Source organism: Coregonus clupeaformis, chromosome 14 (genome assembly GCF_020615455.1).
Source record: "Coregonus clupeaformis isolate EN_2021a chromosome 14, ASM2061545v1, whole genome shotgun sequence".
Taxonomy (NCBI): domain Eukaryota; kingdom Metazoa; phylum Chordata; class Actinopteri; order Salmoniformes; family Salmonidae; genus Coregonus; species Coregonus clupeaformis.
This window is the reverse complement of record NC_059205.1, coordinates 26,177,833-26,241,072: the sequence shown is the minus strand read 5'-3', so window position 1 is coordinate 26,241,072 and position 63,240 is coordinate 26,177,833. Positions and strand designations below refer to the sequence as shown.

The following is a 63,240-nucleotide window of genomic DNA, read 5'->3' as shown; positions in this document are numbered from 1 at the left end:
CTGGCCCGCCCGTTCCCCAGACCTGAATCCAATTGAGCACATCTGGGACATCATGTCTCGCTCCATCCACCAACACCACGTTGCACCACAGACTGTCCAGGTGTTGGCGGATGCTTTAGTCCAGGTCTGGGAGGAGATCCCTCAGGAGACCATCCGCCACCTCATCAGGAACATGCCCAGGCGTTGTAGGGAGGTCATACAGGCACGTGGAGGCCACACACACTACTGAGCCTCATTTTAACTTGTTTTAAGGACATTACATCAAAGTTGGATCAGCCTGTAGTGTGGTTTTCCACTTTAATTTTGAGGGTGACTCCAAATCCAGACATCCATGGGTTGATACATATATAATTTTTGTGTGATTTTGTTGTCAGCACATTCAACTATGTAAAGAAAAAAGTATTTAATAAGATTATTTCATTCATTCAGATCTAGGATGTGTTGTTTAAGTGTTCCCTTTATTTTTTTGAGCAGTGTATTACTGCTATAAGGGGCAGTATGTTGCTGTATTATGATTACTTGAGAGTCAACCTCTCTTGGGATTTGAACTCACAACCTCTCAGTTGCCAGCAACCTGAATTTCCTGCTAGGCCACCAGGTCTGTGGGTATTATAGATATTGTTCAAAGATTAGAACCAACAGATATGTAGTCCTCCTGTAGCTCAGTTGGTAGTGCATGGTGCTTGCAACGCCAGGGTTGTGGGTTCGATTCCCACGGGGGGACAGTATGAAAAATGTATGCACTCACTAACTGTAAGTCGCTCTGGATAAGAGCGTCTGCTAAATGATACAAATGTAAATAAAATATATTATGTCATTTGCCCCTATGTAGAACCCTTTTGGGTGCCACGTAGAACCCTTCGATTTTTTAGAACCCTCTCACAATGAACCCTCTTTTTTTCTGTCCCTGTTTGGGAACCCAATTGGGTTCTACGTAGAATCCTCTCATGAAGAACCCTCTGGTTGCAGGATTCTGTCATCCGTCTCTATGGGGGAACCCTTTTGGGTGCCACGTAGAACCCTTTCATTTGTCCCTGTAGTGGAACCCTTTTGAGTTCCATTTAGAATCCTTTCATGATGAGCCCTCTGGTTCCAGGTAGAACCAATGACAGGTTCTACAGTTTAACTTATATGATACTTCAGATGCGCTCATGGCACACACTGTTAGGTACTCACATGGTACTAGTCGGTACCTTTAAGGGTACATTTTTCTACCCAATATATTCTATATAAGGTACAACCATTACTGCACTTTGAAATGTAGTTGGGGGCAATGTGCTGGTGGGGGCTCAATAGCATATTTGGGGGCATGGTCTAAAATATGTTGTATTTGGTTATAAATCAAACAAAGTCCTATATCATGCTGTTTGATACACAGCAAATAATAAACCCCACAGCTGGCAATTTCAAAATTAATGCAAGTGATGGAACAATGCTTGAAAGTGTTGATTGTTTGAAATCTGTGTTTAAGGATTGATTCTGACTGATATTTTGGAAAGCATATTGATTAGGCTGAAACACCTGCATTTTGGAGCTGCCTTACTCAAGAAAGAGACCATTTTTGTATGCGGCTTTATTAACTCAATAAAATTGTTTTTACATTGTTTGTAAACTGATATGTGAGACATATTAATGCCAAAATAACATGCAAAACAGAAAACAGGTGGGGCTCTGCCCTGAATGACGGAAGAAGAACTGTCTAAGGCACTTCTCCCAGCTGCAACATCAGTGATGGATTCAGTACTCACTGGAGCATCCCTCATTTCAATCTTACAATAGGACAACTATCAACTGGCAACTCGACTGGAATGGGGGTCCCTGGAAGTGTCAATGTTTCAAATGGGTCCTCTGACCTGAAGGGTTTTGAGGAAGAGCTTGATAGGGAAGAGGTGGTTCTGGGTGGACGATAATCTAGCTCTTCATCGCCTTCACACTGAGCCATCTCTACACTTTCCAACATAGTTCCCACTATGTTATGAAGTTGGATGAGCTTACCTGAGTTCTTCATCTCTTCAGACCTGGACATTTCATTCTGAACAATGACCCAAATCTGACTGAGACTTTTTTTGGTATCAGCCATGGTGGCACTGATTCTGTCGACTCTTTTCTTATGCTGAGAGAGAAAATACCCCAGCTTTCTCTTTAAACTCTGGACAATAGTCTGTGCTACAGATCACAGCTTCATCTCCGACACAACACCAAGTTGTGAGTCTGTGGATGAGGTCTCTGAATCTTTTGAACCCTGAAAAAGGTCAGAGTCTGTAGGGTCTTATACTACCAGAGGACTGGTCTGGAACAGGCTTTTCACACCATCTACTATGATTTCAACAACATCAAAGGCTGTTGTTTTTGTACTCATGGAGAAAGTGGTGGGGGTGCCCTGTAAAATAAAAAAAAATCAGACTGGTTGATGCTTATCCCACTGCAAAGTGACTTGGTGTTGTGAGAACTCACTGTGGTTGAAAAATATCTAATTGGCTTCTTGAGGACTCTTCCCACTCATTGAGTGGTTTTCCTCTGAAATTCAATGGATTCCTCGGATTACCTTTTCCCAGCATAGGAAGACGACTCTTCTGACTTCTGATGTAAGATCAGAATCCAGCTGACAACTCCTGATGAGCTGGCTGCACTGCCTGGCCGTCCAGGATGTTTGCCTGATCTATTAGGTGTGTGTACTCGGACAGCGCTGCAGCCTGGTCCACTGCGGAATTGCCTTTAAAGCTTGTGGTTGTGAACAGGCGGCTTCTCATGTTGTTTATACGGTTGGATAGGAACTGCTGGTGATTGATGGTGAGAATTTTGTCATTTTCACTGAAGGAGATTGACCCCAGTCTTCCCTCTTTTGCAGCCATGGCAGCCTCCAGTGTTTTTGTGCCTGGACGTTCTTTTAGTCCCTCTAAAGAGCGAATGCTGCGGTGGATCAGTTTGTCAAAGTGGTCAAGCCTCCGACGGGCCTCCGCAGTGCACACACGTAGCCTACAGTTCTTCATCATTCTCGCCACCGCCAGAGAGAAGACAGGAAAGAAACCACCATTTACCTACCTCTAGGTTGCTATACATATTTATTTGGTTTTACATTCTATTGTTTTTCATGGAATGTTTGTGGTAATTAAATATAATTTATTTAGAATTTATCAGAATTAATTTTCCAGAAATAGTTTTACCAGCTCTGTGCAATGTTCCCTCTAATTGTTTTCGTCACTGAGCAAATGTCAGGTCTGCTGAGCGTAAACTTGAAAGTCGTGAAAATTCTGTACAACTTCCAGTACGCATTTACTGTGAATACTGAGGCTGTACCCGCTTTAAGTTAGTTTTAACAGTGGTCAAGGAAGCTACTGTGGCTATGTGATCATAATGTAGACCTAACAGAGTGGCTTCCATAAAAAACAATGGAGAAAATGCATCCCATAACATTTTAACATGGACATAGCTGTTCTATCGTTCTGCCTACAGTAGCAGCCAATGTGTGGTGTTCAATGTAGGCCTACTACATTCCATTACACTTTTGAAAGAAACTTGCAGGGCTTGACGTTTATCCACTTGTCCTTCAGGCAAGGAGGTGACTGAAAATGTTGTTGTTGTTTGATGCAAGAAACCACTTTACAAAACAAAATGCATCATTATTCCCATACCATTATTACAGAGAATAAGACAAATTATGCTACCCTCTGCCTATTGGCTACTTAGCTTATTCAAGCCTGTCTCAAAATACAACACTGCCCCTTTAAGACAAAATAAAGCTCTTTACCTGACTGGCTTCTCAAAGAAATGCACACGTTTTGTGCTCTTGTAGGAAGCAATCACTCCCCCATTGCTGACTAAAAATGATCTATAACTGGGCTAATAACTCACTAACTAGCAAAGGATATAAACAAATGTACAAATGTGCACACGTCGCTACATGTAGCTCTTGCTTTGATCTCAAAGCAAGCGCATCTACTCACGACCGCTCATGCTGTAAAAACAGTCCAGTTCAAAGTGAATGGCACAGATCCATATATGGCAATGGTCTATTTGCATATAGGCCTACTGCAGCTCTGATTGGTTATGGCACACCGGTCTGTGTAGAGTACGAGCCTGAGTCATGCCTGTCAATGCAATAGAATCCTACTCTGATGTGTTCTGCCTACAACAAAATCTCTTGCATAGTTAGTTTTGCATACTAATACTAGCATAGTTTGTTTTGTTTCGGTATGTTGCATTGAAAGTGGCTAATATTGTGTTGATTCGATCACAATTCCCACAGTAAAGGGAAACGTTGATAGTGTTAACTAATGGGGAAAACTCTAGAAAGTTGAGTGTTCCATCTTATGCTTCTCTGTGAGCGCTGATATTTCTTCTGTGCTGCGCGCCCATGCACGCGCGCAGCTTAGCGGTAACATTGGCTCCATGTATTTTCAAATTGGAAAAAGTGAGGGATCCCCCCTGGCCTGATATTGCGTATGTTGGCTACACTATCAAGCTACTTCCCTCTCCTTACTGCCAGACAGCAGTGCTTGCCAAGTGGGAGCGAAGCTGTGCTCCATGATGTTGTTGTGTTCCCGGCTTGCAGCGCCCAAACTCTCCCCATTGAGCAGTAACGTTAGACTGTATCACGACATTCAGATTACTACCAATGCAATATTATGAGTTGTATCTCGTGTAGGCTGCCATCCTACTCGAAATAAAATCAAGTAGGATGGAACAAATTGGCCACATAAACTACCGCCGGCAACATGTGATAGAGCTGCCCAGTGCGAAGCAACTACAAAGCACCTTGATGCAACACCACTGTAATGGTAATTCGCACCGGCTTGTTGACGCGTTAGCTAATTGGCATGTCACAGTGACATCCAAATGGTGCCCAATACTACAAGTTATTTATCCATCACCCATTGAAATAAACAACACTTTCTTTTACAAGTTTTAACTAGCGCAATGCTACTGTTTTTGCCAGCTAGCCGGCATAAAGTAGTTGGCTGGGAAGGGCTCATCAGGACGACAGACTGTCATGAGCCCTCTCACTCCACCGGGTTACCACCTTAATTGGTTTCCACTATCTTCCACTCTGCTCACCTCCCTCTCTCTACTCAGCCTAACTAGCTCCACCTGTCCCTGCTCTGCTCGGCTCTAATTACTCTGCCAGCTGCGCTGCATTACCCACTAACCTCTCCCAGTATTTAAGGCCCTGTCTTTCAGCTCTCCGGTGTCAGATCGTCTGCAAAGCTCACACCCGGAACCTGTTTGCTCGCGCTTCTGGCTCACCCTGGTTTTGTGACCCCGGACCTGCCTGTTTATTGGATACTCTTCTGCCTTAGGAGATCCAGACCTGCTTCTGCCATTACGACTCCTGACTACTCTTCAATCCCGGTAACTCTGACCAGCCTTCTGCCTTGCTACTACGTATTTTGGATTCCCTTGAACTGTACTGCTGCCTGGTTTCATTCCGCCCTGTTGTGTCTGTGTCTCCCCCCCAGGACTTCTGGACCACCCACCACCGGCTTCATAGGACGCATCGCTGCCACTGGGGGGCACAGACCCAGCGCATTGGACGGGATCCCTGTTACCCTGGAGCCTTCATTCACTCCCTACTTCCCTTTTCCCTTAAGTTTAATAAACTTTCTGGTGTGACGCAATTGTGGTCCTCTGGTCGTCTGTCTGAATCGTGACAGTACGATCTGACCATTATGGACTCAGCGCACACTTTCCCCGACATGGAAACCGATGAGCATGAGCAGCAGTTCCAGCAGCAGCAACAACAACTCGCCATGCTCATTCAACTCCTCACCAACCTTACCCCAGCCAGTCTGCCCACCAGCCCAGCCCCGAGTTACCTGCCCCGGTCATTGCAGCCGCTGCTCCGGAACCCAAGATTGGAAACCCCGAGCGGTTCAACGGCGATTCAACCCAGGTCCGGCCATTCCTGACTAGCTGCCGACTTCAGTTCTCCTTGCAGCCAAGGACCTTCGCCACGGAGGGGCTAAAGTTGGGTATGCCATCACTCACCTGACGGGCCGAGCTCGACTCTGGGGAACAGCAGAGTTCGAACGTCAAACCCCCGCATGTGCAACCTTCGACCTGTTTGCTGAGGAGATGCTGAAGGTGTTTGACCTGGATTCACCCACCGCAGAGGCGTCTCGTGAACTGTTCAGTATTCGACAAGGCAGACGTACAGTCGCAGACCATTCCATCGACTTCCGAACCCTGGCTAGACGAAGTTCTTGGAACACACCACCGTTGGTGGACGCGTTCTTCCATAGTTTGGCTGACTATATCAAGGACGAGTTGGTCTCCCATGAACTGCCTTCCACTCTTGATGAAGCCATCGCACTGACTGTCAGGATCGACAGAAGGATACAGACCCGTCGTCGTGAGAGGGGGCGCCAAGGTCCACCTACTACCGGCATTCGGAGAGATCCGACTGGGCTCCTGTCATCTACTGCCACTCACCCAGGTCAGCTTGATCAGTCTGAGCCTATGGAGATTGGGCGAGCCTCCCTCACTCCTGCAGAGCGCCAGCGCCGCTTCACCTCAAACCTCTGCCTCTATTGTGGAGGTGATGGACATCGTGTGGTAACCTGCCCTTTAAAGGGCCGAAGCTCACCGGGCGTAGGGGAGTCCGGTCGAGTTCAATGACCATCCAGTCCTCCGACCGCAAACCCCTGCTGCAAGTTCACCTCCGCCTCTCTGACTCAACTCACACCCTGGCTGCTCTGGTGGATTCTGGCGCCGAAGCCAACATAATGGACGTCAAGCTGGCACGCCAACTGGGACTGGAGAACCTCCGTTTGACACCTCCTATTCCTGCCCGGGCACTGGACGGACACTTACTCGGATCGGTCACTCATGTCACGGCCCCGGTCTCGATGGGTCTGTCCGGAAACCATCAAGAAACTATCCAGTTTCACCTGCTCCCCTCTCCAGGCCAACCCCTCATCCTGGGTTACCCATGGCTCCGCCCGGCACAACCCTCAGCTCGACTGGGTGACCGGGGTGATCAGGGAGTGGGGGAGAGGACTGCCACCGAACCTGCCTGCTTGCTGCCGCACTACCCCCTCGGCCAGTACCTACTAACTCCGCTCCGGACCTCTCCAATGTCCCAGAATGCTACCATGGTCTCAGAGAGGTGTTTAACAAAGCAAGAGCCACATCTCTGCCCCCCCTCACCGACCGTACGACTGTGCCATCGACCTCCTCCCTGGAACAGCTCCTCCAAGGGGTCGTCTTTATTCGTTGTCTGCTCCTGAAAGAAAGTCCATGGAGGACTACATCAATGGCTCTCTGTCCGCAGGATTAATCCGTTCATCTTCATCTCCTGCTGGTGCTGGCTTCTTCTTTGTGGGGAAGAAGGACGGATCTCTTCGCCCCTGCATCGACTACAGGGGACTCAACGACATCACAGTGAAAAACCGTTACCCTCTGCCTCTGCTCACCTCTGCTTTTGAGTTGCTCCAGGGAGCCACTGTTTTTACCAAGTTGGATCTCAGAAACGCTTACCACCTAGTGCGGATCCGGGAGGGAGATGAATGGAAAACCGCATTCAATACACCAACAGGCCACTACGAGTATCTGGTTATGCCTTTTGGCCTCACCAATGCTCCTGCTGTGTTCCAGGCTCTAGTGAATGATGTACTGCGGGACATGTTAAACAAGTTTGTCTTCGTTTACCTGGATGACATCTTAATTTACTCCAGAAACCTGTCTGAACACACCCGCCATGTCCAGCAAGTCCTTCATCGTCTTCTGGAGAATTCCCTCTACGCCAAGGCAGAGAAATGTGAGTTTCACGTCAAGACAGTGGCCTTCCTGGGGTACATAGTGGCAGAAGGAAGTATCCAAATGGATCCTGCCAAAGTATCAGCAGTCACTTCGTGGCCAGTTCCGGAGAACAGAAAGAAGCTGCAACAGTTTCTGGGGTTTGCTAACTTCTATAGGAAGTTTATCCGGAACTACAGTACCGTTGCTGCCCCTCTCACTGCTCTAACCAGCACCAAGCAACCCTTCACCTGGACCCCAGCAGCCGACAAAGCCTTCAGTACCCTCAAGGTGAGGTTCACCTCCGCTCCCATCCTCCAGATGCCTGATGTGGACCGGCAATTCATTGTGGAGGTGGACGCCTCGGATGTGGGAGTTGGTGCTGTGATTTCTCAGTGGGCTGCGGAGGATAGGAAGCTCCATCCCTGTGCCTTTTTCTCACGTCGGTTGTCCCCCTCTGAGTGCAATTACGACATAGGGAACCGTGAGCTGCTGGCTGTGAAGCTTGCCTTGGAGGAGTGGCGTCACTGGCTGGAGGGGTCCACCATTCCATTTCTCGTTTGGACCGATCATAAGAACTTGGAGTACATCCGCACGGCCAAACGGTTGAACTCCAGGCAGTCCCGCTGGGCCCTGTTCTTCACCAGGTTTAATTTCACTCTGTCATACCGGCCTGGATCACGCAACACCAAGCCAGACGCCCTCTCCCGTCAATTCCAGAAGGATGACACCCCCTCCAAGGACCCTGTGTCGATCCTGCCAAGTCCCTGCATCGTTGCAGCTCTGACCTGGGCTGTTGAGGAACAGGTGCTGGAGGCTCTCCGTAACCAGCCAGGTCCCAGCACTTGCCCAGCTGACCGCCTTTTTGTCCCCGAAGACCTGAGGTCCCAGGTCATTCAGTGGGGACATGACTCCCGCCTAGCTTGTCACCCTGGCTCCACCCGCACTTACAACCTGCTCGCCCAGAGGTTCTGGTGGCCCTCTCTGAGGAAGGATGTACGGGAATTCGTCCAAGCCTGCCCCATCTGCAACCAACACAAGTCGTCCTGCCAGCCCCCAGCCGGATTGCTGCAGCCCCTGCCTGTGCCCAGACGTCCCTGGTCTCACATCGCCCTTGACTTTGTCACGGGGCTGCCCCCCTTCAAGTGGCATGACCGTCATTCTCACCATCGTTGACCGTTTCAGCAAGATGGCACACTTCATTCCCCTCCCCAAGCTCCCAACCGCCAAGGAGACCGCCCAGGTGGTCCTGGAACACGTCTTCCGGATCCACGGACTGCCAAGGGATGTTGTTTCTGACCGTGGTCCACAATTCTCCTCCGCTTTTTGGAAGGAGTTCTGTCACCTGCTGGGAGCCACAGTCAGTCTGACTTCCGGATTCCATCCCCAATCCAATGGGCAGTCAGAGCGGGCTAATCAGGAGCTCGAGAAGGCACTGCGATGCATGACTTCACGCAACCCCCACTCCTGGTCGCAGCAATTGACATGGGTGGAGTACGCGCACAATTCTCTGACCTGCTCTGCCATCGGTATGTCCCCTTTCCAATGTGTTTATGGATACCAGCCTCCTCTATTTGCCAGCCAGGAGGAGGAGGTTACTTGCCCATCTGCACTTGCTTTTGCCCGTCGATGTCGCCGCACCTGGTCACAAGCCCGAGCCACACTCCTCAGGTCCGTTGCCAGCTACACTACCGGGGCCAACCGTCGGAGAATTCCTGCTCCCACCTACCATGTTGGTCAAAGGGTGTGGTTGTCATCGAAGAACCTGCCACTCAGGGTGGAGTCGCAGAAGCTGGCACCTCGGTTCATTGGCCCATTCCCTATCATAAGAGTGATTAGCCCAACTGCTGTCCGGCTCCAACTGCCTAATTCCCTGAGGGTGCACCCCACTTTCCATGTGTCTAAGATTAAGCCCATCCATGAGAGTCCGCTGGTCCCTGCTGCGCCTGGTCCTCCTCCTCCACGGCTCGTCGATGGTGGTCTGGTTTACACCGTCCGCCGCCTGCTTCGGTCCAGACGGAGGGGTAGGGGTCTCCAGTACCTCATTGACTGGGAGGGCTATGGACCTGAGGAAAGGACCTGGGTGCCAGCTAGTCGGATTGTGGATAGGACTCTCATCACCGCTTTCCACCAACGGCATCCTGATCAACCTGCAATCCGTAGGGGGCCGCCCCAGAGGGGTCCCTAACCGTCCGGCCCGCTCGGCTTCCTGTCCTGTGCCTGATCCTGTCTCGGGACCTGTCCCATCTCCCGACCACGGCCCTCCGGCTTCCTCCGAGGATGAGGACGTTCACTCGGACCGTTCGGAGGAGTTCTAGCCCTCCTCCGGCTCCCCTCCTCCCGCCCGGCGTGGTGTTGCTCTTGGGACTTCTGGGGCCGTCCCTTGGGGGGTTCTGTCATGAGCCCTCTCACTCCACCGGGTTACCACCTTAATTGGTTTCCACTATCTTCCACTCTGCTCACCTCCCTCTCTCTACTCAGCCTAACTAGCTCCACCTGTCCCTGCTCTGCTCGGCTCTAATTACTCTGCCAGCTGCGCTGCATTACCCACTAACCTCTCCCAGTATTTAAGGCCCTGTCTTTCAGCTCTCCGGTGTCAGATCGTCTGCAAAGCTCACACCCGGAACCTGTTTGCTCGCGCTTCTGGCTCACCCTGGTTTTGTGACCCCCGGACCTGCCTGTTTATTGGATACTCTTCTGCCTTAGGAGATCCAGACCTGCTTCTGCCATTACGACTCCTGACTACTCTTCAATCCCGGTAACTCTGACCAGCCTTCTGCCTTGCTACTACGTATTTTGGATTCCCTTGAACTGTACTGCTGCCTGGTTTCATTCCGCCCTGTTGTGTCTGTGTCTCCCCCCAGGACTTCTGGACCACCCACCACCGGCTTCATAGGGCCTATCGCTGCCACTGGGGGGGCACAGACCCAGCGCATTGGACGGGATCCCTGTTACCCCTGGAGCCTTCATTCACTCCCTACTTCCCTTTTCCCTTAAGTTTAATAAACTTTCTGGTGTGACGCAATTGTGGTCCTCTGGTCGTCTGTCTGAATCGTGACACAGACTGAAGCTAATCTTTTTTGTATTGTATTTTTTATTAACAATAATACATTTTTACATTTACATTTACGTCATTTAGCAGACGCTCTTATCCAGAGCGACTTACAAATTGGTGCGTTCACCCTATAGCCAGTGGGATAACCACTTTACAATTTATTTATTTATTTTTTTATTTTTTATTTTTTTAGGGGGGTAGAAGGATTACTTTATCCTATCCCAGGTATTCCTTAAAGAGGTGGGGTTTCAAATGTCTCCGGAAGGTGGTGAGTGACTCCGCTGTCCTGGCGTCGTGAGGGAGCTTGTTCCACCATTGGGGTGCCAGAGCAGCGAACAGTTTTGACTGGGCTGAGCGGGAACTATGCTTCCGCAGAGGAAGGGGAGCCAGCAGGCCAGAGGTGGATGAACGCAATGCCCTCGTTTGGGTGTAGGGACTGATCAGACCCTGAAGGTACGGAGGTGCCGTTCCCCTCACAGCTCCATAGGCAAGCACCATGGACTTGTAACAGATGCGAGCTTCAACTGGAAGCCAGTGGAGTGTGCAGAGGAGCGGGGTGACGTGAGAGAACTTGGGAAGGTTGAACACCAGACGGGCTGCGGCATTCTGGATGAGTTGTAGGGGTTTAATGGCACAGGCAGGGAGCCCAGCCAACAGCGAGTTGCAGTAATCCAGACGGGAGATAACAAGTGCCTGGATTAGGACCTGTGCCGCTTCCTGTGTAAGGCAGGGTCGTACTCTCCGAATGTTGTAGAGCATGAACCTGCAGGATCGGGTCACCGCCTTGATGTTAGCGGAGAACGACAGGGTGTTGTCCAGGGTCACGCCAAGGCTCTTCGCACTCTGGGAGGACGACACAACGGAGTTGTCAACCGTGATGGCGAGATCATGGAACGGGCAGTCCTTCCCCGGGAGGAAGAGCAGCTCCGTCTTGCCAAGGTTCAGCTTGAGGTTAAATCAATACAAAGGTACATGGGAAATACAAGTATACATAAAGAGTATACAAAGGACAGTTGGGCTAGGGGGTACAATAACACATTACACAAAGACCTTAAAACCTGTTAAACTCTGACCCCCTCTGGTGGCATTTTCTAATGATGCATAATATTTTATACTACCCTCAAAGTACATTTTGTCCTACAAACACATGCTGAGTACTGTTAGAAAGGTAAGAAACAATGTGACTACTACAGAGCCAGAGATACAGCAGACCCAAAAAAGCTTAAATTTAGAGAATAAGAGATTTGAAAGTCTAGGTTTGAGAGAAAATATGTCACCAATCACTGTTCCAAAAGGAATATTTTTAAATGACCAAAAAATTGTTGGATCTAATGTTGGCGCTCTAAAGAAGAGCAAATTCCCATCGAAACACAGTGCAGGGCTTGTGCAACGTGCCATACCTTCATTTTTCGTCTTACAGGAATTATATACATATGAGGAGAAAGCTGAAGTCTCTTCCTATCAATTTATGCAAATATATCCCCTGTCTGATTCCCAATTCGTCCAATAGATAGCAATAGGAGAGCACATGTTTCTTAGCCACTTGAAACCAGTTGCGTCTGCTTTGGGTAGTGAGTAACTGTGCCAAAATGGCTGAACGGAATTTCAAGCCTTACATCTTAAAATGACCTTAGCAATCAGGGCTTTCAAGGTATGGAGTTAAATAAAATAAAAAAATAAACAGACAGGTGAAGAAACTTCAAACTTCTTTTCCCATTCACTTTTCCAATTCCAAACGATGAGCTAGCTAAAAGGTGCATGTGGAGGATGCATAGAAGGTCATGTGGATGGAGAAGGAAATGCATTGCTTTACAATGACCACCAGGGTGTACCCTTTCCATGCATACTAAATGTCTGCACTTTCGGTGACTTGACCTACATTGCATACTCTATGAATATGTCCATAGCGCATGTTTACAGAATGGCCTTTATGGGGGGGCGGTGGGGTGCGATTCTTATGACATTGCCAGCAGTAAGATTTGAGTACGATTTCCAAAAAGACAAGTCCTGTAGCTTTCAAATGCTATGTCACTGTAGCTGTAGCCTGTAGCTTTCAAATGATATGTTTGGTAACCCCAAACTCACCGGGCCCTGTACAGGGCCCAAAACAACCGCTCAGGGATATACACACATTTATAATTTTAACAGATTTTTTGTTGGTAGAGTATTTAATTGCCTTAAAATATTGTTAAATTTATTTTTGTCAAGTAAGACAACATTTTTGTTTTTGTTGTAAATGTACCTTTGTGAATATGAAATTTGGCCAAATGTCACGTCTCCTCCCGTTGCTCCCCTCCGGCGCTCTGATTCGCCGGTCTACTGAGCCACCGGTCTGAGCGCACTACTTCGGCAACACTGGAATGGAAACCCAACGCACCCTAATAACCTCCAGCACACCTGCATCTCATCTCATCACCTCCCCTATTTAGCCCTGGACTGTTCTGTAATATGTTGTGTGTGATTGTTTTTGCTTCTTGTCATGTACTCTCTCTTTGTTAATTCTCTTTGTCATTGTTTGAGTAAACCTTGACCGTGTTAATTCCTGCATCTGCGTCCTGCCTCTTCGTATCCTCAGTACTCGTCACAGAATCACACACCAAACGAAAATGGATGCAGCAGGAGTTTCCCAGTGCCTCGACCAGCACCAGCAGCAGCTTGCCCAGTTGAATGTCGCCATGCAGGAAGTACTCCAAACTCTGCATAATCTGCCCAGCGCTCCAGTTCTACCTCAGGGAGCGGCGAGTGCCTCCAATCCACCTGTCCCCGGGCTATCACCCACTTCTGTGGGAACCCTCGCTCTACCGGAGCGCTTTGACAGTAAAACTACTAAATGTAGAGGCTTCCTGCTACAAGTGTCACTTTATCTGGCGTGTCAGCCTTGGGCATATCCATCTGACCAAGCCAGGATAGCGCTGGTGATTTCGCTTCTTAAGGGGAAGGCGCTGGATTGGGCCACGGCAGTCTGGGAAGGAGAGGAGGCAGTGGCACTACCCTACCCCACCTTCCTCGCTCGGTTCAGGGCGGTGTTTGATCATCCCACGGAGGGAAAGGGCGGGGGTGAGCGTCTCCTCCATCTACAACAGGGAGAGGGGCACGCGTCCGAGTACGCTCTGAGCTTTCGCACGGTGGCGGTGTCTTCCAGCTGGAATGAGCGTGCTCTGCGCACAGCCTTCAGGAGAGGACATTAAGATGGAACTCGCATGTCGGGACGATGAGATGGACCTTGATACCCTTATCACCATGTCCATCCGTCTTGATGAAATGTTGCGAGAGAGACTGCGTTCCCAACACCTCCCGGAGCTGCGACGCTCACCCCATCTAAGCTATGGAAGCCGCCCTGATTCCGAATCCTCTCCAATGGAGGTGGGCAGCACCCCCTACACCACCGTGGCACACAGATCTCCTGGCGGCTCCCTATGTAGGCGGTATACCTCCTGTCGCCACTCTGTGAGTGTGACATCATCTCCTATCACAAAACCATTAATTTTTAGTTCCCATAACGGTTACTGGTTATTCCTTATCTTCCATTTCTACTGCAATGATAGATTCCGGATCAGCGGGGAACCTTATAGATAGAGAGCTGGTTTCTGAATGGGGGTTGCCCACCGTGCCACTGCCATCTCCGCTACACGTCACCTCATTGGACAATCAACCCCTTGGTTACGCACGTCACTCTCCTCATCACATCACTATTCCCACACTACCGGAGCACCACGAGGAGCTGTCATTCCACATCGTCATGTCACCCCTTCACCGGATCGTCTTGGGATTGCCCTGGCTCAGACTACACAACCCCACCATCAATTGGATCACCAAGAGGATCACAGCCTGGTCCACCTCATGCCGGAAGACCTGCCTGCCGTTGGTTTGCTGTTCCACGTCAGTGGAGAGTCCGGAGTCCGCCCTCCAGCCCAACATTCCACGTGAGTACGCAGATCTCTCCGATGTCTTCTCTTCATCTAAGGCTACGTGTCTCCCTCCTCACAGGCCCTGGGACTGCGCCATTGACCTGCTGGAGGGACAACACCCCCCGAAGAGTCGCATTTATCCCCTTTCCATGGCGGAGACTGAGGCCATGGAGAAGTATGTGGTGGAGACCCTGACACAGGGGTTCATCAGACGGTCTACCTCTCCTGCCTCCGCCAGCTTCTTCTTCGTGGCCAAAAAAGACGGAGGACTGAGACCATGCATTGACTACAGGGGGCTGAACGCAGTCACTACCAAGTACCGGTACTCCCTCCATCTGGTTCCGTCGGCCATCGAGCAGCTATGAGGGGCCCGGTACTTTACCAAGTTGGACCTGAGGAGTGCCTACAACCTGATCTGAATCCGGGAAGGAGATGAGTGGAAGACGGCATTCAGCACTACCTCAGGCCACTATGAATACTGCGTCATGCCCTACGGCCTCGCCAACGCACCATCTGTGTTCCAGTCTTTCGTCAATGACGTGTTCCGGGACATGCTGAGTAGACAGGTGGTGGTGTACATCGACGATATCCTGATCTACTCAGCTACGTTCGAGGAGCACGTCAGGGACGTCCGAGCTGTCCTACTCCACCTCCGGGAACACAGCCTGTTGGTGAAAGGGGAGAAATGCGAATTCCACCAACAGGCCATCTCCTTCCTAGGATACAGGATCAGTCCTCAGGGGATGTACATGGAAGGAGTGAAGACTGATGCCGTCAAGTCATGGCCAGTTCCCACCACCATCAAGGGCCTACAGAGCTTCCTGGGCTTCGCCAATTTCTACCGGCGTTTCATCAGGTCCTTCAGCTCCATAGCCGCCCCGCTCACCTCTCTCCTTAAGGGTGGGCCTCAGAAGCTGACCTGGAACCCTGAGGCTGACGATGCCTTCAATAGGCTGAAGGAGAGGTTCACCACAGCACCCATCCTAAAACATCCAGATCCCTCTCGTCCTTTCATCCTGGAGGTGGACGCATCGGAGGAGGGCGTGGGTGCGGTCCTCTCCCAGCGGCACGTTAAGCCAGAGAAAATGTATCCCTGTGCCTTTTTCTCTAAAAAGCTTACCCCGCAGAGAGGAACTATGGAGTTGGAGACAGGGAGCTGTTGGCAGTGGTCCTCGCTCTGGAGGAATGGAGACACTGGCTGGAGGGCGCAGTCCATCCATTCCGGATTCTTACTGACCACCGGAATTTGGAGCACATACGGGCAGCGAAACGGATGAAATCTCGTCAAGCCAGGTGGGCCCAATTTCTTACTCGATTTCAATTCATTCTGTCCTACCGCCCAGGATCCCAGAATGTGAAAGCGGAAGCACTCTCCAGGATGCACCATACCGGAGAAAGGAAGGATCTGGGGGGCCCTATCCTGCCCTCGTCTCTCATCGTTGCCCCTGTCGTTTGGGATGTGGACGAAGACATCCGCCTGGCGGCTCAGGAGGACCCGGCGCCTGCCAACGCCCCTCCGGGGCGCGTGTATGTACCCACCAGTGTCCATGGCCAGCCTGACTTCCGGGTATAGGCCTCAGTCGAATGGGCAGGTGGAGCGCATGAACCAGGAGCTGGGAAGGTTTCTTCGTTGCCACTGTCAGGACCGGCAGGGTGAGTGGGCGAGGTTTCTTCCCTGGGCAGAATATGCCCAGAACTCCCTCGTTCACTCCTCCACAGGGCTCACTCCCTTCCAGTGTGCCCTGGGGTACCAGCTGGCCCTGGCCCCTTGGACACCCAGCCAGACCTATGCGCCCGCTGTCGACGAGTGGTTCCACAGGGCCGGACAGGTCAGGGACGCCGCCCATGTCCATCTCCAGAGAGCTATTCATCGGCAGAAGGACCAAGCCGACCGCCACTGCAGTGTGGCCCCTGTATTCCAGCCTGGGGATCGTGTCTGGCTGTCCACAAAGAACCTCCCTCACCGCCTGCACTGCAAGAAACTGAGCCCCCGGTTTGTAGGGCCGTTTAAGGTCCTCCGGCAGATAAATGAGGTATCGTACCGGCTGCTCCTTCCTCCTCACTACTGTGTCTCACCCACTTTTCATGTGTCTCTCCTCAGGCCGGTGGTTCCTGGTCCTCTGGCGGATGCCGTCCCCCGGGGTACGCCTCCTCCGCCCCTGGACATTGACGGGAGTCCGGCTTATGCGGTGAGGGACCTGCTGGACTCCAGGTTCCGTGGGGGACGGCTCCATTACCTGGGGGACTGGGAGGGGTATGGTCCTGAGGAGAGGAGCTGGGTTCCGGCTGGGGACGTTCTGGACCCCAACCTAATTTGGGACTTCTACCGTCGCCGCCCTGACCGGCCCGCTCCTCGTCCTCGGGGTCGTCCTCCTGGCCGGCGACGTCCAGCGGCTGGAGAAGCGCGTTCGGGGGTGGGGGGGTACTGTCACGTCTCCTCCCGTTGCTCCCCTCCGGCGCTCTGATTCGCCGGTCTACTGAGCCACCGGTCTGACGCACCACCTCGGCAACACTGGAATGGAAACCCAACGCACCCTAATCACCTCCAGCACACCTGCATCTCATCATCTCATCACCTCCCCTATTTAGCCCTGCTGGACTGTTCTGTAATGTTGTGTGTGATTGTTTTTGCTTCTTGTCATGTACTCTCTCTTTGTTAATTCTCTTTGTCATTGTTTGAGTAAACCTTGACCGTGTTAATTCCTGCGTCTGCGTCCTTATTTATATCGTATTATTTATATCGTAGGTCAAGAATCCAAGCAGGACATCTCTCCATAATAGGTTAAAATGTTCATAAATATGATCAATTATAAATCTACCGATTTCTTGCCACAGATTCTTTACATGAATACAATGCCAAAACAGATGTAACACTGTCTCTGGGGGGTCGTTACAAAAGATACAATTTGAGTTTGTCTTTTTAAAATTTCATATAGTGGTTGGCAGAATAATATTTATGAATCATTTTAAAAGAAACTTCCTTAATTTTGTTAATAAGTAGGTATGTGTGAGGCAACATCCAAACTTTTTTCCAACAGATATGATCAATAGAACGATTCCAATAAGGCATGACATCCTGTTGAAACAAGGCATGTATGGCTCTATTGTTGTATGGACCAAAAGAAAAACACATCTTTCCTATTGGTGATGAGTCAACAAGGGTAATCAAAGGTAAGTTCTGAGGGTCAGGTCTTGACACGTTCCTGAATAATAAAGCATCACCTAAGGGAATAGGATCAAAAACGATTGCAAAATCTTTAGGCGTTACATGGATCTTGTAGTGTGATAAGAATTCCTCATAAATACGTTAAAAAAAAAACTGCATTTACAAGTTGGCTCACCAATAGGATATTATTTTGGAACCAATATTCTAAAAACAAAGATGTCTTTTTATAGAATATGTTCCGATTATTCCAGATATAATATCTGTGTGGAGAGAAATTATGCTTGTAAATGAAGGACCATGACAACAATACCTGCCGATGAAAAGCAAAACATTTCACTGGAACTTTGTCAATATTATAATTGCAAACCAACATGAAGTTAAGGCCACCAAAAGTAAAGAAGACATGATGAGGAATAAAGTTCCACATAGAAGTGCGTATTCTTAGGAAATGTTTTATCCAATTTATCTTAAAAGTCTTAGTTAAGGTAGAAAAGTCCAGAAAATTAAGCCCACCACACTCACTTCTGCTAATTTACATTTACATTTACATTTTAGTCATTTAGCAGACGCTCTTATCCAGAGCGACTTACAGTTAGTGCACATTTTTTTATATATACAGTGGAGAGAACAAGTATTTGATACACTGCCGATTTTGCAGGTTTTCCTACTTACAAAGCATGTAGAGGTCTGTAATTTTTATCATAGGTACACTTCAACTGTGAGAGACGGAATCCCCAAAGAATGATGTTTCCACCTCCATTCTTCACGGTTGGGATGGTGTTCTTGGGGTTGTACTCATCCTTCTTCTTCCTCCAAACACGGCGAGTGGAGTTTAGACCAAAAAGCTCTATTTTTGTCATTCTCCCATTCCTCCTCTGGATCATCCAGATGGTCATTGGCAAACTTCAGACGGGCCTGGACATGCGCTGGCTTGAGCAGGGGGACCTTGCGTGCGCTGCAGGATTTTAATCCATGACGGCGTAGTGTGTTACTAATGGTTTTCTTTGAGACTGTGGTCCCAGCTCTCTTCAGGTCATTGACCAGGTCCTGCCGTGTAGTTCTGGGCTGATCCCTCACCTTCCTCATGATCATTGATGCCCCACGAGGTGAAATCTTGCATGGAGCCCCAGACCGATTGACCGTCATCTTGAACTTCTTCCATTTTCTAATAATTGCGCCAACAGTTGTTGCCTTCTCACCAAGCTGCTTGCCTATTGTCCTGTAGCCCATGCCTATTGTCCTGTAGCCCAATTTTATCCCTGATGTCCTTACACAGCTCTCTGGTCTTGGCCATTGTGGAGAGGTTGGAGTCTGTTTGATTGAGTGTGTGGACAGGTGTCTTTTATACAGGTAACGAGTTCAAACAGGTGCAGTTAATACAGGTAATGAGTGGAGAACAGGAGGGCTTCTTAAAGAAAAACTAACAGGTCTGTGAGAGCCGGAATTCTTACTGGTTGGTAGGTGATCAAAAACTTATGTCATGCAATAAAATGCAAATTAATTATTTAAAAATCATACAATGTGAAGTGTACCTATGATAAAAATTACAGACCTCTACATGCTTTGTAAGCAGGAAAACCTGCAAAATCGGCAGTGTCTCAAATACTTGTTCTCCCCACTGTATATATATATATTTTTTTTCATACTGGCCCCCCGTGGGAATCGAACCCACAACCCTGGCGTTGCAAACGCCATACTCTACCAACTGAGCTACATCTCTGCTGGCCATTCCCTCACCTACCCTGGACGACACTGGGCCAATTGTGCGCCGCCCCAATTGTAACTAATGTAATGGGTACGGCTTTTCCACAGAAAGTTAAAAAGCATCTGGTCTATCTCTTTGCTTATTTTACTTTTAAGATATAAAGATAGCGCAGCGTATGTTAGTCTAGAGATACCCTCATCCTTGGTTATTAGAACTCTTCATTTTAAAGATAAGTCCCGATGTAGCCATTGATTTAGCTTGTTCTGGGTGTTTTGAATAAAAGGGTTAAAATGTAGGAAGCCTCTAGACTTTTGATCCTTAGTAATGGTTATGCCTAAATATGTAAGTTCTTCTTTCACTGGAATACCACAATATGAGGGTGTCTCACAATCTTTGATAGGGATGAGTTTGCATTTATTAATGTTAAGACATAGACCAGATGCTTTGGCTAAGGATTCTAGTATCACATTGATCGATATGGGAATCTGACCAGCGTCTTCCAGAAAAAGTGTAGTTCGTCAGCCAGCTGGCTTATAATAATTTATTTTCCAGCTATGGAAATACCTTGTACAGGACTATTATTAATAGAATTTTTAAGAAGCTGGTTGACTAATAAAAACAGATACGTTGAGATAGGTGTCAGAGGAAGGCCCTAAAAACAGAATAATATTTATGAATCATTTTAAAAGAAACTTCCTTAATTTTGTTAATAAGTAGGTATGTGTGAGGCAACATCCAAACTTTTTTCAAACAGATATGATCAATAGAACGATTCCAATAAGGCATGACATCCTGTTGAAACAAGGCATGTATAGCTCTATTGTTGTATGGACCAAAATAAAAACACATCTTTCCTATTGGTGATGAGTCAACAAGGGTAATCAAAGGTAAGTTCTGAGGGTCAGGTCTTGACACGTTCCTGAATAATAAAGCATCACCTAAGGGAATAGGATCAAAAACGATTGCAAAATCTTTAGGCGTTACATGGATCTTGTAGTGTGATAAGAATTCCTCATAAATATATATATTTTTTAAACTGCATTTACAAGTTGGCTCACCAATAGGATATTATTTTGGAACCAATATTCTAAAAACAACATGTATTTTTATAGAATATGTCCCGATTATTCCAGATATAATATCTGTGTGGAGAGAAATTATGCTTGTAAATTAAGGACCATGACAACAATACCTGCCGATGAAAAGCAAAACATTTCACTGGAACTTTGTCAATATTATAATTGCAAACCAACATGAAGTTAAGGCCACCAAAAGTAAAGAAGACATGATGAGGAATAAAGTTCCACATAGAAGTGCGTATTCTTAGGAAATGTTTTATCCAATTTATCTTAAAAGTCTTAGTTAAGGTAGAAAAGTCCAGAAAATTAAGCCCACCATACTCACTTCTGCTAATTTACATTTACATTTACATTTTAGTCATTTAGCAGACGCTCTTATCCAGAGCGACTTACAGTTAGTGCACATTTTTTTTATATATACAGTGGAGAGAACAAGTATTTGATATACTGCCGATTTTGCAGGTTTTCCTACTTACAAAGCATGTAGAGGTCTGTAATTTTTATCATAGGTACACTTCAACTGTGAGAGACGGAATCCTCAATAATGATGTTTCCACCTCCATTCTTCACGGTTTGGATGGTGTTCTTGGGGTTGTACTCATCCTTCTTCTTCCTCCAAACACGGCGAGTGGAGTTTAGACCAAAAAGCTCTATTTTTGTCTCAACAGACCACATGACCTTCTCCCATTCCTCCTCTGGATCATCCAGATGGTCATTGGCAAACTTCAGACGGGCCTGGACATGCGCTGGCTTGAGCAGGGGGACCTTGCGTGCGCTGCAGGATTTTAATCCATGACGGCGTAGTGTGTTACTAATGGTTATCTTTGAGACTGTGGTCCCAGCTCTCTTCAGGTCATTGACCAAGTCCTGCCGTGTAGTTCTGGGCTGATCCCTCACCTTCCTCATGATCATTGATGCCCCACGAGGTGAAATCTTGCATGGAGCCCCAGACCGATTGACCGTCATCTTGAACTTCTTCCATTTTCTAATAATTGCGCCAACAGTTGTTGCCTTCTCACCAAGCTGCTTGCCTATTGTCCTGTAGCCCATGCCTATTGTCCTGTAGCCCAATTTTATCCCTGATGTCCTTACACAGCTCTCTGGTCTTGGCCATTGTGGAGAGGTTGGAGTCTGTTTGATTGAGTGTGTGGACAGGTGTCTTTTATACAGGTAACGAGTTCAAACAGGTGCAGTTAATACAGGTAATGAGTGGAGAACAGGAGGGCTTCTTAAAGAAAAACTAACAGGTCTGTGAGAGCCGGAATTCTTACTGGTTGGTAGGTGATCAAATACTTATGTCATGCAATAAAATGCAAATTAATTATTTAAAAATCATACAATGTGAAGTGTACCTATGATAAAAATTACAGACCTCTACATGCTTTGTAAGTAGGAAAACCTGCAAAATCGGCAGTGTCTCAAATACTTGTTCTCCCCACTGTATATATATATTTATTTATTTTTTTATACTGCCCCCCCGTGGGAATCGAACCCACAACCCTGGCATTGCAAACGCCATACTCTACCAACTGAGCTACATCTCTGCCGGCCATTCCCTCCCCTACCCTGGACGACGCTGGGCCAATTGTGCACCGCCCCAATTGTAACTAATGTAATGGGTACGGCTTTTCCACAGAAAGTTAAAAAGCATCTGGTCTATCTCTTTGCTTATTTTACTTTTAAGATATAAAGATAGCGCAGCGTATGTTAGTCTAGAGATACCCTCATCCTTGGTTATTAGAACTCTTCATTTTAAAGATAAGTCCCGATGTAGCCATTGATTTAGCTTGTTCTGGGTGTTTTGAATAAAAGGGTTAAAATGTAGGAAGCCTCTAGACTTTTGATCCTTAGTAATGGTTATGCCTAAATATGTAAGTTCTTCTTTCACTGGAATACCACAATATGAGGGTGTCTCACAATCTTTGATAGGGATGAGTTTGCATTTATTAATGTTAAGACATAGACCAGATGCTTTGGCTAAGGATTCTAGTATCACATTGATCGATATGGGAATCTGACCAGCGTCTTCCAGAAAAAGTGTAGTTCGTCAGCCAGCTGGCTTATAATAATTTATTTTCCAGCTATGGAAATACCTTGTACAGGACTATTATTAATAGAATTTGTAAGAAGCTGGGTGACTAATAAAAACAGATACGTTGAGATAGGTGTCAGAGGAAGGCCCTAAAAATGGTCAAAGACTCCAGCCACCCTAGTCATAGACTGTTCTCTCTGCTACCACACGGCAAGCGGTACCAGAGCGCCAAGTCTAGGTCCAAAAGGCTTCTTAACAGCTTCTACCCACAAGCCATAAGACTCCTGAACAGCTAATCATGGCTACCCAGACTATTTGCATTGTCCCTCTCTCCCTCCCACCCCCACCCCACCCCCTCTTTTATGCTACTGCTACTCTGTTTATTATCTATGCATAGTCACTTTAACTCTACCCACATGTACATATTACCTCAATTACCTCCACTAACCGGTGCCCCCGCACATTGACTCTGTACCGGTACCCCCTGTATATAGCCTCCCTGCTGTTGTTTTATTTTACTGCTGCTCTTTAGTTATTTGTTATTTTTATTTTTTACTTATCTATTTTTTACTTAAAATTTTTGGTTAAGGGCTTGTAAGTAAGCATTTCACTGTAAGGTCTACACCTGTTGTTTTCGGCGCATGTGGCAAATAAAATTTGATTTGATTTGAGGACAACCTTGCCTCAAATCAAGGTGGCCATGATGGTATGAGGGCCAGATTGGGAATTTATCTAGGACACCGGGGTTAACAGCCCTACTCTTACAATAAGTGCCATGGGATCTTTAGTAACCACAGAGTCAGGACACCCATTTAATGTCCTATCCGAAAGATGGCACCCTACACGGAATCCTGACATCCAGCCAACTTGACACTACTGGGAAACATTGGAGTCAACATGGGCCAGCATCCCTGTAGAATGCTTTCAACACCTTGTTGAGTCCATGCCCGATGAATTGAGGCTGTTCTGAGGGCAAAAGGGGGTGCAACTGAATATTAGGAAGGTGTTCCTAATGTTTTGTACACTTAGTGTATTTTCTTAGTATATCTTTTTGGTGTATATACGCATAGATTGCGGGCTGTAGGCTGGAGAGAAGTTGCAGGGTACTAAGGCAGACAATAACATGAGACATCAGAATGTGTTATAACGTGGTAATAAAATATATAATAACAAACACAGTCTTCTGGGGTCATGGGACAGGGTGAACACAGTCTTCTGGGGTCATGGGCTGCCTTTTCTTGTTTCTGGGATAAGACAGAGTAATAATAATAATAATAATATGCCATTTAGCAGACGCTTTTATCCAAAGCGACTTACAGTCATGCGTGCATACATTTTTTTTTTGTGTATGGTTGGTCCCGGGGATCGAACCCACTACCTTGGCGTTACAAGTGCCGTGCTCTACCAGCTGAGCTACAGAGTAATAAAGGTATCATTATACTTTCAATGACAATCCTGTATTTAGATATTCAAAGTAGGTAGGTCACCTCCAAAATGATTGACACCCTTGATAAAGATGAGCAAAAAAGACTGTATAAAATAAATAATACAAATACTGAGCTATAATGTATGCAAAACATTATTTTATACTAATACAATATTCAGTAATAATAATATATATTTTTTAATGCACCCTTTTTCAATACTTTGTGCACCCTTCTCTTGCAAGGATAACAGCACAGCCTTTTTCTATAATGCTTTATGAGATTGAAGACCACATTGAGAGGGATCTTAGACCATTCCTCCAAACAGAATCTTTCCAGATCCTTGATATCTGTCACGGTTTCGGCCGAGACTGCTCCTCCTCCTGGTTCGGGCAGGCTTCGGCGTTCGCCGTCCCCGGAGTACTAGCTGCCACCGTTGAATGTTTCGTGGTGTGATTACTTTGGTCTGTCTTGTACACCTGTGTCTGTTTGTGTTCTGATTACGTGTCCTATAAGTTCCCTGTTTTGTATTGGTTAGATTGTGTGTTGTTGTCTGCCTGTCTTTCGGAGCTGCGTGTTTGCGCTCTGTTTGTTTAGTGTTTAGTGTTTACGCATGTTTGCGTAATTCCCTCGCCTCTGTTTTTGTTCGAGGTCGTGTTTAGTTCTTTTGCACTTTGGACTATTAAAGTCTGTTGGACGAAGCCTCTGTGTCCTGCGCCTGACTCCTCCACCACATCCACATCCGTTCATCTGACAGAACAACACACCACCTATGGAGTCAGCAGGAGCAGTGGCGGCACCCAAGTCGCTGGAAGAACGGGTCAGCTATCAGGACACTATGATCCGGCAACTTGGGGCCGCCATGGACGAGGTGTCCAACACTCTGCGCCGGTTGGTGACTGGAGAGGTGCCCACGCCTTCTTACACCATCCCATCACCAACGGCCAGTCCTCCTCTCTCAGCACCGGAACCCAGTGGCATTCGGCTCTCGCTCCCGAGGGCATATGATGGTTCTGCAGCCGGGTGTCAGGGGTTCCTCCTGCAGGTGGAACTCTACCTGGCTACTATACACCCAGCGCCCTCGGGATACGAGAGCGTCTCCGCCCTCATCTCCTGTCTGTCCGGCAAGGCGTTGGAGTGGGCCAACGCCGAATGGAGGGGAATAGACGCCGCTACCATCACCTACGCGGAGTTCTCCCGCCGCTTCAGGGCTGTCTTCGATCACCCACCTGAAGGGAAGGCGGCGGGGGAGCGTCTGTTCCACCTCCGACAGGGGAAGAGGAGCGCACAGGAGTTCGCACTGGAGTTCCGGACGCTAGCGGCGGATGCGGGGTGGAATGAGAGGGCCCTCATCGACCATTACCGGTGTAGCCTACGAGAGGACGTTCGTCGTGAGCTGGCCTGCAGGGACACCAACCTATCATTCGACCAGTTGGTGGACATCTCCATCCGTCTCGACACCCTGCTGGCTACCCGCGGACGTCCCGAGTGGGGGTCATCCATTCCACCCTCCAGCACCTCCGAGCCGATTCCCATGGAGCTCGGGGTTGCTGGCGCTAGAGAGAGGAGGAGAGAGAACCCGAGGGAGGCCACCCCCTGCACCAACTGTGGCCGTGGAGGACACACCGCGGCCAGGTGCTGGGGAGGGTCTCCTGGGAGAGGGGACAACAGGTTACGCACTGGGGAGTCATTTCAGGTGAGTAGGCGCCCCACTTACCCAGAGCTCTCTGTTGGTCACATGAGTATTCCTGTGAGATTTCCACAGGTGGCACCTCATTCCCAGCATAAGGCGCTAGTAGATTCAGGCGCAGCTGGGAATTTTATTGATCGTGCATTTTGTCATAGGTTAGGAATTCCCCTTCGGCCGGTAGAAGCCCCCTTTCCTGTCCACGCCCTAGACAGCCGGCCGTTGGGGTCGGGGCTGATCAGGGGGACTGTGCGATAAATCTCCAAACAGGAGCGGCTCTTCCACGGAGCCGTGTGTATCCCTTGTCTCAAGAGGAGACAGCGGCTATGGAGACTTACATAGCCGAGTCCTTGGCACAGGGATACATACGGTCCTCCACTTCCCCGGTATCCTCGAGTTTCTTCTTTGTGAAGAAGAAGGACGGGGGTTTGCGCCCGTGTATTGATTACCTTAGTCTCAATCAGATCACGGTTAAGTATAGTTACCCACTTCCACTGATTGCGACTATGACGGAGTCATTACGCGGAGCGCGGTTCTTCACAAAGTTGGATCTCAGGAGCGCGTACAATCTCGTGCGCATTAGGGAGGGGGATGAATGGAAAACAGTATTTAGCACCACCTCGGGTCATTACGAGTATCTCGTCATGCCATACGGGCTAATGAATGCTCCTTCAGTCTTCCAATCCTTTGTTGACGAGATTTTCCGGGACATGCATGGGCAGGGTGTGGTAGTGTACATCGATGACATCCTAGTGTACTCTTCTACACGAGCCGAGCATGTAGCCCTGGTGCGCCGAGTGTTGAGAAGACTGTTGGAGCATGACTTGTATGTCAAGGCAGAGAAATGCCTGTTCTTCCAGGAGTCCGTCTCCTTTTTGGGTTATCGGTTGTCCGCGTCTGGTGTGGAGATAGAGGTAGACCGTGTGTCGGCCGTGCGTAATTGGCAAACTCCAACCACTGTAAAAGAGGTGCAGCAGTTCTTGGGTTTTGCTAATTACTACCGGAGGTTTATCCGGGGCTTTGGACAGGTTGCAGCTCCCATTACGTCCCTACTAAAGGGGGGTCCGGTTCGTTTGCAGTGGTCAGCTGAGGCGGACAGGGCATTTGTCAAACTGAAGAACCTGTTCACCTCGGCCCCGGTGCTGGCGCATCCGGATCCTCTTTACCATTCCAAGTTGAGGTAGACGCGTCCGAGACCGGTATTGGGGCAGTCCTGTCACAGCGGTCCGGCACGCCACCTAAGCTCCGCCCCTGTGCGTTCTACTCCAAGAAGCTCAGCTCGGCGGAGCGCAATTATGACGTTGGGGACAGGGAGCTGTTAGCTGTAGTCCAGGCCCTAAAGGTGTGGAGGCATTGGCTTGAGGGGGCTCAACACCCTTTCCTCATTCTGACGGATCACCGTAACCTGGAGTACATCCGGGCAGCTAGGAGATTGAACCCTCGTCAGGCTAGGTGGAACATGTTCCTGACCCGGTTTGTTTTTAAGATCACATACATCCCAGGGTCCCAGAACGGTAAGGCAGACGCCCTGTCCCGGCGGTATGACACAGAGGAGAGGTCCATTGAGCCTACTTCCATACTGCCGGAGTCTTGTCTGGTGGCTCCGGTGGTGTGGGAGGTCGATGCGGAAATCGAGCGGGCACTGCGTACCGACCCTACTCCCCCCGAGTGTCCTGTGGGGCGGACGTACGTTCCGCTCGAGGTTCGTGATCGTCTTATTTATTGGGCTCATACATCACCCTCCTCTGGACATCCAGGTATTGGCCGGACAGTGCACTGCCTTAGCGTGAAATACTGGTGGCCAACGTTAGCTAGGGATGTGAGGGTTTATGTCTCCTCCTGCTCGGTGTGCGCCCAGTGTAAGGCGCCTAGACATTTGCCCAGGGGTAAGTTACATCCCCTGCCCGTTCCACAACGACCATGGTCCCACCTCTCGGTGGATTTTGTGACCGACCTACCCCCCTCCCAGGGGAATACCACCATTTTGGTCGTTGTGGATCGGTTTTCCAAGGCCTGTCGTCTCCTCCCAATGCCGGGTCTCCCTACTGCCCTACAGACCGCTGAGGCCCTATTTACCCACGTGTTCTGGCACTATGGGGTCCCCGAGGATATTGTGTCTGACCGAGGTCCCCAGTTCACCTCCAGAGTTTGGGGGCCGTTCATGGAACGCTTGGGGGTCTCGGTAAGCCTTACCTCGGGGTACCACCCAGAGAGCAATGGGCAGGTTGAACGTGTCAACCAGGATGTGGGTAGGTTTCTGAGGTCCTATTGCCGGGACCGGCCGGAGGAGTGGTCTAGGTTTATCCCCTGGGCAGAGATGGCCCAGAACTCTCTCCGCCACTCCTCCACCAATTTAACACCTTTCCAGTGTGTTTTAGGTTATCAGCCGGTCCTGGCACCATGGCACGAGAGCCAGATCGAGGCCCCTGCGGTGGACGAGTGGATTCGGCGCTCGGAGGAGACGTGGGATGCTGCCCATGTCCATCTGCAGCGTGCCATCCGTCAACAAAAGGCGAGCGCCGATCGCCACCGCAGTGAGGGACCGGTGTACGCACCGGGAGATCGAGTCTGGCTCTCGACTCGAAACCTGCCCCTCCGCCTGCCCTGCCGGAAGCTGGGTCGGCGGTTTGTGGGGCCCTTCAAAGTCCTGAGAAGATTGAACGAGGTGTGTTACAGGTTACAACTGCCTATTGAGTACAAAAATATTAACCCCTCGTTCCATGTGTCTCTTCTCAGGCCGGTGGTAGCTGGCCCACTCCAAGAAGATGAGATAGGAGAGACCCCTCCGCCCCCTTTGGACATCGAGGGGGCCCCGGCGTACAGGGTCCGGACCATCTTGGACTCGAGGCGCCGGATGAGTGGTCTCCAGTATCTCGTGGAGTGGGAGGGGTACGGTCCGGAGGAACGGTGCTGGGTGCCTAGGAGGGACATCCTCGATCCATCCCTCCTGACTGAGTTCCACCGTGGGCATCCCACGCGCCGGGTCCGCGTCCTCCTGGCCGTCCCCGAGGCCGGGGTCGGCGCACGGCTGGAGCCGCGCGTCAAGGGGGGGGGGGGTACTGTCACGGTTTCGGCCGAGACTGCTCCTCCTCCTGGTTCGGGCAGGCTTCGGCGTTCGCCATCCCCGGAGTACTAGCTGCCACCGTTGAATGTTTCGTGGTGTGATTACTTTGGTCTGTCTTGTACACCTGTGTCTGTTTGTGTTCTGATTACGTGTCCTATAAGTTCCCTGTTTTGTATTGGTTAGATTGTGTGTTGTCGTCTGCCTGTCTTTCGGAGCTGCGTGTTTGCGCTCTGTTTGTTTAGTGTTTAGTGTTTACGCATGTTTGCGTAATTCCCTCGCCTCTGTTTTTGTTCGAGGTCGTGTTTAGTTCTTTTGCACTTTGGACCATTAAAGTCTGTTGGACGAAGCCTCTGTGTCCTGCGCCTGACTCCTCCACCACATCCACATCGGTTCATCTGACAATATCCTTCAGTCTGCACTTATGGACTGGCCTCTTTAATTCAAACCACAGGCTTTCAATGGGATTGAAGTCCGGAGACTGAGATGGCCATTAAAAAAGCTTGATTTTGTGGTCAATTAACCATTTCTTTGTGGATTTTTATGTGCTTGTGTAACAGTGTTGCTTCCGTCCCTCTCCTTGCCCCTACCTGGGCTTGAACCAGGGACCCTCTGCACACATCGACAACAGTCACCCTCGAAGCACCGTTACCCATCTCTCCACAAAAGCCGCGGCCCTTGCAGAGCAAGGGAAACAACTACTTCAAGGTATCAGAGCGAGTGACGTCACCGATTGAAACGCTACTAGCGCGCACCGCTAACTAGCTAGCTAGCCATTTCACACCGGTTACACTCACCCCCCTTTGACCTCCTCCTTTTCCGCAGCAACCAGTGATCCGGGTCAACAGCATCAATGTAACAGTGTTGCTTCCGTCCCTCTCCTCGCCCCTACCTGGGCTTGAACTAGGGACCCTCTGCACACATTGACAACAGTCACCCTCGAAGCACCGTTACCCATCGCTCCACAAAAGCCGCAGCTCTTGCAGAGCAAGGGAAACAACTACTTCAAGGTATCAGAGCGAGTGACGTCAGCGATTGAAACGCTACTAGCGCGTACCGCTGACTAGCTAGCCATTTCACACCGGTTACACTTGGGGTCATTGTCTTGCTGAAAGATCAACTTGCAACCAACTTTCAGCCTCCTGGCAGAGGCAACCAGGTTTTTGGCTAAAATGTCCTGGTTTTCATGATGCCGTTGACCTTAACAAGTTCCCCAGGAGCAGTGAAAGCAAAATAGACCCATAACATCAAAGATCCACCACCATATTTTATTGTAGTTATGCATCCTTCTTTCGATGCCAATCCCACCACTGGTGTGCGAGGCTAAAGAGCTATATTTTAGTCTCTTCTGACCATAGCACCATGTTCCAATCCAAGTGTCAATGCCGTTGAGCAAACTCCAGACGTTTACATTTGTTGGTTGCTTTCAATAAAGGCTTTTTTATGGCAACTCTTCCAAATAGCCTATTGGCATGGAGGTGGATTGTAATTGTAGATTTGGAGACTTGGTGACCCCAAGATGCGACCAAGTTCTGTAATTCCCCAACTGTGGCCCTTGGACTTTTCTTTGCTTCCTGAACTATCTTCATTTGGGTCCTCTACCAGGTAAGTTTTCCACTGTTCCAGTGGCTTTAAACTTCTAAAAATGTTGCCCGAATAGCGATAAGTGGTATATTTTGATTTTTCAGTCGTTCTTTTCTACCCATAGCCTTATTTATGAAAGTCAACAACCATTTATCTCTTTTCATTTGTGAGTAATTTTCCTTTCCCATGGTGATGTATGACAAAGGGATTTTACATGCGTGTTTGTAAGGGTTGGTGTGAGGTGTGACCCAGGTGCGGTGCAGGATAGACAGTAGGCAGTAGGCAGAGATGGTAAAACAAGGATCTTTACTGGTGGTCCCAAAACCAGGATACAAAATAACAGACTTGTCACAATAAAATAAAGGAGGAGCAAATTGGTCTAAAAAAACAGGCTGACAGCAAATATACGAAATACTTTCTACGACTGAAAACAACAATGAAACAGGGAGAACACTTCTCAAGTACCTGTACATACGTCTCGCGATCAGACACTGATTAGTACTGTTTGGCATCGAGAAACTAGCAGAGAAAACAGAGCAAGGGAACACAGGGAAGTGAGGGCATAAATACACAGGTGAACAGGTAGACACAGGTGACACCAATAGGATAATAATTAGTCCAGATTGTGAGTGAGGAGGTGCCTAAGGTTGTCGGAGGATGACACCTAGTGGGTCGCTCCGGAACTGCGACCCCCTCCTGTGTTACCTAATTTTTATACCCGAGTGAAACAAGAAGCCATGGATGGCCACAATACAGTTCCTTAAACAGAGATTCATTTATTAAAGTACAATGTTAATGATTTTATTTTGTTCGATTTTATTTAAAATAATCTCTAGAGGTGCCAATAATTTTGACACTTATCTTTTTGATATTTCGTTTTTTTACTTGCTAAACAAAATCTATTTTTCTGAGCAGTTGTATTAGCTAGTATAAAATAATATAGTTCCCACATTTTTTTAGCATACAATATAGCTCTGTATTTGTATTATTGAATTTATACAGTCTTTTTTGCTCATCTTTATCAAGGGTGCCAATCATTTTGGAGGTGACTGTACTGTATATGAGAGTGAGACCTTAAGTAGTGCGTATCTGGCATCCATAAATATCTGGTGGCCCTCTTTGGTCCCATTTTCAACCAACACCTACAACAAGAGCAGAGTTCAGAGAAAAGAGGTTGGGGTGATTCTTGGTAATATTACTGTATGTATACAGGAGGGGGGTTGAGGTAAGCTTTCTCCACAGAGCTGGTCTTTCTCCACAGAGTGAGTTTGGCATTTCCCCTCAACTTCTGACTGGCCAATTCTGACAGAGAAAAGGCCCCCACCACCAAGTCAAATTGCACCTGAAAGTATACACAGCATCATCATCATCACTAAAACCAACACACTGTTAGCTTTTCACATAATTAGACACAAAGAGGGGAACTTAGACAGGTTCATCTTTTCGCTGCGGCCTGCTCAACAAAGGACAGTATAATGACTTACGTAATTCCCCGTCTCTCGGTCTGTCTGTACATTGACATCAATGACTGGACGTGCATGCCTCTAAATTGGCGATCTGCTATAGTGTTCATTGCCCCAGAGTTGTCCACACACACCATCTCCTTCAATGTATCAGTCCAAAAGGAGTGTGATGCCCTTGGGGAAAAAGAGGAAGAATATTAATGTGAAGTCTCACTAGACAGACAGACAACTGAAATTATGTTTTTGTTCTGATCCTTACCAGAGAGCTATTCCTAACCCTGAACCAAAGTCCAGGAGAGAATGAGGCGAGAAGGAAGGATCTATTTTTATTATCTGGGAAGAGTGGTGGGAAAAAAGGAGATGAAATGCTCTCAATGTTGCCAAGAGGGGATTAGACCGTATGTAGCATGGCAGTACTATAGTACTTTCAAACCAGGACGAAAAGCCGCAAACTATTTTTCGCCTTTTCTTCATATCTGAAAGATATTGCCGGTAACAAAGCCTGTACTTTTATTTTCCGCCAACCGGTAACAAAGCCTGTACTTTTATTTTCCGCCAACCAAGGTAGTCATGAATTAGGTAATATGTCCCGCCAACGCCTCAGTTTAACGCCTCTGGCACACCGGTTGTGTCAAACAGTATGGTTCCGGCAGAAGTCATTTCACTGGGAGGAAATCCACACCTTTCCGACTCATCTGAAGGACTAGGTTGCGGTGCGTGGGACTGCGTACAGTGTGTCGTATGCGTGCAGTGTGTCACATGCATTGGATTTTTCCAACTTGTGCGTTGCCATCCGGTACCAGTAGTAAACCACCTAAGAAGTTGTTAATGTGTAGCGTGATTATTTTTGTTGTGATGCAGCGCATGTATTGTGAAGACTACTTAAAATGTACTGTATGGCAATAATGTATTGCGTAAATGGCCCCTTTCATCTTACCGCTTTGGCATACATTAAATCATGAACATTTTATTGTGGTTGTCTGACCTCAAACTTGACATCCTTGTTATTATGAAAAAGTAGCTATAAACACATAACTAAACGGTATGACATCACAGTGCAGCCTGGTCCAAATAGCAACGTTAGCTACCTGCACTCCTTTTTACATAAAAAAACCCATCCGTTTAAAAATGTATTTAGGATATGTAAATCCAAGAAGCCAGGCAACTAAATACAACTTTCTAGACAATGTTTTGGTTAATTGCTAGCTTGTTAGCTAGCTATCTAGCTGGCTAGCCAGCGCATATAATTACCAGAACATATCTGACAGCATTTTGAGTTTAACTGTAGCCAACTTTTTATTCACCACAACAGGAGAATTAACACATTGAGGTAATTATTTACAAGTATGGCAAGCTGCTAACTTACTGTTGTGAATGTAAAGAAATGAAAGCAGTGCATTCTGTCGGAGGAATTTAGAACTTACTACTGTCACATCAGGTTTAAAGCCTCATGTCCACCAGATGCGTCAAACTCTTTGCGTTCCGGCAGATGTCATTAATTGTCAATGGAGCAGTCTGCAACGCTATGTTGGGGGTGCCGCAATAGGCTGTGGTGCGGTCTGTGTACCACATGCATTCAATATTTTCAACTGGTGCGTTGCTTTACCGTGCGATGGTACAAACGGAAGTTCATAAACAGTTCATAAATACTGGGAGCTTTGAAATGGGTTTCCATGGCTGAGCAGCCCCACACAAGCCTAAGATCACCATGCGCAATGCCAAGCGTCGGCTGGAATGGTGTAAAGCTCGCCCCCATTGGACTCTGGAGCAGTGGAAACGCTTTCTCTGGAGTGATGAATCATGCTTCACCATCTGGCCGTCCGATTTACGAATCTGGGTTTGGCGGATGCCAGTTTGACGCTACCTGCCCCAATGCATAGTGCCAACTGTAAAGTGTGGTGGAGGAGGAATAATGGTCTGGGGCTGTTTTTCATGGTTCGGGCTAGGCCCCTTAGTTCCAGTGAAGGGAAATCTTAACACTACAGCATACAATGACATTCTAGACGATTCTGTACTTCCAACTTTGTGGCAACAGTTTGGGGAAGGCCCTTTCCTGTTTCAGCATGATAATGCCTGTGCACAAAGCAAGGTCCATACAGAAATGGTTTGTCGAGATCGGTATGGAAGAACTTGACTGGCCTGCACAGAGCCCTGACCTCAACCCCATCGAACACCTTTGGGATGAATTGGAACGCCGACTGCGAGCCAGGCCTAATCGTCCAACATCAGTGCCCGACCTCACTAAGGCTCTTTTGGCTGAGTGGAAGCAAGTCCCCACAGCAATGTTCCAACATCTAGTGGAAAGCCTTCCCAGAAGAGTGAAGGCTGTTATAGCAGCAAAAGGGGTACCAACTCCATATTACTGCCCATGATTCTGGAATGAGATGTTCGACGAGCAGGTGTCCACATACTTTTGGTCATGTAGTGTATCTAACTACAAAGCTAACCACTTTGTAGCAATCTGCGCTTTGGTCGAACACGGCAGGGAACCCAGAGACAGTGAAAAGGACATTCTCCTCCATGCTGTAAACCTTTCTACAGCCTTGCGAAGCACATGTGCGTCAAGTATGGAAAATGCGGTCTAGACATCTGTCAAAAACAACATTAGACAAAACGCATGCGCATCTGGTGGACATACAGCTTAAGCTTCATGTCCACTTATTGCGTCGAACTCTTTGCGTTCCGGCAGAAGTAATTAATTGTCAATGGAGCAGTCCGCAACGCTATGTTTGGGATGCTGCACTAGGCTGCGGTGCGTTCTGTTTACCGCATGTTTCAATATTTTCAACTCCTGAGTTGCATTACCATGTAGTGGTACAAACGGAAGGTCATAACATTTCCCCATGGTGGGGTGGCACCATAATCCGGCACAGTTGACGAGTCATAATACCCATAAAACCTAGCTGTCAAACACAGAAATGGTTCCAATCGTTTTTTCATCATTCATTTTTCACATAGTGAATTTTACAAACACTTCAAACTAAGTATGTGTTTGGTGTAGGCTTACCTTGGCGTGACGTTTTGATAACCGTGTAATTCTCTCTGAGTGAGTTCTAACCTTGTAATTCTCTCTAAAACTCTCTCTGAGTGAGGTTTATCAATATATTTGCCTAAATGTACTCTTAAACATTCAAAAGGCTAATTAGCAACAGAGAAAACCTCAGCAAGACTACAAAATCCTGCAGGCAGCTCCTGCACATCATCTTTAGCCAACACTGTCAGCTACCGTTCACCAGCGCGATCAGAGACCTGTGCCCAATCCATGATGAATCCATGTGCTGTATTGAAATGAATTGAATGAAGTGTTAAATTTCTTCCATCCCCTTTCTCTGTCTTAGCTTGCCACTGACTACACTTTAGCTATCTTGTTAGCAGAGCAGTAGATCAAAAAATCATTTTGTATTACTTAGCCTAGATAATTGTTTGTACAGTATGTCGACTTTGGTGTCTATTTCAGGCCTTATGGCATTTTTCAAGGATGAGCATAAGAGTATTAAAAGGGGAGAAGACCACTATAAGTCTGGCCATGTGGAGAAGTGCAGCTATAGTGAGGGGCAATTTACCGGTTTGGTCAGGGCCAGCATGAGGGATAAAGTTGATTCCTGTGTTGGTGAGTGTAGCTATTAAGTTAAGCATCTTAGCAATACAATGTGTTCTATACAGCTGTCAACATTCTACAAGGAAAGAGCCACTTAATCAATTAAATAATCTTTAACCAGATTACCCCGGATACTAGACTTAGATGAGTGATAACTCAGTTCTAGAATGTTGTCATTGATGAGAATGAATCCAAAAATCTATTGACATTCAGAATTGACTTAGTTTAGACATCCAGCCTGTATGGTAGTTTCATGACCAGAGACAAATCTTCAAAGGCACAGTATTTATTTATTTGGAGTGGTACATGCATTCACACAGTCTTGATTTATAGGATCCTTCCCACTATATGATTGATATGTCAAGTGATAAAATCCTAAGTTATCAATTAAAAGTTTATGGAAAAACTGCAGTTTTCCTCATGTGACAATTACAGTTTATTAAATATTCTGCAGCTGCAATATCGTCAATCAAATCAAACTTTACTTATATAGCACATTTCTTACAACAAATGCATTTCAAGGTGTTCAAAGTAATGCATTGAAAGGCATGTGGCACATCCTTCCTCTTGGCAGGTCTCTATAGTTGACCAGGGGATTCTCTCTACCACATGCGAATGCCTCCGTGGAGCTCATAAGTGTAGCCATGCAGCCTATTTTGGCGGTTCACAATATCGGCCATATGGATGTGGAATGCGAGTGGAGGAAGCCAGCCGTACCCAACCAGGCGCAGTCAGTGGAGGACCTGTACCCGGCCGAAGACTACAACCGTCTGTCCCGAGAGCCCACAGAGAAGGATCTTCAGTGGCTAAGGAACCGTCTCCGGGGCAGATTCAGTGGGATGGCATGTCTCCTTGAACCTGAGCCAGAACAACCGCTACCCTCCCTGTTTGTACCGGACATTGTTAAAAAAACAAGGGCACCTGGTGCATGCAGGCATCCTGGCTGGCATGGCACTGTCTGTGTAGCAGGAGGAGGCTATATGGCAGGCAACAGTTGGACAGCGCACCAACCCCAACTGGCACACCATGACGAGAGGGAGGTTGACAGCCAGCAATTATGGAGCAGTGGTTAGGGCCAAGCGCGTTACTCTGTTGCTGCTAAAAAGGGTCCTCAGATCACAGTCGTTGGATGGGGTGTTCTCTGTACAGTGTGTCACAGATAACTAAGATGAGGGCATCAAGGCATTCAAAATGGCTACAGGGATGGATGTGCAGGAGTCAGGGCTTTGGGTCACAGAGACATATCAGTACAGACCTTTCTGATATAAGGCTTCCGTATTGTCTCATCGTCAAAAGATGACACCAATACGAATGCGTCTGTCACTCTCTGGTGGAGAGGATCGTTTGTGAGTGACAGAACAAGTCTCATATTACTGGCCATGACAACACTGGAATATTGTAGTGAATTTGCAGACTTTTCAGTGGTCATGTAACACAACAAATGAATTCAGCAGACAGAAATTATTCCAGCAGAAATTTTCAATTTTGCATCAACATTTTATAGTAATTGGCAGTAATATGAGGAAAGACATTAATAATCCATCAGCATGATAGATTCCCCTCTTTCCTTGCTATTGCAGTACAGGATAGATAGTTACCTGGCTCTCCCACAAGGTTACACTCTCCAGGTGGGAGGGGTCCGAAGTCCACCCCTGCCTGTAGTGGGTACAGGACTGGGGGGTAGGATGGAGGGTATACTGAGCCTCTGTGGGCGTGGGGAAGTTCTGTGCATCTGTCATTCTGGGCGAGAGCGTAGTGTGAAGAGGAGTGGGTTAGAAGAGACTGATGTTTAGAGGAAAATATAGAGGGCTTAGATTATCTCAAAAGGCCTGTGAGAAAATAGATGTGACAAGTAGTGAGATACTAGCCTGGGGGTTGCCACTGTCCACATGAGGAACCTGGAATTGAGTAAACCTTCATAAAGAAATGTAACAGTTACATGTTGGAACAAGGATGCAACAATAACATCCTTGCATTTATGACCAATTCAGCATACTGTGCATGTTAATAATACCAAGTAATGTTTTGTATTAGTGTCCTCACCGACACATGTTGTTTTGTCTATAGATGTGTGTGAATGCAGATATTTCTCAGTAACCACAGTTCTCAATAACAAAGTAGGTCAAACCACTGGGACAAACTGAATTCAGAACTTAAAATATCTTTCCTGCTAAAAATATTATAATTTTATTTTTTATTTACAAATGACAACTGGAAAACTAACCCCAAAAAGGTGAAATCACTTATTTTACTGTAGCATTCATACACAATTAAATCAAATGTTTGCGTTGTCCAATTCATCATCATCAGATGGATCTTATTTCATTATTTTGTCCAAACTGGCACATCATCCGCAACAACTGGAGATTTTTGACAACCCCAAAATTCTGTCATCTTAGTTCCGTCAATGAAGTAGTAGACGAATTAGGAGATGACTAACTGAGCACTTACCTTCTTTATACCTGGGTTTCACTTGTGCTGAACTTCAATTCCCACACTGTACTTCCTGTGTAGTGGAGTGATGATCAAGCGGCTAGCCTACACACAGACTGGCACTTTGCTGTTTGACTCAGACTGAGAAACTGGAACTTCTAACTTCACCTTTAGAAGCCTGTGCCCTTTTGGGTTATTTCCAGAACTGAACTGTCCCTGACAGTGATGGTGAACTAAAGCCTTGTTCTCACTGCAGGCCTAATGCTCAAATCAATTTTGTTTTTCAAATCCATTTTGGACTACTCACTGTCCAAACAGCAAGTTACAAGTGACCAAATAGGATTTGTGTGTGTTCAGATAGCATTCATTTGCTGACAAGGCTACGCTAGTTGTCATAATAACGACAGGTGTGTGTGCAGTGGGGTAGGCTGACTGGTGGTGGTGACTTGTGCTTCCTATCACTCAGAAGTTATGTAGCAAACTAAGGTGACAACAATGCCTGCCATGGATGTTCCCCAGTTGCTTTGAATGTTCAAAATCATAGGGTAAGAACACTTTTAAAGCCTCAAAGGATAAGATGATCCAACTTTCAAAACAAGTCTTTTTTGGCTAGCCACAGCAGTCAACTAGCTAGCTAGCTGTTTAGCTTTCTAGCACATTCACTAATTTGTTTGTAAACCATTCAGACTTCAGGATGAAGAACATATTTGAATCGGATATGCAAATATATAGGATTTGAGTCACTGCCAATGTGAACATGGCTTAAGTGATAGATCAAACTAACATCCAGTGCCTTCAGAGAGTATTCATACCCCTTGACTTATTCTACATTTTGTTGTGTTACAGCCTGAATTCAAAATTGATTAAATTATTTTTTCTCTCTCACCCATCTACACACAATACATCATAATGATAAAGTGAAAACATGTAAGACATTTTTGCAAATGTATTCAATGAAATACAGAAATATCTCATTTACATATGTATTCCCACCCCTGAGTCTACTTTGTAGAAGCACCTTTGGCAGTGATTACAGCTGTGAGTCTTTTTGAGTAAGTATTTCTGGTGACCGAGCCTTCCACACCTGGATTGTGCAACATTTGTCTATTATTATTATTTTTTAATTCTTCAAGCTCTGTCAAATTGGTTGTTGATCATTGATACACAACCCTTTTTGACATAGATTTTCAAGTAGATTTAAGTCAAAGCTCCAGTGTAGATTTGGCCTTGTGTTTTAGGTTATTGTCCTACTGAAAGGTGAAGTCATCTCCCAGTGTCTGGTGGAAAGGAGACAACCAGGTTTTCCTCAAGGGTTTTGCCTGTGTTTAGCTCCATTTAGTTTCTTTTTTATCCTGAAAAACTCCCCAGTCCTTAACGATTACAAGCATACCCATATAACATGATGCAGCCACCAAAAAGTAAATTCCTTTGCAAATCTTTTTGCAGTATTACTTTAGTGCCTTGTTGAAAACAGGATGCATGTTTTGGAGTATTTTTATTCTGTACAGGCTTCCTTTTCACTCTGTCTATTTGGTTAGTATTGTGGAGTAACTACAATGTTGTTGATCCATCCTCCGTTTTCTCCCATCACAGCCATTAAACTCTGTAACTGTTTTAAAGTCACCATTGGCCTCATGGTGAAATCCCTGAGCGGTTTTCTTCCTCTCCGGCAACTGAGTTAGGAAGGACGCCTGTATCTTTGTAGTGACTGGGTGTTTTGATACACCACCTAAGTGTAATTAATAACTTCACCATGCTCAAAGGGATATTCAATTTATGCTTTTTTTACCAATAGGTGCCCTTCTTTGCGAGGCATTGGAAAACCTCCCTGGTCTTTGTGGTTGAATCTGCGTTTGAAATTCACTACTCGACTGAGGGACCTTACAGATAATTGTATTTGCGGGGTATAGAGATGAGGTAGTCATTCAAAAATACTTGTTAAGTACATTTGTACTCCTGAAGTTATTTAGGCTTGCCATAACAAAGGCTTTGAATACTTATTGACACAAAACATTTCAGCTTTTCATTTGTAAAAATGTCTAAAAACCATCTTGACATTATGGGGTATTGTGTGTAGGCCAGTAACAAAACATCTCAATGATCTGTAATCATTTTAAATTCAGGCTGTAACACAAAATGTGGAAAAAGTAAAGGGGTGTGAATACTTTCTGAAAGCACTGTACATTTTCATATTTGCTGCTTGAGGCGAAGTGGAAAAATGGAAAACCAGTTTCTCCACTTTTCTTTTTCACAAATGTAGTCAGAAGAGCATGTAGCCTACTTGAATTGTTGATTTTGGTGTACTAAATAGGTCTAAAAAGATCAACAGGATATGCAATAACATAATCGGGTGCTTGTAAAGGCTCAGACACACCAAGAGCCTGCCGAGAGTACTTAGCACCTCTGAACAGATTGCTGGCTGTAATTTGCAAACCGATTTTACATGTAGAATCGTGCGAAAATGTCGGCAGTCAGACGGCAACAGCATGCTGAACGATCGGTAGGCAAACAGGAGATCCACATTTGGTACAATGTGTGCAACAAACAATTTTGCTCAAAACAGTGTTTTACCCTTTTTGTGTGTATTTTACTTTATTTATACTTGATTGCTTTTCAACAGGAAAAGTTTTAGTTTTTTTTTATCACCAGAGAACATCTTTAAAGGATTGAGTAACCAGTACCATATTTTGTAAATCTAATGAATGCAGGAAGGAATACAAAATGTCACATGGTTGAAAAAAAATAAAAATGCTTGTTTTCCATGTAGGCTAGTCGTTTACCGTAGATAACTTAACTGTAGAAATCAGTATATCAAAATGTGAATCTGTCACAGCAGTCAGCATTGCCTCTTTGGCAAAATCCATTAATAACAAACATGCCATAAAACACGTATTAACAGTGCTCAAACACCTAAACAAGGACATTGACAAAACAGGGCTTAAAAGTATATTTATTGTAAAAAATACATATAAAAACAACTTTGAGACATAGAAAAGATTGGAGCTTAGAAACAGTATAATGAACAGACAAAGACCAAGCTAGTTTGAATTGCAATACATATTTACACTTTAATAAATAAACGTAATTGTTCTATTATACCAAAGAGGAGGCAGATTGTCCATATCTTGGGATGCAGATATCGCTGTGGTGACCTTAAACATTCTCATTGAATATATCAGCATAACCATCACAAAGCTCAGGGTCTAGGAGGAGCAGAACCCTGTGATTAAATGCCAAGAATGCAATACATAGAAAATATCATCCTTGGAGAATAGCTATGCTGCCAAGTAATAGCGTTTGTAAAAATTGAGGTATTGCACCTCACAGTTAAAAAGGGAGAGTAGTAAAGTAACATAGGGCTTCAGATTGTCCAGATTTCCACTGACAACCCCTCCACTCCCCGCTCAAAGTTCACAACATAAATTATTCATCATATTCACCACACATTTTTTTTTTTTACATTTAGGTCTAATGATCCATTTCTATTTTTCACACACATCCCCTACCACTGTTTCATGTACACAGACATACATACTTTTGGCGCAATAGTTTCTTTTTTGAAGTCGAAAGAGTAACATGCACAGGGCTGCCAGGGCACGACAGGTCGTAGCACCTCGGAATGCAGGATGTGGTGCAAGATCATTCAATAGGAATGCTGAACAGGGCTGATCCTCATGCTGGTCTACAGCAGTCTGGCCGTGCTTTGATAAACTCACTGTAGCGTCACCACTGATCCCCAGACTAGACTACACCAGATAAGCCTGGACAGACAAACCTCTCACCAGGCAAAGGCAGCCAACACAGGCAACGGTAGCGGTTTAACACATTTAGTAATAATAATGGCAATAATACAATGTCTAAAAATCCTCTTATGGGGAAGGGTGGTGGGTTAATACAGCTGTTCATTGCCTCCAGCGATGGGAATCATGTGATAGGGCGAGGCAGCTGCCTCATGGCGTAATCATGCCCTAAAATACATCATCCCTCACATTGACATGAATGCAGGCAGATGGCCAGACAAGTGCACAGGGTCTGGTCAAACATTCCGGACTACACCCCAGACAGAGCGAGAGAGGGGGACGATGACCCCCACACACCACCACGTGCCTTCAGCACGACAGGCAGGGTTGGTCTCACTGAGGGGAGGGCCATGTCATCGTAGCAGTATGTTCCTAAAGTAGTGTGATAAAACAAAGTTGCACTATGGGGTCGTTCCACCTCAAAAGGCAGAAGGAGGAGGGTTGACACCAACCATCATAGATTGTTCTGAAATCGCTTCTGTTAGAAACATAAGATTAGCATTCCTGCAACATTATCTTTTTGAAAGCTAATTGATTGCATCCAAATTGGGCACTATAATTTATAGGATTCATATAATATTTATTAAATATAGTACCCAACATCCGAATTGGGCCAACATTTTTTCTAACAATGTGTTACACATGAGGAATCCAAAGGAATGGTCAAAAGCCACCCACTGACCCCACACACCCCACGCCAGTCCCACCCCAACAACGAGTATATACAGTGCCTTCGGAAAGTATTCAGACCCCTTGACATTTTATAATATAATATGCCATTTAGCAGACATTTTCCACATTGTTAGGTTACAGCCTTATTCTAAAATTGATTTTTTTTTTTAAGAATCCTCAATCTACACACAATACTCCATAATGACAAAGCAAAAATAGGGTTGTAGAAATTTTTGATAATTTATAAAAAATTAAAAAAACGGAAATATATAATTTACATAAGTATTCAGACCTTTTACTCACTACTTTGTTGAAGCACCTTTGGCAGCAATTACAGCCTCGAGTCTTCTTGGGTATGACACTACAAGCTTGGCACACCGGTATTTGGAGAGTTGCTCCCATTCTTCTCTGCAGATCTTCTCAAGCTCTGTCAGTTTGGATGGGGAGCGTTGCTGCACAGTTATTTTCAGATCTCTCCAGAGATGTTCGATCGGGTTCAAGTCCGGGCTCTGGCTGGGCCACTCAAGGACATTCAGACACTTGTCCCGAAGCCACTCCTGCATTGTCTTGGCTGTGTGCTTAGGGTTGTTGTCCTGTTGGAAGGTGCACCTTCTCCCCAGTCTGAAGTCCTGAGTGCTCTGGAGCAGGTTTTCATCAAAGATCTCTGTACTTTGCTCCGTTCATCTTTGCCTCAATCCTGACTAGTCTCCCAGTCCCTGAAAAACATCCCCACAGCATGATGCTGCTACCACCATGCTTCACCGTAGTTATGGTGCCAGGTTTCCTCCAGACGTGATGCTTGGCATTCAGGCCAACGAGCTGAATCTTGATTTCATCAGACCAGAGAATCTTGTTTCTCATGGTCTGAGAGTCTTTAGGTGCCTTTTGGCAAACTCCAAGCAGGCTGTCATTTGCCTTTTACTGAGGAGTGGCTTCTGTCTGGCCACTCTACCATAAAGGCCTGATTGGTGGAGTGCTGCAGAGATGGTTGTCCTTCTGGAAGGTTCTCCCATCTCCACAGAGGAACTCTAGAGCTCTGTCAGAGTGACCATCGGGTTCTTGGTCACCTCCCTGACCAAGGCCCTTCTCCCCCGATTGCTCAGTTTGGCCAGGCTGCCAGCTCTAGGAAGAGTCTTGGTGGTTCCAAACTTCTTCCATTTAAGAATGATGGCGGCCACTGTGTTCTTAGGGACCTTCAATGCTGCAGACATTTTTTGGTACCCTTCCCCAGATCTGTGCCTCGACACAATCCTGTCTTGGAGCTCTTCAGACAATTCCTTCGACCTCATGCCTTTGTTTTTGCTCTGACATGCAACTGTGGGACCTTATATAGACAGGTGTGTGCCTTTCCAAATCATGTCCAATCAATTGATTTTTACCACAGGTGGACTCCAATCAAGTTGTAGAAACATCAAGGATGATCAATGGAAACAGGATGCACCTGAGCTCAATTTCGAGTCTCATAGCAAAGGGTCTGAACACTTACCTTATTTACGTATGTTTTTTTTTTTTTGAATAAATTCGCAAACATTTCTAAACCTGTTTTTGCTTTGTCATTATGGGGTATTGTGTGTAGATTGCTAAGGATTTGTTTTTTAAAAATCCATTTTAGAACAAGGCTGTAACGTAACAAAATGTGGAAAAAGTGAAGGGGTCTGAATACTTTCCGAATGCACTGTAGTATCAGTTCTCTTTGTCTGACAAGTAGAGTATGGAGCTGTGGCTCGGAGTATTGTTTATTCATCCTATGTAATGTGTTCCCAGTGAATTTGGTAAATGGGTTTTTTCCCCCTGTTCAGAGAAAATATTAATTGAAGTTGTTAGGATTATGTCCCATCCTACATCCTGATATTACGAGGTTCTGACCACTAGATGGTGCTGTTACTGCTATTAGGTGAAAAAAGTTTGAAGTTTATCCCCTCAATGTTAGCGGGATAGTTCACCCAAATTACAAAATGACATTGGCTTCCTTACCCTGTAAGCAGTCTATTGACAAGGTATGACTGCAATCCATGCTTTGTTTTTGTTTACCTGGCCACTGTTTCAAATGCTAACTTTTTTGCATTTGTGGGACAAATCCAATGAAAGTCAAATGGTACAAATATTAGCACTTTCACGCTTCATGTTCAAATTATCCTAAAGTATAAAAAAATGGATTGTGTAACTCAATGATGTTACTTACAGATAATTTGGATATGAAGCGCAAAAATGCTAATATAGGCACCATTGGATTGGATTGCATTGGATTTGTGCCACAAATGCTAAAAGGTTAGTGTTTGAAACAGTGGCCAGGTAAACAAAACCAAAGCATGGGTTGCTGTCATACCTTGTCAATAGCCTGCCTGCAGGGTAAGGAAACCGTTGTTGCTGGGTTGGGATTGGTTTGGGGGATCCGTGGGTGGCTTTTGACAATGTCCTACTCATTGTTAGAAAAAGGCTTGGTACTATATTTATTGAATATATGAATCCTATACATTTAAATGGCCAATTTGCGTGCAATCAATTCGCTTAATTTCTCAGAGATCAAATTATATTTCAACAAAATGTGTCAGGAATGCTTCTTATCTGTTTCTAACTACAGAAACAATTTCAGAACAATCTGAGATGGTGGGTGTCATGGCTTGCTGAAATGACATGTAATGACCCTATAATTAAAACTCTCTCACCCAGACGGTATCAGGGCACTAAGAACACACACACACCTCTCATTTACACAGCCAGTGAGAAGTCTGCAGTTCGCCTCTGCTGTCCAGAGTCGGGCGCTGTCATCAGGACATTAATCCGCACCACTATCACACACACACATACACACAACTGTTGTTACTAAATTAGCAACTGTGGTTCAATCAAGCAGACCTTATCTGAGAAGGTTCAGCCTTGAGGTTAAAAGTGCTCAGTATGGGCATGACACCAGTACTATGGCCTGGTAAATACCAACAACCTGCTTCAGCTGCGGTAAAGGCGTTAACACAGCGGGTTCAGCACCATCCAACCACACAAACTGACATAATCAGCTTTTAACTCAACAATCAACTCACACCCACCATCCCTCTCCTGAAATGTATCATGGTGACAATAGAAAAAACACCTACAATCACTACTACAGCAACCCCATTCACAAAATACAGCCCTGCTTTCCAACATCAGGCTATTAAAAACAATGCATTGCAATATTTACGCATGAACAGTTAACATTTTCAGAGCTGGGTTGTTTTTTATGGACAGAAACATTTATTCACTGGAACGTGAATCTCTGCACAATATTGTTGTGCTGCATCATGAAAGATAAAATGAGCTATCCCATATGGAAGGTCCACATTAGAGGTGGAGGAATGCATGGGCAACAGAAATACACATTTTTCCTCTCCTCCTCAAGTTAAAGGTCTTTCAGGGGACTGTCAACCTGGTATGATAATATATTGATTTACCTTTGATGTTTTTCTGAGTGCAGCAGTTTATAGTTTGGGCTATGTTCACAGAGGAGAGGTGGCCGTCTATTCCAGCAGTAGTTATAGTGGTCTGAGTTGAGCTCAAATGGACAACCAGGTCGAAGAGGGAAAAGTGGCCTGCGGTCCCATCCTTTTGGGGCTGTGTCTGGTTCAGTAAAATTAGGAGGCTTGCCTCTGGTATTTTTCATTGCCGTAATATATTTGCTGCAATTATAGAAACAATGCAGTCTGAGGGGGAAAAAAGTACATACAATATTTATACTTTCCTCACATGTGGAATGTAATCCTTCATATTTTACATAATATTTTGTCCACACTAACTTCTACCCAGTTGGCTAGTGTGACATCATGGGGTTGGAATAAATGGGGTCATGAACACATACGTACCCAAGTCAGGTGTATCACTGAGCAGGACATGTGACCCATGAGTCAATCAAAAGGGTGTTCGGGACAGCAGGGCTTCACCTTGGACCAGGAGTCAATACAGCTGGACAGAGAAATAGAGAGACACAAAGACATGTAATGACACATACAGAAATGTAATGGCTATTTTCCCTTTTGATTATCACTTATTCACTTATTTTGGACCATGTATTACAGCAGTTTTAGTTACATAACTCAATCCCATCTGTGGTCCCAGGGTGGGACTTAACCACGACCATGGTGCAGGCAGCTGACTGACTCACTGTGAGACACCCAGATTAGAAACACTTGTTGTGGTTACTGTATTTCTTGCAAAATATGTTCACACCTTAAAATACTTCTTAGTCAAACAGAGGTGAATGACTTGCGATAAGGTTAGGTCATTCTGGTAAAGAAATTGAGGTTATAGCCGCTGGCTGTTTGATGCTCCCACAAGTGTTCTTCAAAATCAAAAATCAAATAAACTGTGAAATGGGCCCTTTCCAATAATGCAGAGAGAAATAGAAAAATAAGAAATATAATAACACGAGGAATAAATAACAATAACTTGGCTATACACCGAGTATACCAAACATTAGGAACTCCTTCCTAATATTTAGTTGCACGCACCCCCCAGAAATGTTCCATACGCACAAAAAGCTTATGGTCTCAAATTTTGTGCATTAATTTGTTTACATCCCTGTTAGTGAGCATTTCTCCTTTGCCAATATAATCCATCAACCTGACAGATGTGGCATATCAAGAACAGCATGATCATTAAACAGCATGATCATTACACAGGTGCACCTTGTGCTGGAGACAATAAAAGGCCACTAAAATGTGCAGATTTGTCACACAACACAATGCCACAGATGTCTCAAGTTGAGGGAGTGTGCAATTGGCATGCTGACTGCAGGAATGTCCACCACAGCTGTTGCCAGAAAATTGAATGTTCCTTTCTCTACCATAAGCCGCCTCCAACGTCATTTTAGAGAATTTGGCAGTACGTCCAACCGGCCTCACAACCGCAGACCACGTGTAACCACCCCAGCCCAGGACGTCCACATCCTGCTTCTTCACCTGCGGGATCGTCTGAGACCAGCCACCAGGACAGCTGATGAAACTGAGAAGAATTTCTGTCTGTAATAAAGCCCTTTGTAGGGGAAAAACTCATTCTGATTGACAAGTCCTGGCTCCCCAGTGGGTGGGCCTGGCTCCCAAGTGGGTGGGCCTATGCCCTCCCTGGCCCATCCATGGCTGCGCCCATGTCCAGCCATGTGAAACCCATAGATTAGGTCCTAATGAATTAATTTCAATTGACTGATTTCCTTATGAATTGTAACTCAGTAAAATCATTGAAATTGTTGCATGTTGTTGTGTTTATATTTTTGTTCAGTATACATATGGGAAGGGGTAAAGTGACAGGAAACAGGATAGATAATAAGCAGTACCAGCAGCGCATGTGATTATTTAAAATAGTTAGTGCAAAGGGGTTCAATGCAAATAACCAAATAGCTACCCAGACTAACTATTTAGCAGACTTATGGCTTGGGGGTAGAAGCTGTTCAGAGTCCTGTTGGTTCCAGAATTGGTTCATCGGTACCACTTTCCGTGCCGTGGCAGAGAAAAGAGTCTATGACTTGGTTGGCTGGAGTCTTTGATCATTTTAATTTTAAGGCTAAACCCCACCTATTTCTACAATTTCTCTTTTTAAAATCTGATTTTAAACCTAACCTTAGCCAAAAGGTTTTCATTAATTTTTACAATACAGCCAATTTTGACTGTGGCAACCTGCGTGTTGTTGCTGCTTTCCTTTCGCCATCATTGTTTTGGTCTCACATGCTGAGTGCTCATTGGCTATTAGCAGTGGTCCTTGTCCAATCGCATTGTAGCACCGCTCAGACTACAAGATGGACAACCAACACATTTTCGGGACATCCAATAGGGGTCTGGAGAACTGAACAGTCATCATCGGTGCGTCCTTGACCCGCTCAAACTATGCTAGTCCAGACGTACTGATCCTAGCCAAGATCATAAGATTTCACCCTGATCATGAAAATTTGTCTGGGACGGCAAAAACGTAGCAAAATCGTGTAGTGTATGCACGGCATTAGAGATGTGGACACTGAGGAACTTGAAGCTCTCGACCCGCTCCACTATAGCCCCGTCGATGTGGATGGGGGCGTCCTCGGCCCTCCGTTTCCTGTTGTCCACCATCAGCTTCTTTGTCTTGCTGACGTTGAGGAAAAGGTTGTTGTCCTGCCACCACACTGCCAGATCATGACCTCCTCCCTGTAGGCTGTCTCATCATCGTTGTTGATCAGGCCTACCACAATCTTGTCGTCAGCAAACCTAATGAGGGTGTTGGAGTCGTGCGCGGCCACGCAGTCATGGGTAAACAGGGAGTACAGGAGGGGACTAAGCATGCACCCCTGAGGGGCCCCCGTGTTGAGGGTCAGCGTGGCGGATGTGTTGCCTAACCTCATCACCTGGAGGCAGCGCGTCAGGAAGTCCAGGATCCAGTTGCAGAGGGAAGTGTTCAGTCCCAGGGTCCTGAGCTTAGTGATGAGCTTGGAGGGCACTATGGTGTTGAACGCTGAGCTGTAGTCAATGAACAACATTCTAAATTATTAAATGGAGCTTTTAGTGATATCAAAGATGACTTGCGGGAGGAGACAAACATTACTGGGTTTTTTTGGCAGTAAGCAGTGACAAAATAACCATAACATTTCACATAGACCGGAAGGCATATTACTAAATGAGAGTTCCAAAGAATGCAACTCATGATTGCATCACAACTTTTTTGCACAGATCTGTGCTTTATTCACCCTTTGTCTCCTGGGCCACATGTACAGTGCTTTCAGAAAGTATTCACAACCCTTGACTTTTTCCACATTTTGTTGTGTTACAGCCTCATTTTAAAATGGATTAAATTGAGATTGTGTCACTAGCCTATACACAATAACCCATCATGTCAAAGTGGAATTATGTTTTTCTACATTTTTACAAATTATTTAAAAATGAAAAGCTGAAATGTCTTCAGTCAATAAGTATTCAACCCCTTTGTTATGGCAAGCCTAAATAAGTTCAGGAGTAAATATTTGCTTAACAAGTCACATAATAAGTTGCATGGACTCACTCTGTGCAATAATAGTGTTTAACATGATTTTTGAATACCTCATCTCTGTACCCCATACATACAATTATCTGTAAGGTCCCTCAGTCAAGCAGTGAATTTCAACACATATTCAACCACAAAGACCAGGGAGGCTTTCCAATGCCTCGCAAAGAAGGACACCTAAAGCAGATGTTAAATATCCCTTTGAGCATGGTGAAGTTATTAATTACACTTTGGATTGTGTATCAATACACCCAGTCACTACAAAGATACAGGTGTCCTTCCTAACTCAGTTGCCGGAGAGGAAGGAAACCGCTCAGGGATTTCACCATGAGGCCAATGGTGACTATAAAACAGTTAGTTACAGAGTTTAATGGCTGTGATAAGAGAAAACTGAGGATGGATCAACAACATTCCAGGTGACTACCTCATGAAGTTGGTAGAGAGAATGCCAAGAGTGTTCAAAGCTGTCATCAAGGCAAAGGGTGGCTACTTTGAAGAATCTAAAATAAACACTTTGTTTTTGGTTACTACATGATTCCATGTGTTATTTCATCGTTTTGATGTCTTCACTATTATTCTACAATGTAGAAAATTGTACAAATAGAAAAACCCTTTAATGAGTAGGTGTGTCCAAACTTTTGACTGGTACTGTATATATTATTTTAAATATATTTTCCTTTATTATTTTCCCCTAACCCTACCATCCCTCCCCTAATTGGAGTAAACTAAATGGGCAACAACTCTTAGGCTTCTACTTCCAGCTTATACATACTATTTACATTTTACAGACACAGTATAGTTTACAATAGTTATCTTTTGTTTGTTTTTAGTCCCATCCTTCAGCTCCATTCAACCCATCCCATCTATCTCTGAACACCATCCAGTTTTGATTTCTATTTGCCATATATATTTCAACTGTGCTGTGATGTTTAAAAAAAGTTCTGAACCTTTCTATTCTCATAGATTCTATATATTGTAAATTAAAGATAAACATTTTTGCGAAGAGTATTATGAATCGATTGACTATGACTTTTTAAGTCACCCAGCAGTGCTAGTGGCAGTGTTAGCTCCAGGTAAATGTTGCAATTCAAACCATCACTGTTGGAAATACAATTATAAATACATGCCTTATTGCTTATAACATTGGTCGCGTGGCTGAGATGGGTACAAGCACTGTCCATGACACAAACGGTTCACACCCCTCGTTGGCGGAGAGAACATTTCAGGTTTAACACTTGTTTCCTGCTATTCTATACATTTCCCCATGGGGTGGAGATACAATTTTGCACTTTTAAAGCTAATTTCCTGCAATTCTACAAACTTTGCCATGTCTTATGTGTGTTCATGTGATATCTGAGTGACTAATAAATTACAACAAAATCAATGGGCTAAAAAACGTTAGCTGACATGGGCTAGTTGATCTGGACATTTCTGACAAGTTATAAATAGCTCTCTAAGGTCTGTAATGACAAGAGGAAAACTGCTGATTTGAAATTGCACCTTGTGCATTGTAATATTACAACTTTCAGGAGTAAGTTGAAAGCCTGACTGAGTTCCTTACAAAAAAATTGATGAAAAAAAAATGTTTACTCCTCACGCCCAGTTTGGGAACCACTGGCCCAGGGCTTTGAGAAGTGTGAATCCTTAGCCCTGAGCTAAAGATTAGCCCATGTTAACAAATGCTTGGTGAACACAGGATAAGCTATCCCAGGGCCAGTCATAGCCTGGGGCTAAGATAGCCTGAGGCTAAGAACAATGCGTGTGAAAAGGCCTAGTGCTATTACCTCTTGTGGTAGACACATAGGCAGGCCAGCCGGGCAATGGTCTCTCCCTGCTGCAGCTCCTCCAGACAGATGGAACACTCACCGCTGTCCTTACTGAGCACATCCGCTGAGAACACCACACACACCACAGCATGACAGTTAGACGTTAAAGTGTCATCACAAACCAAGGGAAGGGACTTTTAACATACATACTTTCAACACACATGCCTGAACTTTCATATAGGCTACTGTTTGTGTAAAACACTGTAATAATAATAATAATAATAATGTGGTGGGTGCTTATATTTGTCCTATTTCAAACATGTACAAGTGTGTATTAATATGTGCGAATTGGAAATGCGTTTTCTTGCATATCCCTCGGAGAGTGGGGTCACAGCCAGGGTCTGCCATTCAAAGGCAACCCTGGAGCAATTAGGATTAAGTGCCTTGTGCAAGGGCACAGACATATTTTTCACCTTGTCGGCTTGGGGATTTGAACTAGCAACGCTCTAACCGCTAGGCTACCTGCCACCATTATAACACCACTGTTTACCATACAATGTCAACCCTCTCTCTGCTCTGAGTTTTTGGTGCACTCATACTCACTGTTGTAAGGGAGAGGTGGAGATGTGAGGCAGCTCAACAGGTGATCCTCAATCTTGCCCCCTGGGAAAGGCTTGGAGCAGAACGGACAGCGGATATCTGGGGATGACATGACAAAAACAACGAAACATAAGAAAAACAAAAGCGGGGAGAAGATCTAATCAACTTGTCCATCATGCATGCCATGTGTCTTTAGTAGATGTTGACATTTGCATTTGTGTGATCTGAGTATCATCCTGACAATGATGAAGTCAGGTCAACTAACTCGTGCTTAGTTTTCCAGTCATCATCATTCCACCAGACCAGACAAGCCAACACGCATAACAAGAGGAGTCCAGCCTCAGGGATGGGACGACATGGGGGAGAGCGTGCCCAGTTGGCCTACATTTCCCCTCCCTCTCTGGCCCTGCTGTCAGCTGTGCCAGCGTGAGGACTTTGACCCATTTCCTAGACTTGCTTGGGGGCTTGGTTTGGGTAGGGGTCTCACTGACATACAACCACTTCTGTCCATCTGTCTGATAAATAATGGAGGCCTACACAGAGATTCTTCCTTGTCAGTCAGGACCTGGCCATTCAAAGAAAGCTTCTTTTAAAAAATAGCTGTGGATTGTTTCAGATCACAAGCTCGTAGGCCTACAGTGAGGGAAAAAAGTATTTGATCCCCTGCTGATTTTGTAAGTTTGCCCACTGACAAAGAAATTATCAGTCTATAATTTTAATGGTAGGTTTATTTGAACAGTGAGAGACAGAATAACAACAAGAAAATCCAGAAAAACGCATGTCAAAAACGTTATAAATTGATTTGCATTTTAAATGAGGGAAATAAGTATTTGACCCCTCTGCAAAACATGACTTCGTACTTGGTGGCAAAACCCTTGTTGGCAATCACAGAGGTCAGATGTTTCTTGTAGTTGGCCACCAGGTTTGCACACATCTCAGGAGGGATTTTGTCCCACTCCTCTTTGCAGATCTTCTCCAAGTCATCAAGGTTTCGAGGCTGATGTTTGTCAACTCAAACCTTCAGGTCCCTCCACAGATTTTATATTGGATTAAGGTCTGGAGACTGGCTAGGCCACTCCAGGACCTTAATGTCCGTCTTCGTGAACCACTCCTTTGTTGCCTTGGCCGTGTGTTTTGGGTCATTGTCATGCTGGAATACCCATCTACGACCCATTTTCAATGCCCTGGCTGAGGGAAGGAGGTTCTCACCCAAGATTTGACGGTACATGGCCCCGTCCATCGTCCCCTTGATGCGGTGAAGTTGTCCTGTCCCCTTAGCAGAAAAACACCCCCAAAGCATAATGTTTCCACCTCCATGTTTGACAGTGGGGATGGTGTTCTTGGGGTCATAGGCAGCATTCCTCCTCCTCCAAACACGGCGAATTGAGTTGCTGCCAAAGAGCTCCATTTTGGTCTCATCTGACCACAACACTTTCACCCAATTCTCCTCTGAATCATTCAGATGTTCATTGGCCAACTTCAGACGGCCCTGTATATGTGCTTTCTTGAGCAGGGGGACCTTGCGGGCGCTGCAGGATTTCAGTCCTTCACGGCGTAGTGCATTACCAATTGTTTTCTTGGTGACTATGGTCCCAGCTGCCTTGAGATCATTGACAAGATCCTCCCGTGTAGTTCTGGGCTGATTCCTCACCGTTCTCATGATCATTGCAACTCCACGTGGCCGAGGGAGATTGACTGTTGTCACCTTCTCACCAAGCTGCTTGGCGATGGTCTTGTAGCCCATTCCAGCCTTGTGTAGGTCTACAATCTTGTCCTTGACAACCTTGGAGAGCTCTTTGGTCTTGGCCATGGTGGAGAGTTTGGAATCTGATTGATTGATTGCTTCTGTGGACAGGTGTCTTTTATACAGGTAACAAACTCCCTTTAAGAGTGTGCTCCTAATCTCAGCTCGTTACCTGTCTAAAAGACACCTGGGAGCCAGAAATCTTTCTGATTGAGAGGGGGTCAAATACTTATTTCCCTCATTAAAATGCTAATCAATTTATAACATTTTTCTGGATTTTTGTTGTTGTTATTCTGTCTCTCACTGTTCAAATAAACCTACCATTAAAATTATAGACTGATCATTTCTTTGACAGTGGGCAAACATAAAATCAGCAGGGGATCAAATACTTTTTTCCCCTCACTGTATGCCTATTTGGGAAGCTCGCAATTTGGGCAGCGCGCATGGCAATAGGCCTAGATGATTATTGTGTTTCGGCTGTCAGTGAAAAGCATCTAAAATATGTGTGAAGATGTATAATTTTAAAATGTTGACTCAAGACACAAGAAGAACGGAGGGGTGTGTCGAAGAAAAAGGTGAGTCTCTTTCCAGAATGGCTCAGCTGTCTCCCGTCAATTCTTGAGCATTCATTGTTTTATTGTGTGAACTGTTTACCCTTTGATTGTTTATTTTGATCAATTCCCCATTACATGTCACCAGTAGTAAATGTACAGTTAATCCCCATAATTTGGTTACACTAATTTCTGTTACAGTCATTTACCGATCTCATTCTCGGAGTGGAAACGTTGTTTGCAGAGTTCACAACCTGCTACACAACCTGAAACACGTTTTGGTTTATTTCATAATAATAATTGAGAAGTTGCCAATTTTCATTGTCTTTTGTTTGGAGTGTCCTGTTAATGTTGAGGGAGCCTTACGTTACAGCCTTATTCTAAAATTGATTAAATTGTTTTTTTCCCCCTCATCAATCTACACACAATACCCCATAACGCCAAAGCAAAAATAGGTTTTTAGACATTTTTGCAAATGTATTAAATTTAAAACTGAAATATCACATTTGCTTAAGTGTGATTAGAGCCTTGAGTTTTCTTGGGTAGGACGCTACAAGCTTGGCACACCTGTATTTGGGGAGTTTCTCTCATTCTTCTCTGCAGATCCTCTCAAGCTGTCAGGTTGGATGGGGAGCGTCGCTGCACAGCTATTTTCAGGTCTCTCCAGAGATGTTCGATAAGTTCAAGTCCGCAGTTCTGGCCGGGTTACTCAAGGACATTCAGAGACTTGTCCCAAAGCCCCTCCTGCGTTGTCTTGGCTGTGTGCTTAGGGTCGTTTCCTGTTGGAAGGTGAACCATCGCCCCAGTCTGAGGTCCTGAGCGCTCTGGAGAAGGTTTTCATCAAGGATCTCTCTGTACTTTGCTCCGTTCATCTTTCCCTCGATCCTGACTAGTCTACCAGTCCCTGCCGCTGAAAAACATTACCACAGCATGATGCTGCCACCACCATGCTTCACCGTAGGGGTGGTGCCAGGTTTCCTCCAGCCATGACGCTTAACATTCAGGCCAAAGAGTTCAATCTTGGTTTCATCAGACCAGAGAATCTTGTTTATCATGGTCTGAGAGTCCTTTAGTGCCTTTTGGCAAACTCCAAGCGGGCTTGGAGTGGCTTCCGTCTGGCCACTGAGGAGTGGCTTCCGTCTGGCCACTCTACCATAAAGGCCTGATTGGTGGAGTGCTGCAGAGATGGCTGTCCTTCTGGAAGGTTCTCCCATCTCCACAGAGGAACTCTGGAGGAACTCTGGAGCTTTGTCAGAGTGACCATCGGCTTCTTGATCACCTCCCTGACCAAGGCCCTTCTCCCCTATTGCTCAGTTTGGCCGGGCGGCCAGCTCTAGGAAGAGTCTTGATGGTTCCAAACGTCTTCCATTTAAGAATGATGGATGCCACTGTGTTTTTGGGGACCTTAAACGCTGCCGAAATGTTTTGGTACCCTTCTCCAGATCTGTGCCTCGACACAATCCTGTCTCGGAGCTCTACGGACAGTTCCTTCGACCTCATGGCTTGGTTTTTGCTCTGACATGCACTGTCAACTGTGGGACCTTCTATAGACAGGTGTGTGCCTTTCCAAATCATGTCCAATCAATTGAATTTACCACAGGTGGACTCCAATCAAGTTGAAGAAACATCTCAAGGATGATCAATGGAAACAGGATGCACCTGAGCTCAATTTCGAGTCTCATAGCAAAGGGTCTGAATACTTATGTAAATAAGGTATTTGTTTTTTAATGAATTTGCAAGAATTTCTAAAAACCTGTTTTTGCTTTGTTATTATGGGGTATTGTGTGTAGATTGATGAGGAATGTATTTTATTTTATCTATTTTAGAATAAGGCTGTAATGTAACAAAATGTGGAAAAAGGGAATGGGTCTGAATACTTTCAGAATGCACTGTATATTCAGTGGAAACACTTTTCCCTTGGGCAAAACAGCTGTCTGTCCCGAGCTCACTGGCGCAGGAAACTCTAAGGAATAGGCTAGTTGATAAGATGTTGCAAGTTCGCTAGCGAAAGCTTCGGGCCGGACACAGTTGATTGATTTGATACAAATGTTGCATTTCACTATAGCGATAGTTCAAGTCAAGACAGATCGCAAGGGAGGCAGACAGGCTGAATAGAGAGATGAATGCGATTGAAAGAAACTGAAATTATTATATTTTCTACTGTTTTTATTTGTCTGCTTTATGTATTTTGACTTAGTTGACAATTGAAGTTATAGGCCTACTGCTGCATTGGCCTATAGGCTATGAGTTCCCTGCACTCATTTCTAGCCAATGGATCACGGTGTATCAATGTGTCCATATGGCAGAGGTTAGTGCTCTTGCATTAGTTTTATTTAAACTTTTAGATTATCATTTTAATTCAGATTTGTATGATTAACCATGTGACACTGATTTTAAGAAAGGAAAAGGTTATTATTGAAATGTTCCACGTAAATGTGCATACGAAAATCATAACTGGCACCCAGATCGGTAGAAATGGTAGGATAAATTGTGTGTTTTCCCAAACTTGAAACTCACGCGCTGCCTATTAACTATTTATAAAATAATTGTCTCCATGTTTGCATGGTCGGATTTTGCCTATAGGCTACTTTGAAGCAAGGTAAGACATGCCTCATAATATGAAGTAAAACACGCAGGTTTCAAACAATTAAGTGCATTTTCAAAATGCATACTGCCTCCAGCTCACATGATATCCTGTTGCCTGCACTTAAAATGGTGAATGGGAGGCTCACTTTAATTACCAGTTGAGAAATAAAAATATAGTAGCCATTTTTAAATTGTGCACCAAAACTGTTTTTAACACGATTACATTTAGAATTGTTGCGCAATTCTTATAAAAGCAAGTTTTACTCCAGAATCAACCAGCTGAGGAGCTGCAGGAGAAATCCTGATAAAACAGGCTGTATGCTCTGCGCGTGTGATAACGGTGTTGAATACATGAAAAAATACACACGGCAATTTAATTACACTAAATTATGCAAATTAACCTATAACCGATAAGCATGACGGTCAAATGTATTTCCATCAACTGGTATTTCCATCAATTATTTTGCAATGGGATTTTTTTCCCCTTCCGTTCATTTTGGCCGGCAACGGTTTTATTTATCGGCTTTTCATATTATTATTTTTTTTTGGGGGGGGGGACAAAAACCGGCAAGAAACCCTGCTTTGCCTATTTTATCTTGTTCTAATATAGGCTTACAGTACTGTTATTGTAAAAAAAAATCTCATCTTTGCTTCAGAACAAAAAAAATGCACGTCTTGATTGTTGACCAATGACCAGTCATCAAGATTTGCACGCAAAGGCGGGCGCTCATATCCAAAGATTAGTGACCAGAAAGCACTTGCTTCATTTTCTCCAGATTTGCCTGACAAAACAGAGCTGGCCTACGTTTACATTATCCATATAAAATACAGTTTAGAAATCTACTACAAAGGCATCTTTTCCAAAACAATAATAGGCTGCCTGGCGATTTCATTTATCATTTTCTATATTTCTAAAGATAGCTGTAACATTGCACTGCCTTCAATATTACGGGATGAAGATGTAACATATTCTGGCAAATTAATCACAGTATTTGTGAGGAAGAAAAGGGCTACCCAGATGGCAACAAGTATTCTGCAGGCAGGCGGCCCTCCAAAGTGATAGCGTACGGTGCAGACAGACCATGCTTTCCACCGTATCCTGCAACCTCCACATAATACAGTGTATTCGGAAAGTATTCAGACCCCTTCCCTTTTTCCACATTTTGTGACATTACTGCCTTATTCTAAAATGGATTGAATACATTTTTTCCTTAATCAATCTACACACAATACCCCATAATGACAAAGTGAAAACAGATTGAGATTTTTGCAAATAAAAAATAAACATATATACAGTGGGGAAAAAAAGTATTTAGTCAGCCACCAATTGTGCAAGTTCTCCCACTTAAAAAGATGAGAGAGGCCTGTAATTTACATCATAGGTACACGTCAACTATGACAGACAAATTGAGGAAAAAAAATCCAGAAAATCACATTGTAGGATTTTTTATGAATTTATTTGCAAATTATGGTGGAAAATAAGTATTTGGTCACCTACAAACAAGCAAGATTTCTGGCTCTCACAGACCTGTAACTTCTTCTTTAAGAGGCTCCTCTGTCCTCCACTCGTTACCTGTATTAATGGCACCTGTTTGAACTTGTTATCAGTATAAAAGACACCTGTCCCAACCTCAAACAGTCACACTCCAAACTCCACTATGGCCAAGACCAAAGAGCTGTCAAAGGACACCAGAAACAAAATTGTAGACCTGCACCAGGCTGGGAAGACTGAATCTGCAATAGGTAAGCAGCTTGGTTTGAAGAAATCAACTGTGGGAGCAATTATTAGGCAATGGAAGACATACAAGACCACTGATAATCTCCCTCGATCTGGGGCTCCACGCAAGATCTCACCCCGTGGGGTCAAAATGATCACAAGAACGGTGAGCAAAATCCCAGAACCACACGGGGGGACCTAGTGAATGACCTGCAGAGAGCTGGGACCAAAGTAACAAAGCCTACCATCAGTAACACACTACGCCGCCAGGGACTCAAATCCTGCAGTGCAAGACGTGTCCCCCTGCTTAAGCCAGTACATGTCCAGGCCCGTCTGAAGTTTGATAGAGTGCATTTGGATGATCCAGAAGAGGATTGGGAGAATGTCATATGGTCAGATGAAACCAAAATATAACTTTTTGGTAAAAACTCAACTCGTCGTGTTTGGAGGACAAAGAATGCTGAGTTGCATTCAAAGAACACCATACCTACTGTGAAGCGTGGGGGTGGAAACATCATGCTTTGGGGCTGTTTTTCTGCAAAGGGACCAGGACGACTGATCCGTGTAAAGGAAAGAATGAATGGGGCCATGTATCGTGAGATTTTGAGTGAAAACCTCCTTCCATCAGCGAGGGCATTGAAGATGAAACGTGGCTGGGTCTTTCAGCATGACAATGATCCCAAACACACCGCCCGGGCAACGAAGGAGTGGCTTCGTAAGAAGCATTCCAAGGTCCTGGAGTGGCCTAGCCAGTCTCCAGATCTCAACCCCATAGAAAATCTTTGGAGGGAGTTGAAAGTCTGTGTTGCCCAGCGACAGCCCCAAAACATCACTGCTCTAGAGGAGATCTGTATGGAGGAATGGGCCAAAATACCAGCAACAGTGTGTGAAAACCTTGTGAAGACTTACAGAAAACGTTTGACCTGTGTCATTGCCAACAAAGGGTATATAACAAAGTATTGAGAAACTTTTGTTATTGACCAAATACTTATTTTCCACCATAATTTGCAAATAAATTCATTAAAAATCCTACAATGTGATTTTCTGGATTTTTTTTCCTCGTTTTGTCTGTCATAGTTGACGTGTACCTATGATGAAAATTACAGGCCTCTCTCATCTTTTTAAGTGGGAGAACTTGCACAATTGGTGGCTGACTAAATACTTTTTTTCCCCCACTGTATATATATATATATACCTTATTTACATAAGTATTCAGCCCCTTTGAAATGAGACTCGAAATTGAGCTCAGGTGCATCCTGTTTCCATTGATCATCCTTGAGATGTTTCTACAACTTGATTGGAGTTCACCTGTGGTAAATTCAATTGATTGGACATGATTTGGAAAGGCACACACCTGTCTATATAAGGTCCCACAGTTGACAGTGCATGTCAGAGCAAAAACCAAGCCATGAGGTCGAAGGAATTGTCTGTAGAGCTCCGAGACAGGATTGTGTCGAGGCACAGATGTAAGGATGGGCACCAAAAAATGTCTGCAGCATTGAAGGTCCACAAGAACACAATGGCCTCAATCATTCTTAAATGGAAGAAGTTTGGAATCACCAAGACTATTTCTAGAGCTTGTCGCCCGGCCAAACTGAGCAATCGGGGGAGAAGGGCCTTGGTCAGGGAGGTGACCATGAACCTGATGGTCACTCTGACAGAGCTCCAGAGTTCATCTGTGGAGATGGGAGAATCTTCCAGAAGGACAACCATCTCTGCAGCACTCCACCATTTTATGGTAGAGTGGCCAGATGGAAGCCACTCCTCAGTAAAAAGGCACATGACAGCCCGCTTGGAGTTTGCCAAAAGGCACCTAAAGGACTCTCAGACCATGAGAAACAAGATTCTCTGGTCTGATGAAACAAGAGTGAACTCTTTGGCCTGAATGCCAAGCGTCACATCTGGAGGAAACCTGGCGCCATCCCTACGGTGAAGCATGGTGGTGGCAGCATCATACTGTGGGGATGTTTTTCAGGGACTGGGAGACAAGTCAGGATCGAGGGAAAGATGAACGGAGCAAAGTACAGAGAGATCCTTGATGAAAACCTGCTCCAGAGCGCTCAGGATCTCAGACTGGGGCGAAGGTTCACCTTCCAGCAGGACAACGACCCTTAGCACACAGCCAAGACAACGCAGGAGTGGCTTCGGGACAAGTCTCTGAATGTCCTTGAGTGGCCCAGCCAGAGCCCGGACTTGAACCCGATCGAACATCTCTCGAGAGACCTGGAAATAGCTGTGCAGCGACGCTCCCCATCCAACCTGACAGAGCTTGAGAGGATCTGCAGAGAAGAATAGGATAAACTCCCCAAATACAGGTGTGCCAAGCTTGTAGCGTCATACCCAAGAAGACTCGTGGCTGTAATCACTGCCAAAGGTGCTTCAACAAAGTACTGAGTAAAGGGTTTGAATACTTATGTAAATGTGATATTATTTTATAGATTTTCAAAAATGTCTAAACCTGTTTTGCCTTGTCAAACATTGAGTCACCATCAGTCGATTTTTGTAAAATTGGCTATTCTGAAAAATGCTTCACTGTACCTGTTTGTTCTGTACAACTGCGGTCCTTCTGCAGGGTGCTGAAATTCATACTTCTAATAAAAACTTTTAGCGAACATTTACCGACTTTTTCCTTGTACTATGTAAACTGAGATTAAATTGGGCCCGTGCTATCCCGAATCCTTGGTATGTCCCGACCATAAACCCTAACCAAACCTTAACCATAACCATAACCCTTAACGTAACCATTTAAAATGTCAACTTCAATGGGGTAGGGACATCCCAAGCATCCCATCCTCTGTCTCTTTCTAACTACAGAAAACATTTCAGCACAATCTGAGATGGTGGGTGCCGAAATCCTCTTGTGCTTTTTGAGGTGGAACGACGCAGCAGCCTGATTGTCACAACTTAATACAATGGGTTCAGCTGCAAGTCAAGTAGCTTGTATCCACGAGAAGATCATCCCTCCAAGAATTCCGGTTCAGTAGTAAGCCTGGCCAATTTGTGTCACGTCTCACATATTAGCGTATTAATTATTTTTGCGCCCCAGTCAAATAACGTTACTACCTAGGGGACATTTTAGTGTTTTTGTTCGACCTGACTGTCTGTCTCTGTGATGCAGTGTATGGGAGTCAAATCTGCCAAAAGTGAATAGGAACTGCAACTTAATAAAACAATACATAAAAAAAACACAAAAAGGGTGGTCACTCATAAACTTACTGCCATGTCGGTTGTTGACACGGTAGAGGCCAATCCAAGCCTCCGATACCGGGCGCTGATTGATGCCTCTCATCCGTGCAACTCTTGCGCTGACGTTGCGCCCGGAAGAGTGTCGATTACCGGGTAAACGTTCAGAGAAAGTGCGGTGAGGCACGCGGCCTGTCTCCTCTCCAGGCAGATGTTCCCCGTTGACAGCACCCTCGGGACTGCTATTACTGTCTTCCTCGCGCTTGCATTCGCTGTTGTCTTCCGCTGGTGATGCCTGGCTGATGGATGGGTGGCTGTTGTGGTCGGCGGGGCTTCCATCGGCGCTCGCCTGTTGCCCTATGTCCGAATCGCTGCCCTCTTCCGATCGGCTACGGTTGGTCTCCGAATCGTCAAAACTCCCCAAAAAGTCTATCATAAGACTGGTGGGCCTACTGCAGCGGGGTCGTTGATAGGAATCCCGCTTTATGCCATCTTTGACGAAAGCCGAAGACACTGGGTCCTCTTGTAAACGACTAGCTCTTGTCCCCATCTCATTCGTTGAAAGCAATTACCCACAAAACAGGAGATTTCCCTAAAAATGTGTTATTTTCGAAACGTGTATTTAAATTCTTTCCACGATCTCTTAAATTATCTTTGTTCTATAAATAGAGTATTGTCAAACGGTTCCTTTCCTGTTTCTGAATCGGCTCTAATCTCCACATTCTCCTTTCTTGACGTCCAGGACGTCTGACTGCTCTTTGCAGCAGCTGCCAGCTGAAGTTAATTCAGTTTCTTCTTCTTCATCTTCTTCTTCGTCAATGGGGTTTATCAGCGATTGGCACCCAACGTTGTGGTGCATTACCGCCACCTACTGTACTGGAGTGTGGGCCAGAGACGGAGAAACTAAATCCTACCTGCCAGCCCCGTTGCTCTTAAAAAAGATAACAAAATATTTTAGACTATATCTAACGACGTTCTACTCAATATACTCTTTAAACTAATTTCCTGTATCCCCTTCTCCCTCATACTAGACATCATCCTCTCTCTTTCCCGCTGATACTGCCCACACTGTAGCAAAACATGCTCCACGGTCTCTGTTTCCTAACAATAATCATACTTTCCTGTTGGATGCTTTCCTATCACATTTAATGTCTTATTCAACTGGCTGTGTCCCACCCTTAATCTAGTAAAAATAGCCTCCTCTCTTCTGTCCCTTCCTGCCATCCTCCCCTCCCCGACTTTCTTCTGTACTTGAAATAAATGCCTTCCCTTATTATCTCTATTCCACTGCTCCTGCCATCTCTGCACCATCACTGTATATATCAGTCTTTTTGCCTCTGCCTTGCTCATTGAAACTTCAACATCAACATCCCCACTACTAAGTGCTTGTTTAGCCAATTCATCTACCGCCTCGTTCCCCTCGTAAATCTTATCTGTATACCCATCTGTTTAATCCTGCCATGGGTTTGTAGCACCTCATTACATTTACATTTTAGTTATTTAGCAGACGCTCTTATCCAGAGCGACTTACAGTTAGTGCATACATCATTTTTTAAATTTTTCATACTGGCCCCCCGTGGGAATCGAACCCATAACCCTGCCGTTGCAAATGCCATGCTCTACCAACTGAGCTACATCCCTGCCGGCCATTCCCTACCCTACCCTGGACGACGCTGGGCCAATTGTGCGCCGCCCCATGGGTCTCCCGGTCGCGGCTGGC

General features: G+C 45.5%; 1 protein-coding gene across 2 annotated transcripts; it reads right to left on the bottom strand.

Annotated features, from left to right (window-relative positions):
* Positions 1–44,011: 44,011 nt before the first annotated feature.
* On the bottom strand, positions 44,012–62,294 carry LOC121581551 (E3 ubiquitin-protein ligase znrf1-like). 2 transcript variants are annotated; one of them, XM_041897049.2, is made up of 5 exons: positions 61,554–62,294; positions 51,743–51,838; positions 51,158–51,263; positions 46,238–46,337; positions 44,012–46,078 (listed from the first exon to the last, which is right to left on the bottom strand). In XM_041897049.2, exons 1-4 carry the CDS (start codon positions 62,068–62,070, stop codon positions 46,280–46,282), a joined length of 777 nt encoding a protein of 258 aa, XP_041752983.1. In that variant the 5' UTR covers positions 62,071–62,294; the 3' UTR covers positions 44,012–46,078; positions 46,238–46,279. The 2 variants fall into 2 exon arrangements, with proteins under 2 accessions (XP_041752983.1, XP_041752982.1); XM_041897048.2 differs by having other exon boundaries at positions 44,012–46,054.
* Positions 62,295–63,240: the final 946 nt, after the last annotated feature.

Excerpts from the sequence above, each read along its gene's own strand:
- LOC121581551 (XM_041897049.2), bottom strand. The coding sequence starts at position 62,070 with ATGGGGACAAGAGCTAGTCGTTTACAAGAGGACCCAGTGTCTTCGGCT. Across the intron at positions 51,839-61,553 it reads TGTCAACAACCGACATGGCA|ATATCCGCTGTCCGTTCTGC; the intron begins GTAAGTTTATGA and ends TGTCATCCCCAG. Across the intron at positions 51,264-51,742 it reads TCCACCTCTCCCTTACAACA|CGGATGTGCTCAGTAAGGAC; the intron begins GTGAGTATGAGT and ends TGGTGTTCTCAG.